This window comes from Manis pentadactyla, chromosome X (genome assembly GCF_030020395.1).
Source record: "Manis pentadactyla isolate mManPen7 chromosome X, mManPen7.hap1, whole genome shotgun sequence".
NCBI lineage: Eukaryota > Metazoa > Chordata > Mammalia > Pholidota > Manidae > Manis > Manis pentadactyla.
This window is the reverse complement of record NC_080038.1, coordinates 50550319-50622407: the sequence shown is the minus strand read 5'-3', so window position 1 is coordinate 50622407 and position 72089 is coordinate 50550319. Positions and strand designations below refer to the sequence as shown.

The 72089-nt window shown below is 37.9% G+C and overlaps 1 protein-coding gene and 1 pseudogene across 1 annotated transcript; both read right to left on the bottom strand.

Annotated features, from left to right (window-relative positions):
• Positions 1 to 31347: 31347 nt before the first annotated feature.
• LOC130681923 (cytochrome b-like) lies at positions 31348 to 32487 on the bottom strand (annotated as a pseudogene).
• LOC130681924 (NADH-ubiquinone oxidoreductase chain 5-like) lies at positions 32209 to 34849 on the bottom strand. Its single transcript, XM_057495777.1, has one exon. The coding sequence runs from the start codon at positions 34592 to 34594 to the stop codon at positions 33668 to 33670; it is 927 nt and encodes a 308-aa protein (XP_057351760.1). The 5' UTR covers positions 34595 to 34849; the 3' UTR covers positions 32209 to 33667.
• Positions 34850 to 72089: the final 37240 nt, after the last annotated feature.

Here is a 72089-nt window from a genome sequence, read left to right as displayed (position 1 = left end):
ATGTGCCTTCAGAGTCATGTTACCTTTTACATGGAGAGTAGCATGTAGTTTTTTAAATTAAGGTATTATTCATATACACTCTTATGAAGGTTTCACATGAAGAAATAATGTGATTACTACATTTACCCATATTATCAAGTCCCCACCCATACAACAGTGCAGTCACTGTCCATCAGTGTAGTAAGATGCCACAGATTCACTGTTTGCCTTCTCTGTGCTGCACTGTTTTCCCCATGACCCCCAACACCATGTGTACTAAACATAATACCCCTCAATCCCCATATCCCTCCCTCCCAACATGCCCTTCCACTCCCCTCCCATTTGGTAACCACTAGTCCCTTCTTGGAGTCTGTGAGTCTTCTGCTATTTTGTTACTTCAGTTTTGCTTCTTTATTATACTCCACAAATGAGGGAAATCATTTGGCACTTGTCTTTCTCTGCCTGGCTTATTTCACTGAGCATAATATCCTCCAGCTCCATCCAAGTTGTTGCAAATGGTAGGATTTGTTTCTTTATTATGGATGAATAGTATTCCATTCTGTATATGTACTACATCTTCTTTATCCGTTCATCTATTGATGGACATTTAGGTTGCTTCCATGTCTTGGCTATTGTAAATAGTGCTGCAATAAACATAGGGATGCATATGTCTTTTTGAGTCTGAGAAATTGTATTCTTTGGGTAAATTCCAAGGAGTGGGATTCCCGGGTCAAATGGTATTTCTATTTTTAGTTTTTTGAGGAACCTCCATATTGCTTTCCACAATGGTTGAACTAGCTTACATGCCCAACAGCAGTGTAGGAGGGTTTCCCTTTCTCCACATCCTTGCCAGCATTTGTTGTTCTTGGTCTTTTCGATGCTGACCATCCTTACTGGTGTGAGGTAATACCTCATTATGGTTTTAATTAGCATTTCCCTGATGATTAGTTATGTGGAACATCTTTTCATTTGCCTGTTGGCCATCTGAATTTCTTCTATGGAGAATTGTCTCTTCATATCCTCTGCCAATTTTTAATCAGGTTATTTGCTTTTTGGGTGTTGAGTCAAGTGAGTTCTTTATATATTTTCAATGTTAACCCCGTGTCAAATATGTCATTGACAAATAAATTCTCCCATACTGTAGGAAGCCTTTTTGTTCTGTTGATGGTGTCCTTTGCCATACAGAAAATTTTTAGTTTGATGTAGCCCCATGTGTTCAGTTTTGCTTTTATTTCCCTTGCTCAAGGAGATGTGTTCAGGAAGAAGTTGTTCATGCTTATACTCAGGAGATTTTTTGCCTATGTTGTCTTCTAAGAGTTTTATGGTTTCATGACTTATATTAAGGTCTTTGTTCAATTTTGAGTTAATTTGTGTGTATGGTGTTAAACAATAATCCAGTTTCATTCTCTTGCATATAGCTGTCCAGTTTTGCCAACACCTGTTGTTGAAGAGGCAGTAATTTCCCCATTGTATGTTCATGGCTCCTTTATCGTATATTAATTGACCATATATGGTTGGGTTTATATCAGGGCTCTCTAGTCTGTTCCATTGGTCTATGGGTCTGTTCTTGTGCCAGTATCAAATTGTCATGATTACTGTGGCTTTGTAGTAGAACTTGAAGTTGGGGAGCATAATGCCCCCAGCTTTATTCTTCCTTCTCAGGATTGCTTTGGCTCTTCAGGGTATTGTGTGGTTCCATATGAATTTTAGGACGATTTGTTTCAGTTCATTGAAGAATGCTGTTGGTATTTTGATAGGGATTGCACTGAATCTATAGATTGCTTAAGACAGGATGGCCATTTTGACAATATTAATTCTTCCTATCCATGAGCATGAGATGTTTTTCCATATATTGGTATATTCTTTAATTTCTCTCATGAGTGTCTTATAGTTTTCAGAGTATAGGTCTTTCACTTCCCTGGTTAGGTTTTTTCGTAGGTATTTTATTCTTTTTGATGCAACTGTGAATGGAATTGTTTTCCTGATTTCTCTTTCTGCTGGTTCATTTTTAGTATACAGGAATGCAACAAACTTCTGTGTATTAATTTTGTTTCCCGCAACTTTGCTGAATTCAGATATTAGATCTAGTAGTTTTGGAGTGGATTCTTTAGGGTTTGTTATGTACAATATCATATCATCTGCAAACAGGGACAGGTTAACTTCTTCCTTGCCAGTCTGGATGCCTTTTATTTCTTTGTGTTGTCTGATTGCTGTGGCCAGGACCTCCAGTACTATGTTGAAAAGAAGTGGGAGAGTGGACATCCTTGTCTTGTTCCCGGTCTTAAAGGAAAAGCTTTCAGCTTCTCGCTGCTAAGTATAATGCTGGCTGTGGCTTTGTCATACATGGCCTTTATTATGTTGACATACTTGCCCTCTATACCCATTTTGCTGAGAGTTTTTATTATAAATGGATGTTGAATTTTGTCAAATGCTTTTTCAGCATCTTTCGAGATGATTATGTGGCTTTTGTCCTTTTGTTGATATGATGGAAGATGTTGATGGATTTTTGAATATTGTACCATACTTGCACCCCTGGAATAAATCCTACTTGATCATGGTAGATTATCTTTATGATGTATTTTTGAATTCGGTTTGCTAATATTTTCTTGAGTATTTCTGCATCTATGTTCATCAGGGATATAGTTTGTAATTTTATTTTTATGTGGTGTCTTTGCCTGGTTTTGGTATCAGAGTGATGCTGGCCTCATAGAATGAGTTTGGAAGTATTCCCTCTTCTTTTACTCTTTGGAAAACTTAAAGTAGGATGGGTATTAGGTCTACACTAAATGTTTGATAAAATTCAGTGGTGAAGGCATCTGTTCCAGGGGTTTTGTTCTTAGGTAGTTTTTTTTATTACCAATTCAGTTTTGTTGCTGGTAATTGGTCTGTTCAGATTATCTGTTTCTTTCTGGGTCAGCCTTGGAAGGTTGTATTTTTTTAGAAAGTTGTCCATTTCTTCGAGGTTATCCACTTTGTTGGCATATAATTTTTCATAGTATTCTCTAATAATTCTTTTTTTTCTGTGGTGTCCATAATGATTTTTCCTTTCTCATTTCTGATTCTGTTTATGTGTGTAGACTATCTTTTTTCTCTTGATTAGTATGGCTAGGGGTTTATCCATTTTGTTGATTTTCTCAAAGAACCAGCTCTTGGTTTCATTGATATTTTTTTCTATTGTTTTATTCTTCTCTATTTTATTTATTCCTGTTCTAATCTTTATTATGTCCCTCCTTCTACTGACGTTGCACCTCATTTGTTCTTCTTTTTCTAGTTTCGTTAATTGTGTGTTTAGAATGTTCATATGGGATTGTTCTTCTTTCCTGAGGTAGGCCTGTATTGCAATATACTTCTCTCTTAGGATGACCTTCACTGCGTCCTACAGATTTTGCAGTGTTGAACTATTATTGTCATTTGTCTCCATGTATTGCTTGATCCCTGTTTTTATTTGGTCATTGATCCATTGGTTATTTAGGAGCATGTTGTGAAGCCTCTGTGTGTTTGTGGGATTTTTCATTTGCTTTGCATAATATTTTTCTAGTTTCATACCTTTGTGGTCTGAGAGGATGGTTGGTACAATTTCAATCATTTTTAATTTACTGAGGCTCTTTTTGTGGCCTAGTATATGATCTATTCTTGAAAATGTTCCATGTGCACTTCAGAAGAATGTGTATTCTGCTGCTTTTGGGTGTAGAGTTCTGTAGATGTCTGTTCGGTCCATCTGTTCTATTGTGTTGTTCAGTGCCTCTGTGTCCTTACTTATTTTCTGTCTGGTTGATCTGTCCTTCAGAGTGAGTGGAGTGTTGAAGTCTCTGAGATTGAATGCATTGCATTCCATTTTGCCTTTTAATTCTGTTAGTATTTGTTTCACATATGTAGGTGCTCCTTTGTTGAGCACATAGATATTTATAATGGTTATATATTCTTGTTGGATTGACCTGTTTATCATTATGTAATGTCCTTCTTTGTCTCTTGTTACTTTCTTTGTTTTGAAGTCTATTTTGTCTGATGCAAGTACTGCAACTCCTGCTTTTTTCTATTAGTTGCATGAAATATCTTTTTACATCCCTTCACTTTTAGTCTGTGTATGTCTTTGGGTTTGAGATGAGTCTATTGTAAGCAGCATATAGATGGTTCTTGCTTTTTTGTCCATTCTATTACTCTTTGTCTTTTGATTGGTGCATTCAGACCATTTACATTCAGGGTGATTATTGATATGTATGTACTTATTGCCATTGCAGGCTTTAGATTTGTGTTTACCAAAGATTCAAGTGTAGCTTTTTTGCATTCTAAAAGTATAACTTAACTTGCTTATTCTATTTCAAACACAATCTAAAGTTTCTTTTTTACTCCCTTGTTTTTCTTCCTTCTCTACTCTTTAAATATTTGGGGTCATACTGTCTACTGTTTATGTACCTGTTAACTGACTTTGTAGATAGGTCATTTAATTTTGCATCTGCTTAGTAATTAATTGCTCTGTGTCCTTTACTGTGGTTTTATTTTCTCTTGTGAGAGCTGTTTAGCCTTAGGAGCACTTCCATTTATAGCAGTCCCACCAAAATACACTGTAGAGACAATTTGTGGGAGGTAAGTTCCCTAAATTTTTGCTTATCTGGAAATTGTTCAGTCCCTTCTTCAAATTTAAGTGATAATCTTTTTGGGTAGAGTATTCTTGGTCTAGTCCCTTCTGTTTCATTGCATTAAATATATCATGCTGGCCTGTAAGGTTTCTTCTGAGAAATCTGATGATAGCCTGATGGGTCTTCCTTTGTATGTGATCTTTTTTCTCTCTTTGGTTGCTTTTAATACTCTGTCCTTTTCTTTGATCTTTGCCATTTTAGTTACTATATGTCTTTCTGGAGTCTTCATTGGGTCCCTTGTGTTGGGAGATCTGTACATTTCCATGGCCTGAGAGACTATTTACTTCCACAGATTGGTGAAGTTTTAAAGAACTGTTTCCTCAAAGAGACTTCCTATCCCTTTTTCTCTCTTCTTCTGGTACCCCTCTTATGTGAATATTGTTCTGTTGGATTGGTCACACAGTTCTCTTAATATTCTTTCATTCCTAGAGACCCTTTTTTCTCTGTGCCTCAGCTTCTTTGTTTCCTGTTCTCTAATTTATATTCCATTTATCATCTCATCTAGTCTGCCTTTAAATCCCTCCATTTTATGTTTCATTTCAGACACTATATTTTTCAAAGTTTCTATCTCTTTCTTGAAGTCCTCCCTGACGTCTTGAATATTTTTCTGTAGCTCCATGAGCATGTTTATGATTTTTGTTTTGAAATCTTTATAAGAAATAATTGGTGATTTCAGTTTCACATAGCGGTCTTTCTGGTATTTGAGGGACTTGGGTTTGTACCAGGATCTTTTGCTGTTTTATATTACTAATGATTACTATGGAATAATATCTTTGTGTTTTTGTGGCCCTCTAGTGCCTAGAAGCTCTACTCTTTGGAGTTACCCAGCCCCTGGAGTGATGGTGGGATCACAGGCACAGCACCACTGCCTGCTGGGAGGAAAGAGCTCTTTCCTTCCTCCTGGCTACAGTGCCTGCCTCCATTGCCAGGGCCAGTAGGCTGAGAGTGCAGGAAGGAGCCTCTATGCTATGCCCTCATATCTGCCATAAGTAGTGCTGCCCTCCAACATTCCCCATGTGATGGTGGGGGGAGCAAGTTTGTGAACTGTTGTCAGCTGTGAAGAAGGAGGAGCAGGCTGCATATTGCAATGGGGGGCCTCACCTCTGCATTGCCATCCAGAGCAATGGAGCATGTGACGCTCCTAAAAGTTCCCAACCTGCTGGGCTGAGTGTGCCAGGACAGATTTGTCTACCTGTCCTTTCTCCTGAGCAGCAAGCTTTGTGTAATCCTTGCCCCTTTAGCAGCCTTCTTGCTGTTGGGAAGTCTTTCAAAGCACCTGGCTTTCTTGTGTCCCAGAGTGGCCACTTGTGGTTATCTGTTCTCCACAAGTGGCTGGAATCTCTGTCTCTCTGAGTATTCCACCTGTCTTTGTTTTCCAAACCCTCTAATTTCCAGAGCACCATGCAATGTGGGTTTGTGCTCCCAGAGTAGATCTCCAGAGGTTAGTATTTAGCATTCCTGGGTTTCTACTCCCTCCCTGCTCTGTTTCTCTTCCTCCTTCTGGTGAGTTGTGGTGGGGGATATGCTTTGGTCCTGCTGGATAATGGCTTTTCTACTGTTTCCTTTTCCATGAGGTCTTCTCTATTCCCCAGATGTAGGCCGTCTGTGCACTCTTCTTTCTCTTGGCTCTCTCAGGATTAGTTGTATTTGCTGTATTTTTGTGTTATATGTGGTTTGGGAAGAGATTTCTGCCTCATTTCTCACACCACCATCTTGTTTAATCCCCCTTTTTTACTAGTGATTTTTATATCTTCATATCTTCATATGGTTTTGAGTTATGTCTAACATTCTTTTATTTCAATCTGAAGTCATCACTTAAGTAATTCTTTTAGGTAATCCATGGTGATAATGAACTCCCTCAACTTTTATCTGTGAATATCTTAATTTTTCTCTCATTCTTAAAGAGGAGTTTTTTGAGATAGAGAGTACTTGGTTTTTTCTTTCAGTATTTTAAATATATCATCCCACTGTTTTCTAGCCTCAAATGTTTCTGCTGAGAAATCAGTTTATAATGTTATTGATGTCTCCTTGTATGTGACAAGTCTCTTTTCTATTGATGTCTTCAAGATTCTCTCTGCCTTTCCCCTTCAGCAGTTTTATTGCATGTATCAATGTGGCTCTCTGGGTTTTTCTTAAGAGCTTACTGAGACTTGGATTCCTAGCTTCATTCTTTCCTCAAATTTAGGATATTCTCTTCTATTAAATCTTCAAATAGTTACTCTGCCCCTTTCTCTCTTCTCCCTTTTGGACACCCATAACGCATATATTGATTCATTTGATGTTATCACATAAGTTCCTTAGGCTCTGTTCACTTCTTTCTTTTTTCTTTCTGCTCCTCAGATTCAATAATTTCAAATGCCCTGTTTTCAAGTTCATTGATTCTTCTGTCTATTCAAGTCTGTTGTTGAGCTACTTAGTGAATACTTCAGTGCAGTTATTGTATTTTCCAGCTCCAAACTTTCCAGATTTTTTCTTTTTATAATCGTTCACTTTTTAGTATTCTCATTATATATATTTATTTAATAAATACTTATATTATTTAAATCATTCATATTTACATTATTTATTATTTTAATTATATACATGTTTATATATATAATTATATGCATTTATATATATACAAAATTTCCCCTGATTTCCTTTATTTCTTTGTGTTTTCCTTTAGCTCTTTGAGTATAATTAATATAGTTGTTTTTAAGTCAAATACTTTGATGCCTATGTTTCTTTATTGATTCTGCCATTTTATTTTCAGTATTTGAATGGACCATGTTTTAATCTTTGTATATATTTGTGATTTTTTTTAATTGGGCATTTAAAAAACAGCCACCTCTCCCAGTCTTTGAAGACTGACTGTGTTCCAGAATAATCCTTCACGAATTAACTGGATGTGTTCTGAGCCTTTGCATCAGCCCGAGGGAAAAGCTTATGGTCTTCTCAGGTCTTTCTGAGCATATGTCTTTCTTGGTCCTGTTTGTGGCTTTTTTTGACTCCCACCATAAATATAGCTGTTTTAAATGTTTTCATTTTCCAAAAAGTTACACCACAGCTTATCTCTGGAGATTTAAATGGTCTATTGTATGTCTATACCCACAATTTCTTGCCCCAGGTGTCTGGAGATCCTAGTCTTCCTGAGCATTTAGTACATCGATCCACCTGAGATACAAGTTAGGCAACACATAGACCAGTCTTCAGGAAGACCCAAGACAGGATAGAATATAGTAAATAAGGTCTGCTGTGCTCACTACCCTGGCTTAAAGGAGGGAATATGGAACTATTTTTCAGCCTCAACCAACCCAAGGCTGTACCATATAAGGGAGGGGTGCAACGAGTATGAATAAAAATACCATGAAATTTCCCACCATTTTGAATGTGGCTTTTCCTTGGTTGACTGTTCCCTTGTTTGCTGTAAACACTTGACTGTTTTCCATAGCTCCTATAAGGTTATTTACCAGTTTTTGGATTTTTTTGTTATTTTATTTTATTTTTTGGTATCAATGGGAGAGCAAGAGCTTGGAGTTTCCTACTTTGCTGTCTTGCTGACATGAGTTTCCCTAAATTTTTTAAACTAATCTTTTTATGTTGAGATGATTGTAGATTCCTGTGAAGTTGTAAAAAATAATAAAAATCTCTTGTATACTTTACCAAGTTTCTCTGAAAGGTAATATCTTGCAAAAGTATAATATATTATCACAACCATGATATCAAAATTGATTCAGTCATGATGCAGAAATTTTCTATCATTACAAGGGTCCCTCGTGGATTTTTCTTATACCCAAATCCACTTTCCTTCTACCCCACACCATCCTTAACTCCTGACTCCCACAAACTGTCCTCAATTTCTATAATTTTGTCATTTCAAGAATGTTATAGAAATATCTTCGAAGAATATGTAACCTTTTGGTATTGACTTTTTTTCATTCAGCACAATGCCTTTGACTTAAATTCAAATTGTTATATCAGTCAATAATTTATTTCCATTTATGCTGAATAGTTTTCAACAGTATGGGTGTGCCACCATTTGTTTAATCATTCACCTGTGAGGACATATCGACTATTTTCAGGTTTTGGATATGACAAATAAAGCTGCTATAAATATTTGTGTGCATGTTTTCAACTGAAAAATCAGTTTCATGACCATTCCTAGGCATGCAATAGCTATGTCATAGGATAGTTTCACCTTTAATAAGAAACTGCTACATTGTTTTCTAGCACAGTTCTATAATTGTCATTCCCACCAACAATATTTGAGTGACACTGCTTCTCTGCATTATTGTCACTATTGAGTGTTGATATTCTTTTTATAGCTATCTGTGCATAGTGATCTCTCATTGTGGGTTTTAAAATAACAGATACATTGTGATATAATTCATATACTATGCAATTCCACTTATTTAAAGTTTACAATTTAATGGCCTTTCATATAGTCATGGAGTTGTGCAACGAACACAACACGTTTTAGAATATTTCCAACATCGCAGAAAGAAATTCCATACATATTAGCAGCCACTCCTCATTTCCCCCACTTACTCTCACTCCAGTTCTAAGCAGCCATTATTCTATTTCTATCTCCATAGATTTGCTTATTCGAAACATTTCTTATAAGTGAAAACATATGTAATGTGGTCCTGTATTTCTCCTTTTTTCTTTTAGTGTAATGTTTTCATGGTTCATACATGTTTAAGGATGTATGAGTACTTTAGTTGCATTTTATTGTGGTAAAATACAAATAACATGAAATTTACCATTTAAACCATTCTAAAATATACATTTCAGTGGTATTAACAGCATGCACAATGTCCTGCAACCATCACCATCATCTAGATCCAAAATTTTCATCAACTCAATAGAAGACCTTTAGCCATTAAATGGTCATTCCCATTCTCCTTTCTCCCCAGATTATGGCCTCCACTCGTATGCTTTCTGTCTTTATGGATTTGCTAATTATGGATATTTTATACAAATGGAATAATACGATATGTGGCCTTTGTGTCTGGTTCTTTCACTTAGCATATTTTCTAGATTCAAACATGTTTCAGCACATGTCAGTACCTTATTGCTTTTTATGAACAATATTACATTGAGTGAATATACCATATTATATTTATCCATTCTTCCAGTGATGTACATTTAGGTTTTCACCTTTTGGTTACTGTGAATACTGCTGTTATGAACATTTGTATACAAATTTTTGTAAAAACACCTGTTTGAAATTATTATGGGTAAAAACAAAGGAGTGGAATTACTGGGTGTAAGGAAATTCTGTTTAACTTACTGGGGAAGAGCAGTTTACATAGTGGCCATTTTACATTTCCACTACCAATATAAGAAGGTCTCAATTTCCCAACATGCTTCCCAACACTTGTTTTACAATTTAAAAAATTATATCCATATTACTACTTGTGAAGTGTTATTTCATTGTGGTTTTGATTGCATGTACCTCAGTGAATAATGAAGTAGCATATTTTCATGAATTTATTGGCCATTGTATAATTACCTTGGAGAAATGTCTGCTCAAGTCCTTTTCCCATTTTAAGATTGGATTGTTTTCTTGAGTTTCAGGAGTTCTTTATATATTCTGTGTATTAGACACTTAGAGATATGACAAGTAAACATTTCTTCCATTATATGGCATGAATTTCAAAGTTGTTAATAGGATATTTTTGTATATAGGAGTTTTTACTTTTGAAGTCCAATTTTTCCATGTTTTCCTTTTGTACCTCATGTTTTTATGGTAATATCTAAAAATCCATTGCAAAATCCAAGATACCTTTGTACTTTCTTCTGAGTTGTTTCTTTTCTCATAATTATAATTCTGATCAATTATGAGCTACTTTGTGTATACAGTATAAGGTAACTGGCCAACTTCATTGTAAAGAGTTTTGCATGTGTCTATGCAGTTGTACAAAAACTATTTGTTGAAGAGGTTAAACATACCCCATTGAATATTCTTGGAAGCCATGTCAAAAATCAGTTGTGTATATCTGACAAATCCACTGCTAACATCATACTCAATGGCAAGAAGATGAAAGCTTTTCCTCTAAGATCAAGAAGACAAAGTACCCTCTCAACACTTTCATTCAACATAGTCCTAGAAGTCCTAGCCAGAGCAGACAAGGAAAAGAAATAAAAGACTTTTAAATTTTTAAGGAAGAAATAAAATTGTCACTATTTTTAGATAGCAAGATACTATATATAGTATATCCTACAACTCCACCAGAAAACTACTGGACCTAATAACTGGATTCAGCAAAGTTGAAGGATACAAAATAAATATACTGAAGTCAGTTGTATTCTTATATACTAACAGTGAAGTAGCAGAAAGAGAAATCAAGAGAATAACCCCATTTACAACTGCATCAGAAAAGAATAAAATACCTGGGAATAAATCTAACCAACGAGAGGAAAGACCTGTAATTTGAAACCCATAAAACACTGATGAAAGAAATTGAAGTAACACAAATAAATGGAAAGATATTCCATACTCATGGATGGGAAAAATAGATATTGTTAAAATGGCCATACCACCCACAATAATCTACAGATTCAATGCAATCTCTATCAAAATGCCAGCAGCACTTTTCATTGAACTACAGCAAATGATCCTAAAATTTCTAGGAAACCAAAAAAGACCCCCAATAGCTAAAGCAATCTAGAAAAACCAAACTGGGGGTATCATGCTCCTTGACTTCAAACTACAACATACTACAAAGTACTTAGTACTGCAAACATACAGTAATTAAAACACTAAGGTACTGGCATGAGAATAGATACATAGACCAATGTAAGTTAATGGAAAGTACAAAAATGAACCCACATATATATGGTCAATTAATATATGACAAAGGAGGCAAGAACATACAATGGGGAAAAGATTGTCTCTTCAGTAAATGGTGTTGGGAAAACTGGACAGGCACATGCAAAAGAATGAAAGTGGGAAGCTTTTTACCATATTCAAAAATAAACTCAAAATGGATTAAAGACATAAATATAAGACCTGAAACTATAAAACTCTTAGAGGAAAACATAAGCAGTAAATTATTTTGTTTTCAGTGTTAAATGCCATTTTATTTTAATTTGTAATTAACACTAATGAGATGAGTGAATCACAAACAGCACACATTCAGAGAAAGTGAAATACAACATCTGAGCTTGGTGGTTTCCATTTTCACTTTTCCCCTTTCCCCTTTCCATGCTGTGTTCAATTAAAAATTTCAAGAAAAGAGAGGATTAAAGATTCTGGAATGAGAGGAGAGACAGAGGCTTCCTCCTAAGACTAGATACAATTAGAAAATTTAATTGGCGCAACTAATCCTGAGAGGGCAACAGGAAAGAGGACGGCATCCGACTGCACACACCTGGAGAAAAGAGCAGACCTCAGCAAATGGGGTAAAGTACCAGAGCTGTGGCTCAACGGGACCTGAGCCCCTACCCCACCCCAGTTAACCAGCGGGAGGGAGACAAACGGAGCAGGGAGGAGTGGAAGGCTTGGGGCAGCTGAATACCAAGTTCCAGAGATCTGCTCTGGGAGCACAAACCTACATTTCATGGTGCTTTCATGAGACTTTCATGACTACTGGGTTGGAAAGTTAATACAGGCAGAGTTCCTGGGGAGACTGGGATTCCAGCTGCTTGTGGAAAGCAGGGATCCATATCTGGCTGCTCTGCGACAAAACCTTATACCTGTGTGCCCGGCCCACTGGCTCAGGCGATGGAGAGAGGCACAGTAGCCGGGAGGCGAGGAACAGCCCTTTCCTACCCCCAGGCACAAGTACCTCTCCCCTGCGACCCCCAACATTGCTTCAGGGGCTGAGCAGCTCCAGAATAGAGCTTCTGGACACTAGAGGGTGATATATACAAACATGAAATGCCAAAGGAACCTTGCCCAGAGTAAAAGTGTTAACACAACTCCCAAGAAAGATTTAAATGATATGGAATTCATGACTCTTCCTGAAAGGGAGGTCAAAATAAAAATCATCAACATCCTAATAGAGGTACGGAAAGACATCCAAGAACTCAGGAATGAATTCAGGTCAGAGATCCAATCGTTAAAGAACATGATGGAGTGTATTAAAAGCAGGTTGGATATGGTGGAGGAGACAATAAATAAAATAGAAACTAGAGAAGAGGAATACAAAGAAGCTGAGGCACAGAGAGAAAAAAGGATCTCTAAAAGTGAAAGAATAATGAGAGAACTGTGTGACCAATCCAAGCGGAACAATATTCTCATTATAGAGCTACCAGAAGAAGAGAGAGAGAAAGGGATAGAAAGTGTCTTTGAGGAGGTAGTTGTTGAAAACTTCCCCAATCGGGGGAAGGAGACAGTCTCTCAGGCCATGGAGATCCACAAATCCCCCAACACAAGGGAGCCAAGGAAGACAACACGAAGACACATAGTAATTAAAATGGGAAACATCAAGGATAAGGAGACTGTTAAAAGTGGCCAGAGGCAGAAATAAGATCACATACAAAGGAAAACGCATCAGACTAACATCAGACTTCTCAGCAGAAACCTTACAGGCCAGAAGGGAGTGGCATGATGTATTTAATGCCATGAAGCAGAAGGGCCTGGAACCAAGATTACTTTATCCGGGAAGATTATCATTTAAATTTGAAGAAGGGATTAAACAATTTCCAGATAAGCAAAAGCTGAGAGAGTTTACCTCCCACAAACCACCTCTGCAGTTTATTTTGGAGGGACTGCTATAGATGGAAGTGTTCCTAGGGTGGGATAGCTGTCACCAGAGGTAGTAAAATCATGGTAGGGAGGGTGGAGCAGCTGATTGCGAAGCAAATGCAAAATTAAATTGACTATCCCCAAAGTCAATCAAGGGATAGATAAAAAGTACAGAAGTTGATGCCTAATACATAAAGAATGAAGGAGGAAGAAAAAGGAGGAGAAATAGAAAAGAACCTTTAGATTGTGTTTGTAACAGTCTGCTAAGTAAGTTAAATTAGACTCTTCGTAAGGAAAGTAACCTGGAACCTTTGGTAACCACGAGTCTAAAGCCTGAAATGGCAATAAGTACATACCTATCGATAATCACCCTAAATGTAAATGGACTGAAAGAACCAATCAAAAGACATAGAGTTAATGAATGGATAAAAAAACAAGACCCATCTAGATGCTGCTTACAAGAGACTCACCTCAAACCCAAAGAAATGCACAGACTAAAAGTCATGGGATGGAAAAAGATATTTCATGCAAACAATATGGATAAAAAAGCAGGTGTTGCAGTAATAATATCAGACAAAATAGACTTCAAAACAAAGAAAGTAACAAGAGATAAAGAAGGACATTACATAATGATATAGGGCTCAGTCCAAAATGAGGATATAACCATTATAAATGTATATGCACCCAACACAGAAGGACCAGCATATGTGAAACAAATACTAAGAGAACTAAAGGAGAAAATAGACTGCAATGCATTCATTGTAGGAGACTTCAACACACCATTCACTCTAAAGGACAGATCCACCAGACAGAAAATAAGTAAGGACACAGAGGCACTGAAAAACACACTACAACAGATGGACGTAATAGACATCTATAGAACTCTACACCCAAAACCAACAGGATACACATTCTTCTCAAGTGCACATGGAACATTCTCCAGAATAGACCACATACTAGGCCACAAAAAGAACCTCAGTAAATTCAAAAATATTGAAATCCTAGCAACCAACTTTTCAGACCACAAAGGTATAAAACTAGAAATAAATTGTACCAAGAAAGCAAAAAGTCTCACAAACACATGGAGGCTTAACAACATGCTTTTAAATAGTCAATGGATCAATGACCAAATTAAAATGGAGATCCAGCAATATATGGAAATAAATGACAACAACAACACAAAGCCCCAACTTCTGTGGGACACAGCAAAAGCAGTCTTAGGAGGAAAGTATATAGAAATCCAGGCACATTTAAAGAAGGAAGAACAAACCCAAATGAATAGTCCAATGTCACAATTATCAAAATTGGAAAATGAAGAACAAATGAGGCCTAAAGTCAGCAAAAGGAGGGACATAATAAAGTAATCAGAGAAGAAATAAATAAAATTGAGAAGAATAAAACAATAGAAAAAATCAGTGAAACCAGGATCTGGTCCTTCGAGAAAATAAACCAAATAGATAAGGCTCTAGCCAGACTTATTAAGAGAAAAAGAGAGTCAACACAAATCAATAGAATCAGGAACGAGAAAGGAAAAATCATTACGGACCCCACAGAAATACAAATAATTATTAGAGAATACTATGAAAACCTATATGCTAACAAGCTGGAAAAACTAGGAGAAATGGACAACTTCCTAGAAAAATACAACCTTCCAAAACTGACCCAGAAAGAAACAAAATCTAAACAGACCAAGTACCAGCAACGAAATTGAATTGGTAATCAAAAAACTACCCAAGAACAAAACCCCTGGGCCAGACGGATTTACCTCGGAATTTTATCAGATATACAGAGAAGACATAACACCCATTCTCCTTAAAATTTTCCAAAAAATAGGAGAGGAGGGAATACTCTGAAACTCATTCTATGAAGCCAACATCACCCTAATACCAAAACCAGGCAAAGACCCCACCAAAGAAGAAAACTACAGACCAATATCCCTGATGAATGTAGATGCAAAAATACTCAACAAAACATTAGCAAACTGAATTCAAAAATACATCAAGAGGATCATACACCATGACCAAGTGGGATTCATCCCAGGGATGCAAGGATGGTACAACATTCAAAAATCCATCAGCATCATCCACCACATCAACAAAAAGAAGGACAAAACCCACGTGATCATCCCCATAGATGCTGAAAAAGCATTCGACAAAATTCAACATCCATTCATGATAAAAACTCTCAACAAAATGGGCATGGAGTGCAAGTACATCAACATAATAAAGGCTATATATGATAAACCCACAGCTAACATACTGAACAGTGAGAGGCTGAAAGCTTTTCCTCTGAGATTGGGAACAAGACAGGGATGCCCACTCCCCCACTGTTATTCAATGTGGTACTGGAGGTCCTACCCTCGGCACTCAGACAAAACAAAGAAATACAAGGAATCCAGATTGGTAAAGAAGTCAAACTGTCACTATTTGCAGATGACATGATATTGAACATAAAAAACCCTAAAGACTCCACTCAAAAACTACTAGAACTGATATCAGAATTTAGCAAAGTTGCAGGATACAAAATTAACACACAGAAATCTGAAGCTTTCCTATACACTAATAGTGAACTAAGAGAAAGAGAAATCAGGAAAACAATTCCATTCACAATAGCATCAAAAAGAATAAAATACCTAGGAATAAACCTAACCAAGGAAGTGAAATACATATACCCTGAAAACTAGAAGACACTCTTAAGGGAAATTAAAGAGGTCACTAACAAATGGAAACTCATCCCATGCTCCTGGCGAGGAAGAATTAATATCATCAAAATGGCCATCCTGCCCAAAGCAATATACAGATTCGATGTAATCCCTATTACCAATAGCATTCTTCAATGAACTGGAACAAATATTTCAAAAATTCATATGGAACCACCAAAGTCCACGAATAGCCAATGCAATCCTGAGAAGGAAGAATAAAGTGGGGCGGGAATCTCACTCCCCAACTTCAAACTCTACTACAAAGCCACAGTAATCAAGACAATTTGATACCAGCACAAGAACAGAGCCACAGACCAGTGGAACAGTATAGAGACTCCAGACATTAACCCAAACATATATGGCCAATTAATACATGATAAAGGAGCCATGGACATACAATGGGGAAATGACAGTCTCTTCAACAGATGGTGCTGGCAAAACTGGACAGCTACATGTAAGAGAACGAAACTGGATCACTGTCTAACCCCATACAGAAAAGTAAACTCCAAATGGATCAAGGAACTGAATGTAATTATGAAACCATAAAACTCTTAGAAAAAAACATAGGCAAAAATCTCATGGACATAAACATGAGTGACTTCTTCATGAAAATATCTCCCCGGGCAAGGGAAACAAAGGCAAAAATGAACAAGTGGGACTATATCAAGCTAAAAAGCTTCTGTACAGCAAAGGACACCATCAATAGAACAAAAATATATCCTGCAGTATGGGAGAATATATTCATAAATGACAGATCCAATAAAGGATTGACACCCAAAATATATAAAGAGCTCACACGCCTCAACAAACAAAAAGCAAATAGTCCAATTAAAAAATGGGCAGAGGATCTGAATAGACAGTTCTGTAAAGAAGAAATTCAGATGGCCAACAGGCACATGAAAAGATGCTCCACATCGCTTGTCATCAGAGAAATGCAAATTAAAACCACAATGAGATAATCACCTCACACCAGTAAGGATCGCCATCATTGAAAAGACAAACAACAACAAATGTTGGCAAGGTTGTGGAGAAAGGGGAACCCTCCTACACTGCTGGTGGGAATGTGAACTAGTTCAACCATTGTGGAAAGCAGTATGGAGGATCCTCAAAATGCTCAAAATAGAAATTCCATTTGACCCAGGAATTCCACTTCTGGGAATTTACCCTAAGAATGCCGCACTCCAGTTTGAAAAAGATGCACCCCTATGTTTATCACTACACTATTTACAATAGCCAAGATATGGAAACAACCTAAATGTCCATCAGTAGATGAATGGATAAAGAAGATGTGGTACATATACACAATGGTATATTACTCAGCCACTAGAAAAAAACAGATCCTACCATTCACAACAACATGGATGGAGCTAGAGGGTATTATGCTCAGTGAAATAAGCCAGGTGGAGAAGGACAAGTACCAAATGATTTCACTCATACGTGGACTATAAGAACAAAGGAAAACTGAAGAAACAAAACAGCAGCAGAATCACAGAACTCAAGAATGGACTAATAGTTACCAAAGGGAAAGGCACTAAGGGCAATGGGTGGGAAGAGAGGGATAAGGGCGGGGAAAAAGAAAGAGGGCATTACGATTAGCATGTATAGTGCGTGGGGGGCACGGGGAGGGCTGTGCAACACAGAGAAGACAAGTAGTGATTTTACAGCATCTTACTATGCAGATGGACAGTGACTGTGAAGGGGTATGTGTGGGGGACTTGGTGAGGGGGGGATCCTAGTAAACATAATGTTCTTTTTGTAATTGTAGATTATTGATACCATAATAAAAAAATAAAAAATTAAATTAAATTAAAAAATAAAATAAAAATTTTGAGAATTTTGTGCAACTACACTCCTTGTCTTTATGTTAATGAAGCATAATAATTTGAATGTGATGAATAAGTATTCTACTTATATTTTTAGTCCCTTAACTACAAAAGTGTGTTTATTTTTTATTGAATTGTAGTTGATATACAATATTATATTGGTTGCAAGTACACAAATTGCAATTCAGTGGTTATCTACATTATTAAATGCTCACCCCAACTAGTGTAGTTACTATTTGTCAGCACACAATGATGTTACAGAATTACTGAGTAAATTCTCTGTAGGCAGTAAAATCTCGAACATCATCAACATTAGAATTTTTTTCTAAATGTCTCCCCAGGGAAGGAAAACAACATAAAATACACAAGTGGGACTATATCAAAATGAAAAATTTCTGCCAAGGAAACCCTCAACAAAATGAAAAGGCAACCTACTGTACTGGAAAATATTAATGCAAATATCTGATAAAGGACTAATATCAAAAAAAATATAAAGAACTCATACAACTCCAAATTAAAAAATAAGTAACTGAATTAAAAGATGGACAGAGGACCTTTGTAGACACTTTTCCAAGGAAGACATACAGATGGTCAATAGACACAAGAAAAAATACTCAACACCACTATCACAGAACTGCAAATAAGCACTACAGTGAAATTGTCAGAATGTCACACTAGTCAGAATGGCTACTATCCAAAATATAAGGAATAATAAGTGTTGTTGAAGATGTGGAGAAAAGGGAACCTTAGCACATTGCTGAATGGATTGCAAATTGTTGCAGCCATTATGGAAAGCAGTATGGATGTTTCTCAAAAAACCAGAAATAGAAATACCATATGACCCCAAAAAAGATGTATGCATCCCAGTATTTATTGCAGCATTATTAACAATGCTAAGATATGGAAGTAACCAAAATTTCTATCAATAGATAAATGGGCAGGGAGGGTGTGGGGGATAAAGAGGCACAAAATATCAATCATAATATAAGTTGGTCACAGTGATGGAAATGCAGCATGGAGAACAGAGTCTGATTCTGTAACATCTTTCTATGTTGACAGATAGTAACTGCACTAGTTGGGGTGAGAATTTAATAATAGCTGTAAGTGATGAATTGCTTCAAACCAATATAATATTGTATATCAGCTATACTTCAATAATAAATCATGTAAACAAATATATACAATTATATACACAATGTATAAAAATATTATTAAAATTGGGAAAAATGGAAATTAATAACATTAAGCAACACCCCCCAAAAAAAGAAGAGACTAGGGAGACATGATGACTAGATGTTATGTGGTATCCTAGATAGGGTCTTGGAACAGAAAAAAGACATTCAATGAAAACTAAAGATGTCTGAATAAAGTATGGATTTTAGTTAAAAAAAAGATGTGGCACACTTATACAATGAGATATTTTCCATAAGAAAACGAATGAAATCTCGCCATTTGCAACAACATGGATAAATGTAGAGAGTATTTAGCTAAGTGAAATAAGTTAGAGAAAGCCAAATACCATATGGTTTCACTTATAATTGGAATCTGAAAAAGAAAACAAATGAACCAACAAAACAGAAATATAGAATGGACTCATAAACACAGAATGGACAATTGGTTACCTTGTGGGGGATACATAGGTGAAGGGGATAAAGATGTAAAAACTTCAAACTATAAAATAATTTTTTCACAGTAATTCCATCACTGTGATGCAGCTCATAATATTGTAATATCTTTCTATGGTGACAAATGGTAACTACACTTACTGTGGTGAACATTTAGTAATCCACATAATTGTCAATCTACACTGCTGATGGGAATGTAAATTGGTGCAGCCAGCAGCATGGCGTTTCCTAAAACAACTCAAAATAGAAATACCATATAACCCAGTAATTCCACTTCTAGGAATTTACCAAAAGGAAACAAAATCTTTGATTCAGAAGTATATATGAACCCCATATTTATTGTTGCATTATTTACAATAGCCAAGATATGGAAGCAGCCAAAGTGTAAAATAGATAAATGGATAAAGGAGATGTGGTTCATATTTACAATGGAATATTATTCAGCCATAAAGAGAAGGAAACCCTGCCATTTGCACAACATGAATGGACCTAGAGGGTTTTATGCTCAGTGAAAGAAGCCAGGCAGAGAATACAAATACCGTATGATTTAACTTATGTGTGGAATCTAAAAACAACAACAAAAAAGAACAAAACAACAATAGACTCATAGACACTGAGAAGTGACTGATGGTTTCCCTGGGGAAAGAGTTGGGGTGGGTGGGAGAAATAGGTGAAGAGGATAAAGGGGCACAGAATCTCAATCAGAATATAAATTAGTCACAGGGTGGAAAGTAGAGCATAGAGACCATAGTCAATAGTTCTGCAACATCTTTCTATGTTGACAGATAGTAACTACACTAGTTGGGGTGAGAGTTTAATAATGTATATAATTGTGGAATCACTATTTTGCATACTTGAAACCAATATAATATTGTATATTAAGTATATGTCTATTTAAAAAGTGCATTAAAAGAAAATTCTAGGAATACAGGAAAAAAGAAGCCATTGGGATTTTGATAAGGACTGCACTGAATATGTAGATTAATTCAGGAAGTATTGCCATTAACAATAATAAGTCTTCCTATCCATGAATACAGAATATATTTCCATTTATTTAATTCATTAATTCCAGCACATTATATATATTTTTAGGGTATAAATCTCACATCTCCTGGGTAAAATTATTCTTAAGTAGTCTTTTCTTTCTAATGCCACTATAAATGGAACTGTTCTCTGAATTTAATTTTCTGATTATATACTTCTAGAATACAAAAACACAACATGTTGATTGCATAACTCATAGCTTTTCTGGATTTGTTTATTAGCTATAATAACTTTTCTCCAAGTGAGGTTATATCATCTACAATTAGACATATCTTACTTTTTTCCTTTTCATTTAATTTTGAATGGCTTTTATTTCTTTTCCTTGCCTAATTTGTCTGGTTAGAAATTCTATACAAAGTTGAAAAGAAGTGAAGGACATGTGCACTCTTATCTTGTTCCTGATATTAGGGGGACAGCTTTTAGTCTATCATTGAGTATGATGTTAGCTGTGAAATTTTCATAAATGACCTTTATCACATTGACCTTTCCTAGTTGGTTAAGTGTTTTCATCATGAAGGTGTGTTGGTTTTTGTTAAATGCTTTTCTCTATCAGTTGAGATGAACATATGTTCTTCTTCCTTTTTTCTGGTAATGTGGTGTATTACATTGACTGGTTACTCTATGTTGAACCATTAGCATCAGCATGCTATCTGTAACATTTCTGGGATAAATTTCACTTGGTCATGGTTAAATAATCCTTCTTTCCTTCTGGATTTAACTTGAGTGTATTTTGTTGAATACTTTTGCATTTTTGTTCATAAATATTATTGTTCTATAATTCTCTTTCTTGTAATACATGTGGCTTTAGTATCAAGGTAATGCTGGCATTACAGACTGAGTTAGGAAGTATTCATATATGGATAAAGTGAAGGTTCCTATGGCCAGAATCCTCATCTGAACCTAAACTACTTGATGATGTAACTGGCCTGCTGCTAGGCTACTGCTTCCACACCCATAGGCAATTAGCTATTATTGACTGAGTCACTTTATAAAGAGCTATGCCCTAGAAGCCACAGGGCATTAATATGCAAAGAAGTAAAAAGCTAACCTTTTCAAACAGTAAGGCTTCTCTTTCACTTACCAACTTTACATTTTCCTGTATGGCCCCGGAAGATGACTGGTTAGCCAGAGACGGGTAAGATTCCTCAAGAGGGAACAACCTAAGACAGGCACAGTCGCAGGGGGCCATCAGGTGAGAAAATGGGGATCAGCAGAGGTGAGGCTTAGAACCTCCCCCCTCATGTTCTGAGAGAAATCTTCTGCATACATGGATGTTTTATTGCCCTTGTCTAGCTCGGATTAACACATAGTCTACAGGCATACACCTGATCATCTACATTTGCTCTCTTACAACACTAAACTATGTTTTCTACTTTTATCTCGTATCTACCTACCACTTCAGCATTTTATTAAAAATAATAATAATAGAGAAATGTGGTATCCACATATAAACCAAGTATAAAAATCAAATGAATATTCATATTTGAACTGACTGTTTATAGTTCATAATGCATGAACAAAACCGAAAGCTTCTGTGATGACTGCCCTTGTAATGTTCACCATGTAACTTATTCACTATGTAAGAATTTGTTCTCCATGTAAGAACTTGTTCGTTATGTATCAGAACATTGGAGACTGACGAAAATTAGGCTTGGGGTGGATTAATGATTGTGCATTGAGTATTGACCCCCCTATACAGAATTTTATTGTTGTTAACAACCATTTGATCAATAAATATGAGAGATGCCCTCACAAAAAAAAAAAAAAAGAGCTATGCCCACTACTCTGGGTGGAGGCAGAGATGAAGAGTATTACAGTCGTGCAAGCTGTTGGATGCAGATGCAATTCTAGTGCTCGAACTACTGCCGAGAGAACAAGCTGGGTAGTAAACCCTTTCACCCCATGAATGTTCCATTGTCATTCTTTGGTCTCACTGAATCCATAGTGAAATTGCCCAGGGCTGAAACCCGTTGGCAAGACAAATATCTCTTCAATTATTTTGGAATTGTAAGGGATTGGTAATACTTCTTTAAAATTTTTACAGAATCACCAGTAAAGCCATATTTTCCTGGGCTTTTCTTTGTTTGGAGTTTTTTATTACTAATTCAGTCCCCTTACTATGTGCTTTCAGATTTTCTATTTATTATTTTTAAGGCTCCAGAGAGCAGTTTTTATTTTTCTAATTTAAGATACTTTTATTTAAATAAATAAGTCCATTGCCAGACTTATTAAGATAAAAGACACCAGTAAACAAATTCAACAGAAAAAAAGAGAAGTTACAACTGACACCACAGAAAGTAAAAGAATTATTAGATAATTCTATGAAAAATTATATGCCAATAAATTGGAAAACCTAAAGGAAATGCAAAAATTCCCAGAAATGCTCAATCTTCCAGTACTGACCAGGAAGAAACATAAAATCAGAACAGACCAATTAACAGTAACAAAATTGAATTGGTAATCAAAAAACTCTCAACAAACAAAAGTCCATGATAAGATGGCTTCACAGGTGAATTCTACCAAACATTTAAAGAGCTAATACCTGTCTTTAAGTATTCCCAAACACAGAAAAGGAGGGAACACTCCCAAACTCATTCTATGAGGCTAGCATCACCATAATACCAAAACCAAACAAGTACACTACTAAAAAAGAAAATTACAGACCAATATAATTGATGATCATAGATACAAAACTTCTCAACAAAATATTAGCAAACCAAATTAAAAATACATCAAAAGGATCACCCACAGTGGAGAAGTTTAGGTTCCTATGGCCAAGATCCTCACTGAACTTAAACCACTTGATGATGTAACTGGCCTGTTGCTAGGCTACTGCTTCCACACCCATAGGCAATAAGCTATGATTGCACTATATAGAGAGCTTGGCCCAGTGATCTGGGCAGAGTCAGAGATGCTAGTGATCGTCCTACCTCTAGGAGAACAAGATGGGTAATAAACCCTTTCACCCCAAGAATATTCTACTGTCATTTTTTGGTCACACTGAATCCATAATGAACTTGCCTGGGGATGAAACCCATTGGCAAGACAATTGACAACAGTCGGCAGGGTTCATTGTTGACCAAGGAAAAAGACAGGCTGCCCTTATGGGAGGGGTGCTTCAGTGGGCTGCCCCTGTGAATGGGGAAAGAGTGGATCATCCCCCAATGGGTATGTGGTCTGAGGTGGCTTGCCTGCTAGAGGACAGGGCCGCACCCCAGGACTGGAGGCAAGCGAAGGTGATAACCTGAGGCCGTAGGGGTGGCCCTTGGTATAGTAAGTAGGTCTTTTGAGAGACAGAGTGCCTGTGAGTCAGTGGGGACTGTGGGTTGGCTCCTTCTCACAGCATTAAAAATGTCTACAGAAGAGAAGGACACACTCCTGAAAAAGACCCAAGAAATGGCGGCATGAGAATGCAAGCTGCAAACTTCTGTGGATTCCCTGAAGAAAGAATAGCATTGATATGAGAGGAGGCAGCATGAGAACACCAGCAGCAAGGTGCCATTGAAGAGGTAAAAGATTCCTTACAGAAAGAGATGGGAGTGCTGCCAGGTGCTCTGAAAGAGGAAAAGGTTATCAAGGAAAAATATGAACTCCTGAGGGAAGCACAGACGGAGGTGGCATGAGAACACCAGCTGTGAAGCATTGAGGGGAAGGTAAGAGAGCTGCTGAAGACTGAGCTAGCATTGCTGTGAGGCATGATAGAAAAGGTAAAGGTTGTAGCAGGGGAGACACTCAGGGGAGGGAAGAGAAAGGTGCCATCAACCCTGGAAATGGAGGAGCTGGGGAAGGATGAAGGGGTGGTACTGGAGACACTGAGCCCTCCTGTACTGAAAGCATGCCTAGTAGTTATAAAGAAAATAAAGACCCAGGAGCTGAGAGCTCCCCAAGGAGAGGAGAAGCCCTCCCCCCAGGTCGTAGAGCACTCTATGCTCCGTCCCTATACTCAGGCTGAGCTGGTGGATTTCGGCTCCCAGTTTAGGCAGAAGCCCTCAGAGTCAATATCAGCTTGGCTCCTGCGTCTGTGGGATTTAGGGGTGGATAGAATTGTTCTGTCGGGATCAGAAATGGAAAAGCTGGCTTTCCTGATGGTTCAGCCTGCCTTGAGGCAGCGATTAGAAAATGCACATCAGACCCCAGGAAATCACTCCCTCCTCGATTAGCTTATGGCTGCACTCAGTGCTGTGTGGCCCAATCAGGGTGATCTACCATCCTCCCCTGCTAGATGGCAGACATATGCTGAGCTCCAACATGTGTTACAGGAGCTAGGCATAAGAAATGTCATCTATAACCCAGAGAATCATGGCCCAGATGAGGAACCTTTCAGTACAGGGGTGAGAAATATTGTGCTCCAAATGGCTCCCACATCTCTCTTTCGGTCTCCAGTGGCCATTCCTGCCCCTCACTTAGGGCATCCCATAAGCAAGGTTACACATACAGTAGCAGACTTAGGGGAGGCTGAAGCAATAAGGTCTGCTACTTACAAGAAGAATGTAAAGGGCCCCATGAAAGTTACGAGGACACAGATGTGGGTTGATATAATATGGGCAGGAGCAGACAGAAGGAAATTAGATGGGAAGTCAAATAGGATCTTACTAGAGCTATGGCAACAGCAGAAACCAGAGCAGCAGTTCCAGCCATTAAGACCAAAGAGGCAGAGGTCAGAGACAGAGCCACGACTCTGGCCTGTGTGTTTGCAAGACTTCCTGCTGGAGACCAAGCCAACCTCACTTGAGCCCACACAGGAAGGTGATTGGGGAACACAGTTTGACTGAGGGGAAGGTCAAAGTATCTGCCCTGAGGGACCAGGGGAGACCAGAGGCACATGTTGAAATAGCTATCCCTTGGTTCCCAGTGAACATACAATGTGTTCTGGCTCTGGTGGACACTGGGACTGAATGTTCACTGATTCATGGTAACCCTGAACAGTTCTCCAGGACCCCCACTCTCACAGATGGATATGGGGGGAAGGCTATCACAGTGAAAGAGACCCAAATCCCTTTGGGAATAGTGCATCTACCCCCAAAAGTGTATACTGTGTATATATCTCCTATCCCTGAGTATATTTTGGGGATTGATATCCTGCAGGGTCTATGGCTGCAGAGCACTGCAGGTGAGTTCAGACTGAGAGTACGTGTGGTGAAGGCAGTTCTGAGGGGACATGCTAGGCACCCACCCATAGCTTTGCCTGTGCCTCAGTGAGTGACTAATACCAGACAATAAAAACTGCCTGGAGGGCATAAAGACATTGGAGAAACTGTCCAAGAACTGGAAAAGGTGGGTATTATAAAGCCCACCCATTGACCTTTCAATTCCCCAGGGTGGGCAGTAAAAAGCTAGATGGCTCCTGGCATATGACTGTGGATTACAGAGAACTGAATAAAGTCATACCACCTATGCATGCTGCTGTCCCCTCTATTGCAGGCTTGATGGACACCCTCAGCCACGAACTAGGAACATATCGTTATGTGGTAGATCTTGCTAATGCCTTCTTTTCCATTGACATTGAACAGCAAAGTCAGTAACATTTTGCCTTCACATGGGAAGGACAGCAATGGACTTTCACCGTCCTTCTACAGGGATACCTCCACAACCCCACCATCTGTCATGGACTTGTAGCCCAGGACTTGGCTACATGGGAGAAACTGCCAACGGTGTGGCTGTACCATTATACTGATGATGTTATGCTCACATCTGATTCTCTTTCAGATCTAGAAGGTGCAGCACCTAGACTGTTGCAACATCTACAGGAGACAGGATGGTCTGTGAACAGTACCAACGTTCAGGGACCTGGTTTGTCTGTGACATTCTTGGGGATTGTCTGGTTGGGTAAGACCAAAGTTATACCAGAAGCAGTTATAGATAAAGGCCAGGCCTTTCCTAGTCCTTTGACTGTAGCATTGTTACAGGAGTTTTTGGATCTTCTGGGCTACTGGAGAGTGTTTATACCACACTTGGCACAAATTCTGAAGCCCTTATACCCATTGGTATGAAAGGGCATCAGGCAGGACTGGGATGAGACATGTGCATCTGCCTTTACTACAGCAAAATGGGTAGTCAAGGCCATGCAGGCCTTGAATGTGATAGACCCATCAAGGCCCTGTGAGCTGGATGTTCATGTGACTGAAGACAGTTACAGCTGGGGTCTCTGGCAGTGGCTTGAATGAACTTGCCAACCTATTGGATTCTGGTCACAACTCTGGAAAGGGTCAGAGGTACAATACACTGATATAAAAACAACTGGCTGCCATGTGTCATGCTTTGCTGGCTACAGAACCCATCACTGGAATGGCCCGGATAAAGGTAATAACCACCTATCCCATCTTAGGGTGGATACGAGACAGGACCCAAAAGCCAAGGAGTGGTGTGGCACAAACATCCACACTAGCCAAGTGGGGTGCTTACCTACAGCAGTGTAGTGCCCTCTTTAGTAGCCACTTGAGTAAAGAACTCCAACACTTATTGGGGCCAGTGACATATACTAGTGAAAAGCAAGAACTTGCTTTTGAACCATTAGTAGCAGAGAGTCCCTATCAAGAGGGAAGAGCCCCTGTACCTGAAGATGCATGGTACACAGATGGCTCCACCATGGGCAGCCCCCAAAATGGAGGGCCATAGTTTTCCATCCTAAGACTGAGACAATATGGATGGAAGATGGTGAGGGGAAGAGCAGCCAATGGGCAGAGTTGTGGGCCATGTGGCTTGTGATCAGCCAGGAGCCCTCCCCTATAGTTGTCTGCACTGACAGCTGGGCTGTCTATTGGGGCTTGACCCTGTGCGTACCAACCTGGTACCATGCCAACTGGCTGGTTGGTTACCAACCCTGTTGGGGGCAAGAATTGTGACAAGACTTATGGGCCTGTGGACAGACCAAAATAATTACAGTATATAATGTGACATGTCATTGCCACTGGCATCCCCAGGAAATGATGAAGCAGATAAATTGGCCGAGATACATTGGTTAGAAGGAGAGCCTGACTCTGACATAGCCCAATGTTTACATCAGCATTTGTTGCACGCAGGGCAAAAGACAATGTGGGCTGTAGCCCATCGGTGGGGCTTGCCTTTGACCTTTGAAGAAATTAGTAGGAGGAGTGTGTTGTATGATCTAAAAGGGACTTACACTGAGTTCCACAGCAACATGGTACAATAGCTAAGGGGCTAATCCCCCTCGTCAGGTGGTAGATAGACTATATTGGGTTTCTACCTGTGTCAGAAGGATATCAGTATGCCATGACTTGTGTGGACACAGCTATTCAACTTCTGGTTGCTTTTCCTACCCATTGTGCAGACCAGCAGATGACCAAAAGAGGCCTGGAGCATCTCTTTGCCACCTATGACTGACCACAGGTAATTGAGATTGATCTGGGCACCCATTTTACTGGACATACACTGCAAGAATGGGTGTGGCACTGGGAAGCAAATGGAATTTTCATGTGCCATGCAATCCTACTGCAGCAGGCATGATAGAGAGGCACAACGGCATGTTAAAATATGGACTAAAGTCAGATACCAATAGTCTGAAGGGATGGTCATTATGGACCGTGCTATGGCATTTGAATGAGACCCTGAAAGGGAGCCCTGAGCCCCGTAGACATGTTAACACATATGGCTGCCTCCCCTATTCAACTGCCAAGTACAGACCAAGGAAGAATCACTGAAGCCAAGGTTTGGCCAACAGAATAACATATTGCTGCCAGCACCAACTGCACTGAAACTTGGAGACTCCACTGAGTGGATGTGGCCTTGGACCTTTTGACACATGAACCAATAATGGCTGGCTCTCCTGGCACCTTGGGGACAAGACCTGGAAACTTCCCTCCTGTGTATTCCTGGAATAACAGCAGAGTGGCTGCCAAAGGTCACAGTAGTATATCCTGAACGGCCAGAAGGTAGGAGCATCTTACCCCAGAGTTTTGTTTTATCATTATGGCCAGTGCATCCACTTTTAGTAGCACTACATATAGACCATTCAGTAACCCCCATGGGGAAAGGAGTAAAAGTATGTTATACTAGACCTGGAAGGGACCCTCTTCCTGCTACAGTCCTATCACAGGACCACTCTCTTGCATGTATCCTACCTGATGGACAGGACTTGCCTATGTTGGTGTCATTAAAACATGTGTCTCATGGAAATACATTTTTCTGATAATATTCCTTTCTCTTAAAAAAAAAAAGCAGTTCCTGTGTGGTGATCTCCAATAAGTTCTTCACAATGGTATAAAGGGCATATCAAAGTGTGGGCAAAGGGTTTGTTTGTGTTTATACAGAGGATCAAAGCCTAATTTGGCTACCCAGAAAATGAATTAAGATACGATATGAAGAAGAACTTCCAACATCAACATTTTCTGGAAGAGTCATTCCAGAAGATGATCATCAAAAAACTTCAACAAAGATCCTGGCGCTGTTGCAGTTGTAGCTGCATTCATCCCACCGGTTCCTGGACTTGCCATTGGAATGAAGAAGGAGATATCTAAGCTGGCCTGTGCATACAGTGAAACAACAAATTTGACTGGATCTATACTGTCGGAACTCAACCAAGAATTAGGAGAAGTGCAAGTTGCAGCACTCCAAAATCTTGCGACTATAGACTAGCTACTGTTAAAAGAACATATGGGATGTGAACAGTTCCCAGGAATGTGTTGTTTTAATTTGTCTGATTTTTCTCAAACTATTCAAATTCAGTTAGACAATATCCATCATATCATTGATAAGTTTTCACAAATGCCTAGGGTGCCTAAATGGTTTTTTTGGTTTCACTGGAGATGGCTGGTAATTGTAGGTCTGCTTTTGTTATGTAGCTGTATTCCTATTATGTTAAAGTGTGTATGCAATTTAATTAGTAGTTTAAAACCTATACATGCTTATGTTACTCTACAAGAAGATATGTCAAAGAAATAATCAATCTTCCCATGTTTTCTGCCATCTGCTACTTCTATAGCTTTTTTTCTTCCTAATTACAACCCTTAAGTAGAATTCGTGCCTCATATTGAAATTACCGAGTATCATAATTCTTCCAAGTGGTAAAGATACCTCAAGACAAATGCTGGGGATAGAAGCCACAGGGCATAAATCTGCAAAGAAGTAAAAAGCTAACCTTTTCAAACAATATTGCTTCTCTTTCACTTACCAACTTTACATTTCCCTGTATGGCCCCGGAAGATAACTGGTTAGCCAGAGATGGGTAAGATTCCTCAAGGGAGGAACAACCTAATACAGGCACAGTCGCAGGGGGGTCATCAGGTGAGAAATTGGGGATCAACAGAGGTGAGGCTTAGAACCTCACCCCCCCTGTTTTGAGAGAAATCTTCTGCATCCGTGGATGTTTTGTTGCCCTTGTCTAGCTTGGATTAATACTTAGTCTATAGGCACACACCTGATCATCTACATTTGCCCTCTTACAGCACTAAACTATGTTTTCTACCTTTATCTTGCATCTACCTACCACTTCAGCATTTTATTAAAAATAATAATAATAATAATAAGGGAGAAATGAGGGATTCACATATAAATCAAGTATAAAAATCAAGCAAATATTCATATTTGACCTGATTGTTTATAGTTCATAATGCGTTATCAAAACCAAAAGTTTCCGTGATGACTGTCCTTGCACTGTTCACCAAGTAAGAACTTATTCACTATGTAAGAATTTGTTCACCATGTAAGAACTTGTTCGTTATGCTTCAGAAGATTGGATACTGTTGAGAATTAGGCTTGGGGTTGATTAATGATTGTGCCTACGGGTAGGCAGAAAGCTGCGTTGGTAGTGTGTAAGTCTACATGCTTATGTAATACTTTGTGCTTTTTTTAGTGCCTTTGTGTATGAATCCTTGCTTTTGGGGTTTGACAAGATGTTTAGTACATAGGGGCTTTGGGGGGGTAAGGGGGGTTTGATATATCAAACTTAGAACTATAAATTTAAATTAATTATTTTAGTGTTTGTTGATGTCTGCAGTCTCGGTCTTTGATTTCTGTAGGCTCGACTCAAAATTCTGTTGTAAAATTCTATATGTCCTGTAACCATTGACTGAATAACACCTAAAGATTAGTATGTACGACCAATAATATTCAATGAATGTCTATCTACAAGTTATCCACCTGCTCGAAGGTCGGTGACCCAGTTGAACCTCGCACCCCGAAAATTAAAAAATACCAAGGGCATGACACCACAGTTATGTTAGGCATGGGCTGATTAGTAATGAATCCATCAAGATGTCTTATTTAAGGGGAACGGATGAGCGGTTAGATATAAGATGAGCATGAAGTAAGAACCAGATGCCAGGTATAGATTCACTTTAACTACCCCATAGTTTATATGGGCCCGGAGCGAGAAGAGGGACACGATTGTGAGAGTGTTGATTTCCCGCGGCATGGTGATTAGGCGGCCTTCAGTGGTAGGGATACGCATGTTGACTGGAAATGATTTGACTTGATGTGCTATGTCCGATCAATAATAGTATGTACTATGTACTTTAAGGATAATATGTGCTTGCTTATATGCATGTACTAGACCACTAATGCACGATTATACATAATAGGTCCTATGTACTATAATAATATAATGTACCTGCTTATATGCATGGACTAAACCATTAATGCACGATTATACATAGAATGCCCTATGTACTATAATAATATAATGTACTTGCTTATATGCATGGGTTAAACCATTAATGCACGATTATACATAGCATATACTATATAATTCTTGTTGGACTTTAATTATATTGCAGGAAGTAGTTTATGGAGAATTTCAGCTTTGGGTGCTGACGGTAGGGCTTTTTGTCTTCTTCCTGAGTCTTGGGGAGGGTTAGCTCCTTTGCTGCTTTACAAGACCAGTGTATTTATATATATATACGACAAAGACTCTTCATTTTATGAGATTGTTTTCGATGATACCTGCGATTGGTATTGCTACTAGGATTAGTGTGAAATAAAGGATGGAGGCTACTTGCCCAATTAGGATGAAAGGGTGTTCTACGGGCTGTCCTCCGATTCAAGTTAGTACTAGGAGGTCGGCTACAAGGAGTCAGAAGATAGTTTGGCTTAGGGGTCGAAATATTATGGTTCGTTGTTTTGATGTGTGTAGTACTGGGATGAATGCTAGTACTAGGATAGATAGGACTAGGGCTAGCACTCCTCCTAGTTTATTGGGGATTGAGCGTAGGATTGCGTATGCAAATAGGAAGTATCACTCTGGTTTGATATGGGGTGGTGTGTTTAGGGGGTTTGCTGGTGTGTAGTTATCTGGGTCTCCTAGTAGGTCAGGGAAAAATAGGGCTAGTCCTATTAGTGTTATGATTATAATGAATAGGCCTAGGATGTCTTTGGTTGTGTAGTATGGGTGGAATGGGATCTTGTCTGAGTTGGATACAATTCCTATTGGGTTGTTTGATCCGGTTTCGTGTAGGAATAGGAGGTGTACTAGTGCTAGGCCGAGGATTACGAAGGGGAGGATAAAGTGGAAGGTGAAGAATCGAGTAAGAGTAGCTTTGTCTATTGAGAATCCTCCTCAGATTCACTCTACTAGGCTAGATCCGATGTAAGGGATTGCGGATAAAAGGTTTGTAATTACTGTGGCACCTCAGAAGGATATTTGTCCTCATGGTAAGACGTAGCCTATGAAGGCGGTTGCTATTACTGCAAACAGGAGTAGGATGCCGATGTTTCATGTTTCTTTGTAGGCATAGGATCCGTAATAGATGCCTCGTCCAATATGCATGATTAGGCAGATGAAGAATATGGAGGCTCCGTTAGCGTGTATGTATCGGATGATTCATCCATAGTTAACATCTCGACAGATGTGGGTAACTGATGAGAATGCGGTGGATGTGTCTGCTGTGTAGTGTATGGCTAAGAATAGGCCTGTGAGGATTTGTAGGATTAGGCAAGCCCCTAGTAGGGATCCGAAGTTTCATCATGCTGAGATGTTAGAGGGAGTAGGTAGATCAATAAAGGAGTCATTTACGATTTTGAGTAGGGGGTGTGTTTTTCGAATGTTTGTCATTAGGTTTCTGTAGTTTAATTACAACGATGATTTTTCATGTCATAGGTCATGGTTTGAGTCCATGTGGGAATAATGACATATATTGTGTTTATTTTAAGTGTTATATTTGTGATCAGTTTTTTAGGGTTTTCTTCAAAACCTTCTCCGATTTACAGAGGGTTTAGTTTGGTTGTAGCTGGTGGGGTTGGTTGTGGGATTGTAGTTAATTTTGGTGGGTCTTTTTTAGGTTTGATGGTATTCTTGATTTATCTTGGGGGGATGTTGGTTGTTTTTGGTTATACAGCGGCTATGGCTATTGAAGAGTATCCTGAGGTTTGGGCATCTAATGTGGTTGTGTTTGGTGCTTTTGTTTTTGGTGTGGTAATGGAGTTGGTTCTAGTTTTATATATGTTGAAGGGTGAGGGGTTAAGTGTTGTTTTTGATTTTAGTAATCAGGGTGATTGAGCGGCGTATGATGTTGGGGGGTCTGAGTTTTTTAGTGAAGAAGTTGCGGGTATTGCTGCTCTTTATAGTTATGGTGTTTGGTTTGTGGTTGTGACTGGGTGGTCCTTGTTTATTTGTGTTGTTATTGTTATAGAGATTACTCGGGGTAATAGAGTAGTATGAGGATTAGGGCAATTGTTGTTGCAAATGACAAGAAGTAGAGTTTGATTAGGCCTTTTTGGTTGGATGTTATTAGAGAGGCTTTTATGTGGAAGTGTGTGGTTGACTTTGGTAAAATGTTTTCTAGTCAGGTTAGGTCTAGGATAAGTGATGCTAGTTTTTGGCTGGCTGTTAGTGTTCATAGTGGTCAGGAACGATGTATAATGGTAGGAAAGTAGCCTAGTAGGTTTGAGAATTTGAAAGCATTTGAGGGATTTTTATGGCGTAGGTTTGTGGATAAATTGCATAGTTCTAGGGCTAATGTGAAGCCTAGGATTGTGATGGTTAGGGCGGTGTATTTTAGGTAGTGTGGTATGGTTGTTTGGGGTGTGGATGTTGGGGGGATGTTGTTGAATAATAGGAAACCAGCGAAGATACTTCCTAGTATTAGGCGTTTGATTGGGTTAATTAGTAGGGGGTTATTTTCGTTGATGTTGGTGAGGGTGTTGAATCGAGGTTGTCCTAGTAGTGTGAAAAAGATGATTCGTGTACTGTAGGCAGCTGTTAGGGAGGTGGCTAGTAATGTAGTAATTAAGGCTCAGGCGTTTGTGTAGGATATATTAGCGGTTTCGATAATTAGGTCTTTGGAGTAGAAGCCTGTTAGGAAAGGAGTTCCTGTTAAGGCGAGACTGCCGATGATGAGGGCGGAGGTGGTGATGGGTAGAATGTGGAATAGTCCTCCTATTTTACGGATGTCTTGTTCATTGTTTAGACTGTGGATGATGGATCCGGAGCATATGAAGAGTATAGCTTTGAAGAAGGCGTGAGTGCAGATGTGCATGAAGGCTAGGTGGGGTTGGTTGATGCCGATAGTAACTATTATAAGGCCAAGTTGGCTTGAGGTTGAGAAGGCTACGATCTTTTTGATATCGTTTTGAGAGAGAGCGCAGATAGCTGTGAATAGGGTTGTAATAGCTCCTAAGCATAGGGTTGCTGTTTGAATTGTTTTATTGTTTTCTATCAAGGGGTGAAATCGGATTAGTAGGAACACTCCGGCAACTACTATTGTGCTGGAGTGGAGTAGGGCTGAGACTGGGGTTGGCCCTTCTATGGCGGGAGTCAGGGGTGTAGTCCAAATTGTGCAGATTTTCCGGTGGCTGCTAGTAGTAGGCCCATTAGAGGGATGTTTGTATTTTCGGGGTTTAGTATGAAGATTTGTTGGAGGTCTCATGAGTTTAGGTTTGTGAGGAATCATGTTATTGATATGATGAGTCCGATGTCTCCGATGCGGTTGTATAGGACAGCTTGTATGGCTGCTGTGTTTGCGTCTGTCCGTCCGTATCATCAGCCAATTAGGAGAAAAGATATAATGCCTACGCCTTCTCATCCGATGAAAAGTTGGAACATGTTGTTGGATGATACTAGGATTATTATTGTGATTAGAAAGATTAGTAGGTATTTGAAGAATCGGTTGATGTAGGGGTCTGATTTTATATATCAGAGGGAAAATTCTATGATGGATCATGTTACAAATAGGGCTACTGGTATGAATGTTATGGAGAAGTAGTCTATTTTGAAGCTTATTGTTAGTTTTATTGTTTGGATTGTTATTCAGTGTCAGTTGAAGATGGTAGCTTCTTTGTTTGAGTAAATAAATATTATTGTGGGGACTATGCTGATTATAAAGGCTAATGCAACTATGTTTTTTACGTGGAGGGGGTAGTTTTTGTTCGTGTAGATATTTGTGGGGGTAATTATGATTGGTATAATTAGTACTGTTAGTATTATGAGGGAGGAGCATGTTAGAATGTTAATTACTTTTACTTGGAGTTGCACCAAATTTTTTGGTTCCTAAGACCAATGGATGTCTGTCATCCTCTAAAAGTTTAAAAAAGCCATATTTTTATGTATGGGGGCAGGAGTTAGCAGTTCTTGCATACTTTTTTGGTAAGTAAGAAGTTTGGGTCTTCTATTATCAGATTCACAATCTGGTGTTTTGTTAAACTATACTTACAGTAGAGAGATCCTAGGATGATTTTGGGGTTGATTGATAGTAGCAGGAGGGGTAGTATGTGGAGGGCTATTAGGGTATTTTCTCGGGTAAAGGAAGGGCTGATATTGTTGATATGGTGGGTGTATTTGCTTCGTTGGGTGGATATTAGTATATATAATGAGTAGATGGCTGTGATGATGATATTTGTCCCAGTTAGAATAATGGTAGTGTTGGCTCATGAGAATGTTGATACTACTACGAACAGCTCTCCGATTAGGTTGATGCTGGGTGGTAGGGCTAGGTTAGTCAGGCTTGCTAAGAGCCATCAAGCAGCTATTAAGGGTAGGAGGGTTTGTAGTCCTCGTGCTAGTATTATAGTTCGGCTGTGAATTCGTTCATAGTTGGTATTTGCTAGGCAGAATAGTATGGATGATGTTAGACTGTGGGCGATCATGAGGGCAGTGGCTCCTATGTAGCTTCATGGGGTTTGGATTAGGATTGCAACGATTACTAGTGCTATGTGGCCTACAGAGGAGTAAGCGATTAATGATTTTAAGTCGCTTTGGCGTAAGCAGATGGAGCTTGTTATGACTATCCCTCATAGGGATAGTATTAGGAAGGGGTACGCTATGGATGTTGTTACTGGTTCGAGTATGACAGTGATGCGTATTATGCCGTATCCGCCTAGTTTAAGCAGTACGGCTGCAAGTACTATGGAGCCTGCAATGGGGGCTTCTACGTGAGCTTTTGGTATACAGAATTTTATTGTTGTTAACAACCATTTGATCAATAAATATGAGAGATGCCCTCTCAAAAAAAAAAAAATACCATGTGTCTTATCACCCCTAAGGTCTTTGTGGATTTGGCACTTCCTCTGGCTTGAGGATTATTATAATTTTTGTTACATCTATGAAAATCTTGTTGTACCTTAATTTTTGTTATTATCTCTAAGTTGTTGTTATCCTCTGTTGCTGTTGTGGAATCTGTTTACAGTGCTCCAGCTTTCTTGCACAGGGACCATTGTGGAAGATTGTGAGTGTATAGATTGTAAGGCGAGAATCCTGCAGGGGTGGCGTGTGGGTAAGTTGGTGTGTGTGTGTGTGCATGTGTGTGTGTATGATAAAAACATCTGAAAGGACAGATTGGATTTAGCATTAGTGATACCTAACAGCATAAGTAATTGGAAAGGATGCTCAACTGAGGCAACAACTTGTGCTTATAAAAGTAACTTACCAAAGCTGATATAGAACCTCTATGGTTATTTATTTCATCTTCTTCATTCTAAAGGGAAAGATTATTTAAGATAATAATGACATGCTGAGGGGTTCTGGGACTTTTCCCTTTTCTGGTTGGCTATGGATGAACTAAACACCATTCTTTCTCCCTTCATGTACTGCTCTGTTATTGGTGTTATTTATTTCATCTTGTTCATTCTAAAGGGAAGGATTATTGAAGATAATAATGACATGCTGAGGGGTTCTGGGACTTTTCCCTTTTCTGGTTGGCTATGGATGACCTAAACACCATTCTTTCTCCCTTCATGTACTGCTCTGTTATTGGTGTTATTTATTTCATCTTGTTCATTCTAAAGGGAAGGATTATTGAAGATAATAATGACATGCTGAGGGGTTCTGGGACTTTTCCCTTTTCTGGTTGACTATGGATGACCTAAACAGCATTCTTTCTCCCTTCATGTACTGCTCTGTTATTGGTGTGATGAGGTGGGAGGCAGTGGGTAAGGCAAAGGACAAATTAAAGATGAGTGTAGTTGAAAGGGGACAACTAATTACCTGTATGAAGAAATGTACCCTGTATTAGTTATCTATGGTGGCATAATATATTATCCCAAAACTAAGCAGGCTAAATCCATTAACATGTATTACAGTTTCTGTGAGTCAGGAATCCAAGCATGGCCTAACTTGTGCTTCTGTCTCAAAATTTTATACAAGACCACAAATAATGTTCTGGCTGGATCTTAATTCTTATCTCAAGGCTTAACTGGTGATAATCTGCTTCTTAGATCTCAAGTGGTTTTTAGAAAGCTTCACTTTGTTGCAAGCTTTTGTACTTAGGGCCTCATCTCCTTGTTGATTGTTGGTTAGAGACTGCCTTTCTTTCCTAGTAACATGAAACTCACCATAAGGCAATTCATATCATAGCAGATGACTTCCATTAGAATGAGAAAGTTAGAGAGCAAGAGTGAATGGACAAGGCAGAAGCCATTGTCTTTTTGTAATCTAATCTTGGGAGTTTCATTACATTTCTTCTGCCATATTTTATTCATTATAAGAAAGTCACTATGTCCAATGCATATACAAAGGGAAAGCATTACACGGGGCATGAATGTCAAGAGGCAATATCATTGGGGATAACCTTAGAGGCTGCCTACCACAACCCCCATAGTGTAAGATACTGTATCTATTTGCTCAGTTTTCTGGGCTTCACTGGTAGTGAAGAGGAGATCTGTCCTAGATATTGTTTAAGGGAGACAATTCTAGATCAGTACATAATGTCAGAACTTCTAATATAAAAGGCTGCTACTATGTATTCAATGAAAGAAAAAAACATCACCTGGAGATAGGGCCATGATGTCCCTCAGGCAGAAAGCATCTTAAAAGAGGAATTGAACCGTATTAATCAGCATATCAAACACAGATTATTCTCTTCTGAGAGTATGTCAACCCTAATATAGAAAGGGAGAATTCCCTTGTGTCCCCATCCCATCAGGAAGGCCTCAACCCTCATATTCCTATTCCATATGTCAGACTTCACTCAGATCAGAGACCACTCGTATCTCCACACCAATTGTCAACCACCAGGGCTGTAAGGAATCTAATTTTCCATATTCATGTCATGAAGTAGTACATTCTGCAATCAATATCCTTATCTCCATTCTAAGGAAAACCAAATAATCTCTACCATTATAAGGTTGAAAAGCGTGTAACAAGAGACAGAATATTTCAGACAAGAGTGATATTGTATGTTAGTATATCAGGTAAGTTGGCAATATTGGATGTAGGAATATACCTGGAAGCTATTTCTACATCAGTACAGTTGACAATGAATTAACCACCTGGAAACAACTGCAGTCCACATGAACATATCTTCCTAAACCTAAACTGAATGTATTTGAAGTTCTCTTTGCCCATAGAAGATCTCAAATATGTTTGCAGTCACACCAGTAACCCCTGACAGAAGGGGTAGTTTGATGAGGGAAAGTTGTAGTGGAAAGAGACATTAGTCTTAATCAATTGCTGTAAAAATAACTTACCTTTGAAATTTTACAAAACTGTAAGAGCATAAGAACATGTTTCCAAGGCCTTTTCCAGAGCCTTAGGAAGGGCTTGTGCAACTCCCCAAAGGAAAATTTCGTGAATTTTTCATTTAAGATGACAAAGGTGGCTGTCTCCTTCTCTTGTGAATTGTACCCAGAAAGAAGGGGAAATATGGCTCATAAGTGTGAAAAGGAAACAAGGATGCACTTGTAATCTCAAACCACGATATATGTAGGGACAGTGAGGACAGAGGAATCATAACTCACTTAGCACAGCAATGAAAAGTAAAATTTAAATTTTTCAGGAAGGCATAGAAAATTTATGGAAGCTCATTTACTCCATAAAGAACATTAGAAAACTTTTAGAATTGTGGGAAACAGGGATTGTGGAAGGTGAAGGTATGGCATAGGGAAAACTGGAGTGTTGCTAGAAAATCCAGGAGCTAGACATTCATCACTATTCTCTAGTCATACCTGGACTTTCAGAGTCATTTAAGTTCCACACCTTCTGTCCCCATTGTTCCATGGATGCTCCAGTGAATAGATCCCTGGGCCACAGATTCCTTACAGAATCCAAAGCCTGGAACTTCTGTAACCTTTTTGATAGTGATATATGGTTTACCAAGGCTTGGGTGTCTTTCACTGAAAAAGGATGATGGATGTCTGGAAATACCTTTCACATCCTTTATATCATTGGTATCCTTGGCTATTTACTTTCCATTGCTCTTTGATTAATGAGTTTGGCAATTCTGGGAAAGATCTGTATCACTGTCTCCTCCAATTAATTTCCAAGGTGACCCTCCAATATATAAGCATGGTGATGCCATTTGACCTCTGTAATGCTGAGGAATCACATTTTATGTAGATATTGGTTTCAGAAGTCAGCTACTAATATGTAAATCATGTATAGTCAAAATAATCCTGGATATTCATTAATTTTTCAAGTAAGCATAATTACAGGATTTATGTATAAAACATGTACAGTAGTATATATGTATAATTGAATAATGTATAATATGTAATGGAAGACACTATATAGTTTAAAGATATTTTAATTACATAGGGGAAAGAAAAGAATGAAATGTCTTGTCATGTGAGCATATATATTTGGAACTATTTAAGGTATTTTTGTGAGGTTAGGGTTTTATTGGTTTAGGTGAGGACAATAACTAGAACAGAAGCTCTTACTCAAGGCAATAAAAGTTCTGAGTTCCGCAGAGGTTAGCCAAGTTGTGTTCCAAAGCCAAGGAAACCTATTTCAAGGACTCAATTCCAAAGAACTAAAGCAATTTCAAAGTCAGTGATACAGACAAAGTTTGGAATCCAAGAATTTGGAAGCAGTGAGAGCTGGTAGTTTGAGTGGGAGAAGGTCAAGTGAAGGTGAGAATGGCCTCAGGTAGCTATTAAGAACAAAATTTGTGTGTCTATAGCTCACCTTTACCAGTTTCTGGATGAGTGAATATGTCTTTGTCTTATAAGGATAGCTTAAAAGAACAAGGAAGAGCAGAAGGTAAACCACAATCTCTACCATTTCCCTGCAGTCTGCACTGAGGGGCAATGTGTCATGTCCCATGTTCATCCAGTCAAAAGACCCTGATGTACATTGGGATGCAATTCATCAGGAGACTGGTTTTCCCAACTGTTTTTCTCATCCTTGCCTTTACCAGGCATTAGGCATGGGGTCCCCTGGGAACAGGGCCCAATTTCCTTCCATGCATAATTTAGGTCTTCAGCTTAATGTTTCCCTCTATAAAACTGCTGAAGTCTCACCACAGTTGGAAAAATTAAGAGACTATGCTAGACTAGCCTCCTTTGCTTTATTACACATAGCCAGCCTATTATGTAGGAGTACCCTCATTCTCCTCTGGTACTTTGGTGATTAAGGTCTCAGCTGAGTACAGCCAACTATATGAATCAAATTGTTTTTGTTCACACCTCAGTTACTGTCAACTAAAGCTGAATAAGCAATTTCTAGGCTAGAGAACCTCTGAGGGCAGAGTGCTCCCTACACAGGTTTCCCATTTTTCATATTGTACAACAAAGTATTTAATAGGAACTCTAGCCATAGGTGAGTAAGGCATTTTTAAATGGAATAACCAGATTAACAATGTGCACATCATCTAGTGTGAGCTGAATTTTGATTTCCCTAAGTTCTTTGAGGACCTATTGATTAAATTCGCAGTCAACAAGTCAGTTGGGTTATTTCAAACTTGGAAGGTTAATATATATACTCTGAATTGTGATAGGTTAGTCCTGACATAAATAGACACTTTAGGCACAAGTCAGAGGAGTAGGAATTGTTGCCAACCCTGGCATTGCCCCTATGATAGGAAGGTCAATACTTCTAAAATATTCTAAGTTTTGAAAATGCTTGTTGATTCTTATTTGTGGTAAGTTCAGTCAGTTTAGGGAAGGGCAAGCCAGGTAGGTAGGGTTTTAAGTGAATGGAATAGCACTGTTACAGTTACAGTTCAGTTAAATAATCCCTCTTTTAGGGAAAAGGTTATGAAGTAGGCACTTAAAATGCAAATATGGAAGCTGAAACATGTGTGTAGTGTCTGACAAAACTGAGGGATGTGATAGAGGCATCAAATAGGACAAAACCCCAGACCTCAGTTTGGCCCAGCTATGTCTGGAAGGCTGCTCTATCAGGCTGCTCTATCTGAACAAGGGCATGAGTATTCTTATTCAAAGGGGACTGATTTTCTTTGAACTATTTCAGGAAGTTAAGGGTAGAAGATGAGAGAGGGAACCCACATGGCTTCTAGGTAAGGTCTTGCCTCCTGGTAGAGTTGGAGCTCTCAGTTCCTGTTGAAAAAGAGCACAGGGACTCTGCAAGACAGGTGGAAATTGTTGCCTGCAAACAATGGCTGAAAAGGATTTGGAAAGAAAAGGTAGTGTGGAGGTTCAACAGAAAGACAACAGGGTATAAGCATTCCAGTTCATTTGACACCTAAAAAGACGGGAATAAGGTTAATGATCAGTTTTAGTGCCAGCTGTTTCCTTCTAAAAGATATAATACCCTAGCTTTCTCAAAACCCAAGATATTGCTGGGCTTCCTAGATGGTTTCTAGATGAATGGAGGTCATGCACTAGAGCCAACAGTTTCACCATTAGTGACACAGTCCTAAGGTCACTTGACAGTACAAGTGACACCTCCAGGCCCTTCACAGGTGAACAAAATGCTGAAGCATCATAGATGGATTCATAGAACTATCTGTTTTGGAGCCAGTTGCTTATAATAATCATCTTTTCAATGTTCTTTCATTTCATTGTATTTCTGGTTAAGAGTAGCTTTTGAATGTCTCTTACACAACTTATTTATTATAAGCATCTGACTATTGCATCATAATGACCCCTAGGTCTGAATAAGTGAACATAAAATTTCAAAAAATATAATTTTATTTTATTATAAATTATGTTTATGGTACTAAACTTTCATAATAGAGATATGGTAGATATTGACTGGAAAATTTTACATGCAGGTAAATTATATTATCTATGAATTTCATTTTAGGATGACAGTAGGATATATCAGTATAAATTAGGTTGTTCTCTGGTATCAAGTGACTCCCAAATCTCAGTGGGTTTTAGCTACAAAGTTTATTCCCTGTTTATGCTATATGATCAATGTTGGTCAACTATAACTCTGCTCAGTCATTGCCTTAACTCTGGGACTAAAACTGAAAAAGCAACTTCATCTGGGTAATTGCAAGTCTTGGAGGCAGAGGAAAAAGGGAGCATGAAAAACCACTTGCTGACTCTCAAACCTTCTGCCTAGAAGAGAAACTTGTCCCTTCACTCATATATTGTTGTCTAAAGCAAACTGCACGACTAAGCCTGCCATAAATGAAAATGGGAAATATAGTACTTTCCCAAGGAGTGATAGCAAATCTTTTGAACAATCAAACAAACCCATAATACATAGTGGGCATTACAAAACTTTGTTATAGTGACTGAAAACATTGACAGTAACTAAATAACAGCAACCAGCATATTATATATGGCCCTTTACCTTCAGAGACAGATGAATAAAAGTGCTTATGATCACTAAGAATATTACTTAAAAGTTACATCCCTGCTGAGGTCTGAAATGTCAAGATAGACTTTGGGATCCATTAAATCAAATGCAAAATATTGTATATAATATGTGTATGTACATGAACTGAGTTGTGTCCCCCAAAATTCTTTTGTCCTAACATCCAATGTGACTATATTTCAATATAGGGCCCTTAAGGAGGTAATTAAGGTTATATAAGGTCATATTGGTGGGACTCTAATTCAATAAGACTGCTGTCCTTACAAGAACAGAAAGAGATAACACGAGTATGCATGCATGAGAAAAACACCCTGTGAGAACACAGTAGGAAGGTGGTCATCTACAAGCCAAGAGGAAACACCTCAGAAAAAACCAAGTCTTCCAGCATCCTGATCTTGTACTTCCAGCTTCCAGAACTGTGAGAAAATAAATTTTTGTTGTTTAAGCCACCTAGTCTGTGGTATTTTGTTATGGTAAAACCAGCAGATTAGTACAATATATAGATTTTCTCTGAAAGAGGAACTGTTGCTTTGGGCACAGTATCAGGGAAATCTGCAGAATGGTAAAGTATTCATTAATTCAGAAGAGCAGTGTAGGAGGCCTGTATTTGTCAGTTACCCTGAGTCCTTAAATAAGTCATTTAAACTCTCTAAACCTCAGTTTCACTGCACATGAGAAGGGAAAGATAATAGATCCTTCACAGGATTATTGTGACTTAGTAACTTATGTGATATGTTTAGAAAGTGAGATAATGTCACTCTTCTCTGTGCAAAACCATGTGGTGATTCTCCATTTCACTTAGAGTAAATCCCCAAATTCTTACAGATCAAAGAGATTCTACATGATATGTTCCTCATACCATCTGACCCTTCTCTATTATTCTTTCTTTGGCTCACTCTGCTTCTTCAATACTGGCTTCCTTTTCTCCCTGAAACATCCCAGGCACATTCCTTTTAGGGCCTTTTCTTCTTTACTAGTTTTACCCCTGCTTGGAATGCTACTCTTCAAGATAAGTTCCTAAACTCATTGAGTTTTTGCTTCAATTTCACTTTCTCAATGAAGTTTATTCTGACTATCCTATTTAATACTGGATCTTTTCATGCATCCAAAGCATCCCACATTCCCATTAGTTGTTCTACATTTCCTTTTATTATATAATTAGTCATTTGGTAACATATATCTTATAACTTACTATTTATAATGTTTATTATATGTTCATCTTTGCATTTTGCTGTTTTCAGAATATTAAAATATCTATAATATGGCTTCAGTATATTAAAATATAATATAATTTCAGTGTACTAAAATCTTAGTTTGTTATTCATATTAGATATTTCCATGTATAAATTGAATTGCATGAAAACTAATTAGGATGAAGATAACCTTAAGGGGTAATACAAATTTTTTCAGCAAGTTTTGGCATAATGGAAAAAGCCCTGTCCATTCCCATTATCCAACTTTATAAGACATATATTTTTAATTAAATACTTTATTTTGAAATAATTGTAAATTAACATTCAGGTGTAGGGAATAATTCAGAGATATCCCATGTACCCTATACTTAATTCCCTCAATGATAACCTTTTGCAAAACTGTAGTATAAAATCAGCCTTAAGAAAACTTTAGCAAACCATATTCAACAATACATTAAAAGGATCATACATCACAATCAAGTGGGATTTATTCCACAGGTGCAAGGGTGGTTCAACATCCACAAATCAATCATTGTAATATACCACATTAACTAAATTAAGTATAAAAGTTATATGATCATCTCAATAGATGCAGAAAAAGCATTTGACGTTTTTCATCCACTTTGATAAAACTTTTCTATAAAGTGGATACAGAGGGAACATAGCTTAACAAAATGGATGCCATTATGACAAGCCCACTGCTAACATCATCCTCAGTGGTAAAAATCAGAAAACGTTTCCTTTAAGATCTGGAACAAGATAAGGATGCCCACTCTTACCACTTTTATTTAATATAGAACTCTGATGTGGAGGTCCTTGCCAGAGCAATCCAGCAAGAAAAATAAATAAAAGGCATCCAAATTGGAAAAGAAATGAAACTGTCTCTATTTGCAGATGACATGATATTATATATAGATTTCACCAAAAAACTGTTAGTACTAATCAATGAGTTCAGTAAAGTTGCAGGATATAAATAATTTTTTTTCTTCTGATGGGGACTTTTAAGTCTACTTTCTTAGGAACTTCCAAATATACAATATGATATTTTTAACCATATTCACCATACTTTACATTATACCCCCAGGACTTAAAACTGGAAGTTTGTACCTTTCGACCATGCTCACTCATTTCCCCTACCCTTTAGCCCTCCTACCTCTAGCAACCACCAATCTGTTCTCTATTATCTATGAGTTTTCTTAAGAAGCCACATATAAGTGAGATCACATGTTATTCATCTTTCTGTCTTATTTCACATAGTGCAAGGACCATCCATGTTGCTGCAATGGCAGATTTCCTTATTTTTATATCTGAATAATATTCAATTGTGTGTGTATATATATTCCACATTTTATATATACATTCATCTGTTGATGGACATCTATTGTTTCCATGTCTTGGCTATTGCAAATAATAATGTAATGAACATGGAGTGCAAATCTTTTTGAAATATTGGCTTTGTTTTCTTCAGATAAATACCCAGAAGTAGAATTGCTGGATCATATGGTAATTCTATTTTTAATTTTTTGAGGAACTTCTATAGTGTTTTTCATAGTGGCTGCACCAATTTACCTTTCCCAACAGTGCACGAAGGTTACCATTTTATACATCCTTGCCAATGCTTGTTGTTTCTTGTATTTTTTTAAATAAAAACCATTCTAAAAGGTGTGAGATGATATCTTACTGTGGTTTTTATTTGCATTCCCCTGGCGATTAGTGATGTTGAGTGTCTTTTCATTAACCTTGGCCATTTGTATGTATTCTTTAGAAAAATTTCCACTTTTAAAATTGGATGTTTGGTTTTGGTTATTGAGTTGTATGAGTTCTTTATATTATTTTATATATTAACCCCTTATCAAATATACGATCTGCAAATATTTTCTCCAGGTCTGACTTCATTTTATTAATGGTTTTCTTTGCTATGCAGAAGCTTTTAAGTTTTCTTGTAGTTCCACCTGTTTATTTTTGCTTTTGTTTGCTTTTGTTGCAAGTCCAAAAAAATCATCATCCAGACTTCTGTAAAAGAACTAACCACCTTATTTTCTTCTAGTAGTTTTATGGGTTCAGGTCTAATATTAAAGTTTCTATTCCATTTTTAATTGATTTTTATGTATTGTATAAGATAGTAGTCTGGTTTCATTCTTTTGCATATGGCTATACTGTTTTCACAGTATATTTTATTTATTGAAGAGACTACCTTTCCCTTAGTGCATATTCTTGGCTCCTTTGTTGTCAATGAATTGACCATATAAATGCGAGTTTATTTCCAGACTCTGTATTCTGGTTTGTTTTGTTTTGTTTTGTTTTTTGCCAGTGCCACATTATTTTGATTACTATAGCTTTTAGTATAGTTAGAAATAAGGAAATGTTCTGCCAGCTTTGTTTTTTCTCAAGACTCTTTTTGCTATTCAGAGTCTGTTGTGCTTCCATACAAATTTTAAGATTGCTTGTTCTACTTCTATGAACAATGCCATTAGGATAAATTCTAATAAGTTATGGTGTGTAATTCTGTTACATTGATTACTCAATTTGATTTGCTAATTTTTTTATATTTTTTAAATTTTGGTATCATTAATCTACAATTACATGAGGAACATTATGTTTACTAGACTCCCCCCATCACCAAGTCCCCCCCACATACCCCATTAGAGTTTCTGTCCATCCACGTAGTAAGATGCTATAGACTCACTGCTTGTCTTCTCTGTGTTGTACAGCCCTCCCGGTGCCCCCCCTTAGCACAGGCCATGCTGCTCATGCTGTTTGACAAGGTCCAGGTACGAGGAGGAATCCTGAAAACAGGAAACCTCATAGCTGGCCTCTGCTAATTCCTGCACTTATTTTTGCAGTTATGATGTAGGTGATTGGGCTCATTTTTGGGAAATCTTATGTACTTAAGATTTATTCATCTTTAGTAAATAACATAACCCAAAATATTGATCAAAGCAGCAATTCAGGAAATGAAAGCAGTGTTATGGGATGAACTGTTCCAGGCATATTGCCATAGATAAGTGAGGCAGAACAACCCAGGCCTCTCAAAACTAGATGCAGTTTGTTCCTCCTTTTGTAACAATTGAAACATGATTAACCAGGAGTTATAGTAAACTGGGCCATAGAAAAAAACCCCATAGAAAAACCCATTCTCCCAAGAAACTTATATGAAACAGAAAAGTAATAAAGATAGCACCCACTGCCCAGGGCCCCCCTTATGTTGCTTATAATATTAGAAGACACCTCTGGTATCCCCCTCATAGAAAGAATTTATGAGCAAAATGGGAAAATTTATATTTATAAATATCCCATATATAAAAGTTTATATATTAATGGTAAGTTAGTAAAAGCAGATTTAGTGTCATTATATGAAAGATTAAAAATGACTGCAAGGCCCTGGTGCCTGTGGACACAGGAGGAAAGGTGTAAACATCTAAAATTGTGGAATGAATATTATGAAAGGATAAGGTGTTTTTAGTGTATTCGTAAGAATGTTGAAGAATAAGAGATAGGAGTACCATCCCTAGACTTCAGATGTAAGCCTCAACCCACATGTGTAGGATAGGATTTAATTAATACTACATTTAATAACAAAAAGACACATAGCTTGCATTTTATATAACCCGCTTAAACTTTATATAGCCTTAGACACATATCTTAAACTCTATATAATTTTACACGCTTATAAGTAAAAATCATAGCCCACACACTGTCTAACGCCATTTTCTGTTTAGCACTTAGCATGTAGCTTACATGAATTACTAATCACAATAGACTAAGACAAAGTTAAAAATTAAATGTTAAACAACTACTATTAGAAGAAATGATGATATTTATTTAAGGGTAATAAGCCGGAATGATGTAGAAACTGACAGGAAAAAGATTGTATTATTCATGATTAAAGAAAAATGTTTAACATTATGTAAACCTTAAAAAGATATAAAAATAAAGACCCTGCCGCTTGATGTCAAGAGATGTTACAACCTTGATCGGGTGTTTCGTCCCCTCATTCATCTCCTCACTTGCCGACGCTGTCCTTTCCTTCATGACCCACACCTCAGCTAGAGCAGGTCTCCAGCACCCCATCATTATACATGCTAATCATAATGCTGCCTTTCTTCCGCCACCCCCATTATCCCTCCCTTCCCACCCATACACCCCAGTCCCTTTCTCTTTAGTAACTGTTAGTCCATTCTTGGGTTCTGTGAGTCTGCTACTGTTTTGTTCCTTCAGTTTTTTCTTTGTTCTTATACTCCACAGATGAGTGAAGTAATTTGATACTTGTCTTTCTCCGCCTGGCTTATTTCACTGAGCATAAATCCCTCTAGCTCCATCCATGTTGTTGCAAATGGTAGGATTTGTTTTCTTCTTATGGCTGAATAATATTCCATTCTGTATATGTACTACCTCTTCTTTATCCATTCATCTACTGATGGACACTTAGGTTGCTTCCATTTCTTGGCTATTGTAAATAGTGCTGCGATAAACATAGGGGTACATATGTCTTTTTCAAACTGGGCTGCTGCATTCTTAGGGTAAATTCCAAGGAGGGGAATTTCTGGGTCAAATGGTATTTCTATTTTGAGCTTTTTGAGGAACCTCCATACTGCTTTCCGCAATGGTTGAACTAATTTACATACCCACCAGCAGTGTAGGAGGATTCCCCTTTCTCCACAACCTTGCCAACATTAGTTGTTGTTTGTCTTTTGGATGGTGGCGATCCTTACTGGTGTGAGGTGATATCTCATTGTGGTTTTAATTTGCATTTCCCTGATGACTAGAGATGTGGAGCTTCTTTTCATGTGTCTGTTTCATTAATTTCTTCTTTGGAGAACTGTCTGTTTTGCTCCCTGACCATGTTTTTATTTGATTATTTGCTTTTTGTTTGTTGAGGTGTGTGCGCTCTTTATATATTTTGGATGTCAACCTTTTATCAGATCTGTCATTTATGAATATATTCCCCCACACAGTAGGATGCCTTTCTGTTCTATTGATGGTATCCTTGGCTGTACAGAAGCTTTTCAGCCTGATATAGTCCCACTTGCTCATTTTTGCTTTTGTTTCCCTTGCCTGGGGAGATATTTCAAGAAGAAGGTGTTCATGTTTATGTCCAAGAGATTTTTGCCTATGTTTTTTTCTAGGAGCTTTATGACTTACATTTAGGTCTTTGATCCATTTTGAATTTACTTTTGTGTATGGGGTTAGACAATGATCCAGTTTCATTCTCTTACATGTAGCTGTCGAGTTTTGCCAACACCAGCTGTTGAAGAGGCTGCCATTTCCGCATTGTATGTCCATGGCTCCTTTATTGTATATTAATTGACCATATATGTTTGGGTTAATATCTGGACTTGTTAGACAGAGAATCTTGTTCCACTGGCCTGTGGCTCTGTTCTTGTGCCAGTACCAAATTGTCTAGATTACTGTGGCTTTGTAGTAGAGTTTGAAATTGGGGAGCAAGATGCCCCCTGCTTTATTTTTCCTTCTCAGGATTGCTTTGACTATTAGGGACTTTTTGTGGTTCCATATGAATTTTAAAACCATTTGTTCCAGTTTGTTGAAGAATGCTGTTGATAATATGATAGGGATTGCATTGAATCTGTATATTGCTTTAGGCAGGATGGCCATTTTGACAATATCAATTTATCCTAGCCAAGAGCATGAGATGAGTTTCTATTTGTTAGTGTCCTTTTTAATTTCTCTTTAGAGTGTCTTGTAGTTTTCAAGGTATAGTTCTTTCACTTCCTCGGTTAGGTTTATTCCTAGGTATTTTATTCTTTTTGATGCAATTGTAAATGGATTTTTTTCCCTAATTTCTCTTTCTGCCAGTTCATCGTTAGTGTATAGGAAAGCAACAGATTTCTGTGTACTAATTTTGTATCCTGCAACTTTGCTGAATTCAGATATTTATTCCAGTAGTTTTGGAGTGGAGTCTTTAGGGTCTTTCTATGTACAATATCATGTCATCTGCAAACAGGGACAATTTGAATTCTTCCTTGACAATCTGGATGCCTTTTACTTCTTTTTGTAGTCTGGTTGCTGTGGCTAGGACCTCCAGTACTATGTTGAATAAAAGTGGGGAGAGTGGGCATCCTTGTCTTGTTCCCGATCTTAGAGGATAAGCTTTCACCTTCTCGCTTTTAAGTATAATGTTGGCTGTGGTTTTGTCATACACGGTTGTATTTTTCTAGGAAGTTGTCCATTTCTTCTAGGTTTTCCAGCTTGTTGACATATAGATTCTCACAGTATTCTCTAATAATTCTTTGTATTTCTGTGGGGTTTGTTGTGACCTTTCCCTTCTCATTTCTGATTCTGTTTATGTGTGTAGATTCTCTTTTTCTCTTAATAAGTCTGGCTTAGGGCTTATCTATTTTGTTTATTTTCTCAAACAACCAGCTCTTGGTTTCATTGATTTTTTTCTATTGTTTTATTCTTCTCAATTTTATTTATTTCTTCTCTGATTTTTATTATGTCCCTCCTTCTGCTGGCTTTGGGCCTCATTTGTTCTTCTTTCCAATCTCAATAATTGTGTCTTTAGACTATTAATTTGGGATTGTTCTTCCTTCTTTAAATAGGCCTGGATTGCTATATACTTTCCTCTTAGAACTGCTTTCACTGCATCCCACAGAAGTTGGGGCTTTGAGCTGTTGTTGTCATTTGTCTCCATATATTGCTTGATCTCTATTTTAATTTGTTCATTGATCTACTGATTATTTAGGAGCATGTTGGTAAGCCTCCATGTGTTTGTGAGCCTTTTTGCTTTCTTTGTACAATTTATTTCTAGTTTTATACCTTTGTGGTCTGAAAAGTTGGTTGGTAGGATTTCAATCTTTTTGAATTTACTGAGGCTCTTTTTGTGGCCTAGTATGTGGTCTATTCTGGACAATGTTCCATGTGCACTTGAGAAGAATGTGCATCCTGTTGCTTTTGGGTGTAGAGTTCTGTAGATATTGGTTAGGTCCATCTGTTTTAGTGTGTTGTTCAGTGCCTCTGTGTCCTTACTTATTTTCTGCCTGGTGTATCTGTCCTTTGAATTGAGTGGTGTGTTGAAGTCTCCTAGAACGAATGCACTGCATTCTATTTCCTCCTTTAATTCTGTTAGTATTTCTTTCACATATGTTGGTGCTCCTGTGTTGGGTACATATATTTATAATGGTTATATCGTCTTGTTGGACTGACCCCTTTATCATTATGTAATGTTCTTCTTTATCTCTTGTCACTTTCTTTGTTTTGAAGTCTATTTTGTCTGATACAACTACTGCACCACCTGCTTTTCTCTCCCTATTGTTTGCATGAAATATCTTGTTCCCTCCCTTGACTTTTAGTCTGTGTGTGTCTTTGCGTTTGTGGTGAGTCTCTTTTAAGCAGCATATAGATGGGTCTTGCTTTTTTATCCATTCTATTACTCTATGTCTTTTGATTGGTGCATTCAGTCCATTTACATTTAGGGTGATTATTGAAAGATATGTACTTATTGCCATTGCAGGCTTTAGATTCGTGGTTACCAAAGGTTCAAGGGTAGCTTCTTTGCTATCTAATATTCTAACTTAACTTGCTTATTAAGCTATCATAAACACAGTCTGATGATTCTTTATTTCTCTCCCTTCTTGTTTTTCCCTCCTCCATTCTTTATATGTTAGGTGTTTTAATCTGTACTCTTTTGTGTTTATTTTGACTGCTCTTGTGCATTGTTGATTTTATTTTTTGCCTTTAGTTAGTATTTGGTTCATCTGCTTTCTTTGGGTGATTTTATTTTCTCTGGTGACACCTATTTAGCCTTAGGAGTGCTTCCATTTCAATCAGTCCCTTTAAAATATCCTGTAGAGGTCGGACAATATCCACCATATCATAGATAAGTTTTCACAAATGCCTAAGGTGCCTAACTGGTTTTCTTGGTTTCACTGGAGATGGCTGGTAATTACAGGTATGCTTTGGTTAGGTAACTATATTCCTATTATGTTAATGTGTGTGCACAATTTAATTAGTCGTTTAAAACCTATCCATGCTGAAGTTACTCTACAAGAAGATATGTCAAAGAAATAATCAATCTTCCCAGGTTTTCTTCTGCCTGCTACTTCTGTAGCTTTTCTTCTTCCTACCTAATCACAACCTTTAAATAGAACTCGTGCCACATGTCGAATTTACCGAGTATCATAATTCTTCCAAGTGGTAAAGACACCTCAAGACAAATGCTGGGCATAGAAGCCACAGGGCATAAATATGCAAAGAAGTAAAAAGCTAACCTTTTCAAACAATAAGGCTTCTCTCTCACTTACCAACTTAACATTTCCCTGTATGGCCCCGGAAGATGACTGGTTAGCCAGAGATGGGTGAGATTCCTCAAGGGAGGAACAACCTAAGACAGGCACAGTCGCAGGGGGCCATCTGGTGAGAAAATAGGGAGCAGCAGAGGTGAGGCTTAGAACCTCCCCCCTCATGTTCTGAGAGAAATCTTCTGCATACATGGATGTTTATTGCCCTCGTCTAGCGCGGATTAACACATAGTCTACAGGCACACACCTGATCATCTACATTTGCTCTCTTACAACACTAAACTCTGTTTTCTACCTTTATCTCGTATCTACCTACCACTTCAGCATTTTATTAAAAATGATAATAATAGAGAAATGTGGTATCCACATATAAATCAGGTTTAAAAATCAAATGAATATTCATATTTGAACTGTGTATAGTTCATAATGCATTAACAAAACCGAAAGCTTCTGTGATGACTGCCCTTGCACTGTTCACCATGTAACTTATTCACTATGTAAGAATTTGTACTCCATGTAAGAATTTGTTCATTATGCATCAGAAGATTGGAGACTGACGAAAATTGGGCTTGGGGTGGATTAATGATTGTGCATTGAGTATTGACCCCCCTATACAGAGATTTGTTGTGGTTAACAACTATTTGATCAATAAATATGAGAGATGCCCTCACTATATATATATATATATATATAATATATATATATATATATATAAACACACTTCCAATTGTAAAATAAATAAGTAACCGGGATGTAATGTATAGCATAAGGAATATAGTCAAAATATTGTAACAACTTGGTATGGTGATACCTGGTACCTAGAAATATCATGTATATAAATGTTGAGTCGCTGTGTTGTACACCGGAAACTAATGTAATGCAATGCTGTTGTCAACTACCCTTCAATAAAAAAAAATAAATAAATAAAAATAAAATAAATAAATAAATAAAATAAAATATCCTGTAGAGGTCATTTGTGGGAGGCAAATTCCCTCAACTTTTGCTTGTCTGGGAATTGTTTAATCCCTACCTCATATTTAAGTGATAATTGTGCTGGATACAGTTTTCTTGGTTCAATGCTCTTCTGTTTCATTACATTAAATATGTCATGCCTTTCTCTTCTTACCTGTAATGTTTATTTTGAGATGTCTGATGAGAGCCTGATGGGTTTTCCTTTGTAGGTGACCTTTTTTCTCTCTATGGCTGCCTTTAATACTCTGTCTTTGTCTTTGATCTTTGCCATTTTAATTATTATGTGTCTTGGTGTTGTCCTACTTGGGTCCCTTGTGTTGAGAGTTGTGGGTTCCATGGTCTGAGAGACTATTTCCTCCCCCATTTGGGGGAAATTTTCAGCAATTATTTCTTCAAAGACACTTTCTATCCCTTTTTCTCTCTTCTTCTTCTTCTGGTACCCCTATAATGCGAATACTGTTCCATTTGGATTGGTCACACAGTTCTCTTAATGTTCTTTCATTCCTGGAGATCCTTTTATCTCTCTTGCTTCAGCTTCTCTATATTCCTGTTCTCTGAATTCTATTCCATTAATGGGCTCTTGCACCTCATCCAGTCTGCTTTTAAGTCCTTGCAGAGATTGTTTTATATCTGTATTCTCCCTCCCAAATTGATCGTTTAGCTCCTGCATATTTTTCTGCAGGTCCATCAGCATGGTTATGACCTTTATTTTGAATTCTTTTTCAGGAATATTGGTTAAATCTGTCTCCCCAGTCCCTCTCTCAGGGTTTGTCTGGGTGATTCTGCACTGGACCAAATTCTTCTGCCTTTTCATGGTGATAGAGGTAGTCATAAGCATATACCATGTGTGTTAGCTGGGAGAACAAAGTCCCTTCCTGCTTGATGGTAGTCCTGCCCCTGTCCACTGCCTGTGTCAGTTCCCTGCACAACAGGAGCAGCCCTGGGGTCATCCCAGAGCTGTGCAGGGAGTAGCAGGTATGCCGGGTCTACTCTCTTGTGATAACAGCACTCCTTCGTGCCTTGCCCCTGCTTCCTCTGCCTGCAGCAGGCAGCTGCTCTCCAGCAGTGGCTTTTGGATCTGGCCCAGGCGGCTGTGCACTGGGTGGCTGCTATGGGTGCAGCTGCTCCCAGGCTGCTCTGCCGGGGCTTCGCGGGAGGGGGAATGAACCAGAGGCTGTTTATCACCATGAGGGTCTTCAGAGCTGTGTTACCTCCCAGGGGGTTAGGATGCCTGATGTTCCCCAGGATTCCCAGCTGCTTGGCTGAGTGTGCCAGGATGATTCCATTGAGCTGTGAAGCCCCTGTCCCTTTAAGACTTTCAAAAACCACTCGCTTTTCTTTTGTTCCAGGGGAGCTGGCTGTGGGGACCTGCTTGCAGATTTTACTTTTCCGTTTCCCTAATATCCAGCACACCATGCAATGTGTGTCTGCACTCCTGGTGCAGATGACTAGGGTTGGTTATTTAGCACTCCTGCTCTTCCACTCCCTCCCCACTCCAACTCCTCTGCTCCTGCCAGTGAGCTGGGGTTGGGGGCATGCTCGGGTCTCACTGGGTTGTGGCTTGTATCTTACCCCCTTCGTGAGATGCTGAGTTCTCGCAGATGTAGATGTAGCCTGGCTGTTGTACTGAATCCTCTGGTCTCTCTGTTAGGTGTAGTTTTAGTTGTTGTATTTTCAAAAATATATATGGCTTTGGGAGGAGATTTCCTCTGCCCTACTCACACCGCCATCTTCCCCAATTTGCTATTTTTTAAAAACATAATGTTTCATTCAAGTTCATGAAGAGACTACGGTTTTATTTTTTTCTCTGGTTTTGGTATCAGAATAAATACTAGACTTATAAAATGAGTTGGTAGTGTTCCCTTCTTTCCTATGTTTGGGAAGAGAGTGAATAAAATTGAAATAATTTTTCTCTAAATATTTGGTAGAATTATCCAGTAAAACCATTAGGTTTCATTTTCATTGTGCTTTGAGTTAAAATTCAGTTTATTTTGTGTTTATAGAACTCTTCAGCTTGTCTATTTTACTTTGGTTGAGTTTTGTTAGTTTGTGGCTTTGGGGAATGGTTCCATTATTCTATATTGTTGAATTTCTGAGCATAAAGTTATTTGTAGTATTCCTCTTATATTTTTTATGTCCATGGAGTCTGTGGTTATCATCCCTATTTCATTCCTGATATTGATATTTCAGGTCTATTCTCTCTCTCTCTCTCTCTTTCTCAGCCAGTCTGGCTAGAGGTTTATCAATGATATTGATCTTTTGAAAAACAGCTTTTGGTTTCATTGATATTTTCTATCTTTTTTTCTGTTTTCAATCCTATTGATTTGTGATTCAGTCTTTATTATGTTCTTCCTTCTTTTTGCCTTGAGTTTATTTTGCTACTCTCTTATTAGACTCTTAAGTTGGAAACCTGAATTATTGATATGGGGACTTTCTTCTTTTCTACTATAAGCACTTACTATATAAAAACTTCCCTAGGAGCACTGTTTTAAGAGCATTCCATGAAGTTTGTTATGCTATATTTACTATTTTCATTTAGTTTTGTACATTTTTGAACTTCCCTTTTTGATTCAATGGAATATTTAAAAGTGAGTTGTTTAATGCCCAGCTAACAAGATTTTCCTGTTATCTTTCTGTAATTGATTTCTAGTTTGAGTCCATTGTGGTCAGAGAACAGACTCTGGATTATCTAAATTATTTTAAAATTGTTGAGATTTGCTCATGTCCCAAGATATAAATGTCCCGTGGGTACTTGGAAAAAAAAAGTGTGCTGCTGTTTGGGAGTGTGTTCTACATATGTCAATTAGATCCTTTTGAACAATTGTGTTGGTCAATTTTTTATACCCTCGCTGATTATCTGCCTAGTAATGCTATCAGTTTATGAGAGTAAGGTGATAAAGCCCCCAACTACAGTTGTGCTTTTTTTTCTGTTTCTCATTTCAGCTCTTCTATCCATATTTCTTTCATCTCATCTCCTGCATTTCTCTTCCTTGTTTCCTCTGCCTTAGCCACACTGTCATCTTGACTAGTCTTCAAACATGCTAGGGCCATACCCATATCTGGGCCTTTATGTAGGTTTTTCACTCTACCTGGGATACACTTTCCCAGAGATCCTCATGTTGAAATCCCTAATTTCCTTTAAGTCTTTGTTCAGATGTCACTTCAGTGATGCCTACCTAATTACCCTTTTTAAAAAGGCTGCCCCCTCCCACTCTAGGACCTTGCAGATTCCCACTTTCTACTTTTTTCTCTCTTTTACCAGTAGGTGGCAGAGTAAGGATTTAAGCCTCAATCTTAAATTCAGCCCTTACTTTTCCCTCACAGTCAATGCCCACGAGAAATTTAGTGAACAAACATTTAAAAATGTAACAATACTAACATATTTATTTTATGGATACTATTTTAAAAAGCATAGCCTGTAATCTACACTGAGCCCTTTATAAGGAGCTGATAAAGGAAAGAGCACTTCCAGAGCAGACCCTATAGGGGTGGGGGGAGATTTCTGTAAGATTCCTCAATATGAGATTCAACTAATTCCAAAATTTCTCCTCAGGCAGCAGTTAAACTCACCAGATTCATGTTTTTTTTTCACTTTCCTCAAATCCTGAACATTTACTAATGTGTAACCATCATTTCTTTACTTATATCTGTGTCTAAGACATTTGGACTATAATGAGGATTAAATGAGTTAATACAGATAAAGACCTTAGAACAATACCCAAGTTATTGTAAATTCTACTTATGTGTTTCTCTAGAAAATACTGCATATAAACATCTTATTCTTTTCAATAAAGTTCCTAGCTGCCCTCTACTATTATCTCTGCACAGATTCCCATTCCTTGCAAACCTCCAGCTGCTTCTCCAACCTCTAGCCCCAATCACCATCCCATACCCCTTTTCACAAACATTAATAAAAACAAACTTTTCCACAAGAGAACCTCTGCAGTACCCCCAATCTTTAGAAGAAAAACATGAAATGGTTAAGTGACAATTCTCTCTCTTCAGAAAGGATTAAAATGAATAATTTTTATACAAAGGACCAGAAAATCAAATGACATTTCAAAGTTAAAAAGAAAAAAGTAGCATTTGATTATTCTGGGCCTGTGGCCCCAGGAACTGAGAGGTTTTTGTAATGAAAGCTGTCAAAAGTGTTAGGAGATGAGATCAAACATGTGAAGAAATGAAAGAGAGAAAAGGAAATGGAACAGATGGAAGTTGTTAGGGCAAAATTAAGTTTGAAGTTTCTAATACTACAAGTATTTTAGATATTAGTGTCAAATAAATCCGGGTTAGAATCATGACTTATTATATCAGTATAAAGATAAATACATTTTATTGGAAGACATGCTCTTAAGATGAATTAAGTGCATAGTATGGTGGAAATGACATTTATTTTTACCTGTATTTTTTAACATGAACTGTAAATGTTCTCATTAACTTGTTTTATTTCATTGTATTTATTTTTTTCACTTTTATTTATAGCAGTACATTTTTATTTAAATAAAAAATACTAAGCATAAAGCTGTACAAGTGCTTTATGGATATCACAATTACCTTGCCAGTGATACAGAAATCACTGAAATCTCAGAAGTTTTTCCTTAAATCAGCATGTGAACTGAGTAGTCTGTGAACCTCTGCGTGGAGTAGAAATGAGTCAGAGTTCTAGCCCTCCAGCAGCAGAAGAAAACAGAAGAACTCTCACCTCCCAGGTGTCAGAGAGCACACATTCACTGACATTTCACTGGTGATTGGAGTCATGTCTTTGATTCTGTGAACACCACTGTGTATCTGAAAATCATTCAATACTGTATTCAGTGCAGTGCCACTGTGAGGCTACATTCCAGACTGAGGAGAGGCAGAGTGCTAAGAAGTCATTTATATTCTCATATTAGAAAGAAGACTTCAAGCCAAGGGGGTTGATGAATCACAGAAACTTCCTTGAGTTTGATCCTGTTAATGCTCAAAAACTACTCTTCTTCCTTGTCACACAGCCAAACACCATTTTCAAGCTTACTTTTACAAATGGAGATATTGTGACCACATATTGTCCAATAGAATGTAAGTGCAATTGATGTAAGCTGTTTCCAGTATGGCCATGAAACAGCCCACATGGCCATCTTCTCTTTCTATCTTCCAAGTATACAGTTGTCAGCAAGGTCAAATTTCTTAAGTAGTGGAGTTCCAAGATGGAAGAAACTCAGAAATTTGAGTTTGCTTGAAGGACAGACCTCCAGGAAAGCCTCCTGGCAAGGAACCTCCTCATAGGTCATTGTTAAAAATAAGTCAAAGTTAAAAATAAACTTTTTACTAAGCCTCTGGGATTCATTGGTTGATTACTAATGTAGCTGGCTTTACTTACTTTGACTAATACAATATTTCTATGATTCAAAAGAAGTTTAGACAGAAAGGTAGTCTACTTTTACTCATTTATCATGTATTGTTATGAGGAACAAAATCAGGGCCAGGATAATTACTATCTTTTTTAAAATCAAGGAACATATACCATTACCATTTTACCAAGTAGCTGGTTTGAGGCTCTGCACTGGACATAGATAACACAGAGATCTTTCAGGCATTGGGAGCAAACTTTATAGTATGAGGAGTAAGAATGCTTTATAAACCATGTATCATAATGAGTGATAGCTACATCTGAACACTGTCATCTAAGTGATGTGTTGCTAACCTAGAGACTGTAAATAGAGGTGACTTTACTGTCAGACAGATCTGGTTGAGAATCCCAGCTGTGCTATTTACTAGACTTAGTTACTTAAACCTGTTTAATTCATTTCCTTATCTGTAGAAGGGGGATTTTCACACTTCTCAAGGTTTTTGGGAAATAAGTGTAAAAAGCCTGGCCAACAGGTGATTATCCATAAAATTCATAAAGATAGTCTGTCCATGTGTCTCCCCACTTCCATACTATCATTGAGATACTTGATAGGAAGGACCATCATTATCATCTCTTTACTGCCATGCGTCCTGCACATCTAGCAATTGATCAGTATCAGTAATGCTTATGGAGAAGATCTGAACCAGGCCTTAGCCTCTTTCATTTAAACTGAAGTGTTCTACTTGGAGATTCCTTGCAACTCTGACACTTTGTATTTCTATGGAAACTGATCATATGGTTATATTAATAACAATCTCCTTATCTCTTTTACACAGAAAATTAAATTGATTACATTGTGACCATTGCCATTATTTTTTTTTAATGTATGTCTTTGAGCTGCATGTGACAAGGGCTGGGCAAGATATGTTTCCTCAACTCACTCTCCACTAAGTTGGATGGCACAAACAGAATCATTTTATACACAATAGATTTGGTAATGTAGTAATAGTATTACCTATGATAAACATTTAATAATTTACTAAGTGCCATATTTTTGTAAAAATAATTGCAAATATTCTTGGAAAAGCTTTACATGATCTTTGCTAAATTTCATCATGCAGGTGTATATCAATGAGTATTTTTTCCAGAGCACACACAAAATTTCAATGAAATATTACTCAGCAAAAAAGAATGAACTAACAATCCATACAATATGGATGAATCTTAAATGTATATTGCTAAGTAAAATAAGGGACTGAAAATTCACATACTATATAATTCTATATATATGACTCTTGCCCAAAGACAAAAATTTGGTGCTAAAATAAAGTTCAGTGGCTGCCACAGGTTAGAGGCAAGGAGATAGTACGACCATGATATGATACCGTAAGGAAATGCTTGGGGGTAATGTAAGCTTTACCATATCCTGATTGTGGTGGTGGCACCATAAATTTATACATATGTTAAGATTTGTATAATTTTACACTAATATAAATATTTTGCTGTATAAAAATTTAAAACAGAAAAAGTTTGTGGAATGCAACTAAAGCAGTACATAGGGGGATAGTATAGCAGTAAATATCTATATTAGAAATGAATCATCTCAACATAATGATCTTAGCTTCTCCCTTAAGAAACTAGGAAATGAAGCAAACTACACCAAAGTAGGCACAAGAAAGAAAATAATAATGATCTCAGCAAAAATCAATGAAAAGCAGAAAACAATCGAGAAAAGTCAAAAGGAAAAGTCAGTTCTTTGAGAAGTCAGTAAAACTGATAAACTCCTACTCAGATGATCAGAAAAATAAGATACAAAACATACATAATCAGTGTCAGAGATGAGAGAGATGGAATTACTATAGATCCTAGACATAGTAAAATGACAAAGGACTGTTATAAAGAACTTCATGCCAATACAACTTAGATTAAATGGACAAATTCCTTGAAAGGTACAAACTACCAAAGCTCACTCAAGAAGAAATAGATAACCTGTATAATCCTATATCTAATGAGGAAATGAAATTTTTTGTTTCAAACCTTCCCACAAAGAAATCTACAGGCCCAAGTGGCTTCACTTTTGAATTCTACCAAATATTTAAGGGAGAAATAATGCCATTTCTATAAATTCTTCCAGAAAAATTGAAGAAAGAGCACTTCTCAACTCATTCTAATCCTAGGTTTAGATAATAATTTCTTGGATATGCCACCAAAGGCATTATCTATAAAAGGAAAAAAATGGTAAATTGGACTGCATCAAAATTTAAAACTTCTTATCTTTAAAAGACATTTAAAAAATGAAAAGACAAGCCATAGACTGGGATAAAATATTTGCAAGTCATATATCTTATAAAGCATTTGCACTCAGAATATATAGAAAACACTCAAAATTCCATAATTTAGAAAACAAGCTACCCAATAAACAAATGGGCCAAAGATTTGAACACATACTTCACTAAAGAAGATAGGTGGATGGCAGATGAGCACAGAAAAGCATGCTCAACATCATTAGGAAATGCAAATCAAAACTATGAGGTACTATTTTTCACCTACTAGGATGGCTGTAAATAACAGAAAGACAGAAAATAACAAGTGTTGTCAAGGATTTGGAGGAAATGCAATTCTCATACACTGTCTGTGGGAATGTAAAATTTTACAACAGCTTTGGAAAACATCTTGGTAACTTATTTAATAGTTAAACATAACCTGCCATGTGATGTAGCAATTCCATGCTTAGTTATTTACCCAAGAGAATTGAAACCATACATCCATTCAATGACTTGCAGACAAATGCTTACAGCAGCTTTATTTGTAATAGCCAAAAACTGCAAACAACCCAAATGTCCATCAACAGGTGAATCAATAAATTGTGATATGTCCATAAAATGAAGTACTACTCAGCAATAAAAAAGTTTCTTATTGTATGTTTCCATTTATATAAAGTGCAGAAAATGTAATGTAATCTGTTATGACAAAAAACAGACCAGTGTTCACCTGGGGAAGAGGTTGGGGGGTGGACAGGCTGCAGGAGGAGATTACAAAGAGGCATGAAGAAACTTTTGGTGAAGGATATGATCATTATTGATTATGATGAAGTGTTTCATAGATATACACATATGTTGAAAATGATCAGATTGTACACTTTAACCATGTGAGTTTATTTATATGACAATTATACCTCAAATACTGTAATAAAAACAGTGAAGGAATATGGTATTTTACTTATCAGATTGCTAGTTTGTAATATACTTGATAATGCTAAGGGCTGGTGTTAGATGTGACAAAACAGTTACTCTCTACAGACTGCTGGTGATACTATTGAATGACACAACCATTCAAGGAAGTTAGCTTAGATATATGCATCAAAATTTAAATGTGCAAAACTATCTGAACCAGAAATCACATGACTAGAAATATATTCTAAATGTGTATGGACAGGATGATGAGAACAGCATTGCTTCAGAAATGTGAGCAAATACTCTACATATTCAGCAGTAGGGTTATAGTGAAATAAGTAATGATGCAACTATATAGTGTAATATTATGGACTAAAAACACTGTGTGTGACTCAAGGTCCTCAGATCAAGCATACAAAGGCAGTAAAACTTGGCCCCCCAGAAAGAAAGGTTTACAATAGCCCAAATCCCCGTAAGTGCCTTTGCTCAATCCAGCTTTTGGGTCCAGGTATGGAACAGTTCCTGACTCTTTCTCTGCCTAAATCCTACTGGACTTCCAAGTCTGGGTCTAAAGGTCACTTATTTACTCAGAGATACTGTCCCTGACTGCACTAAATTAGGCTGATTTCCACATGTGCCTTATCCAGGATTCTCTTAATCAAAGACAGTACCTGTCATGCTCAGCTTTTTCAATTATTTGCCTCTACTAGTAGACAGTGACCTCAACCTTAAAATCTCAATGAGTAGACTAGTGCCTGGTATGTCTAAACACATGTCCAGTAAATTTGGTTCCTAAATAAATAAAATGCCTGGCATATAGTAGGTATTCAATAAATGGTAACTGTTGCTATTGCTACTACTTTATTCTGGACTATATACTATGGAAAGAGAGGGGATAGGAAATCAATGAGAATATCACAAATTGCTCAACAGCAAGGAAGTTTAGATGTTGAGGGTGACTCCTGATAATGCTACTGAATTTTTAGATATAATTGGAAACACTTTAGGAGAATACTAAGCAGCCCAGAGACAGCTATTATTAAATGTGCATGCATTGCAAATCAGACATATGGTAAGCACTTTACATGTATTAACTCATTTAATCCTCAAAACAAGAACTCTACCAAAAGGTACATTCTTTATCATTTCACAGATGAGGACACTGGGACCCATAAAGATTCAGTATTTTTCCAAGCTTTGCAGTCTCATATATAATTGATCTCAGGTTGGCTCCCTTCAGAGCCCATGCCTTTAACCATTGTGCACTACTGCCTCCCCCTAAATAACGGGAGAGAAACGCTGCAGAAATCTCCTTTTTATTGCTAAGGAGAGTTTGGTTGTATTACACAGTTTTATAGATGAGGCAGGAGGAAAAAGAGACCTATGAAAGATTATGTAGTTAGTAAAGGGTCTAGTACTGGAGTGTATATATAGTGCCTGATACTCCAGTGTTCTCCTTCACGGAGCCATCATTTTTCCTGTTTTCTCTGGTGTTTCTCTTTCTGCAGAAGAGCATGCAGGTGATTATTCACAGTTAACCTAAAAAGTAAGAGAATTGTGCAAAAAGTATGTACTTTCTTGTGGAATGGTTATGAGGTTTTTCTCACATAATAGGATTTCTGCTAAAGTTCAAAACAGAATTTTCTATATAGACAGTAAAATTATTATATAGATGGATTTTTTTTTACCATTGGAATACTGTCTGGGAAAATTGTAAAAGATTTGAGTGACTTTTCTCTATTAATTGTCAACATTACTGACATATAGTACATACTGTAAAGCAGAACAAAAGAAGAAAACATAAAATTCCTAAATTGTCGCAAAACCTATAGGCAGAGGAGAAGGAAAGAACTCTATCTGGAGGAACAGACTATTCCTGTTTCTCCAGGGACAGTCTCAGGACCTAACCTTTGGCTCTAAGCGCAGAGTCCTTTCCAAATCTTCCTTCTCACTGGAGTCATTACCTTCAGTTATTTTTATGTGTCACATCCTGGCTATACACTTAGCAGCAATCCACTCACTTAATCAGAAGTGCTAGAGTTGAAGATCTGTCATGTGACACAGAGAACACATAACCTAAAGAAAGTGAGCCTTTGTGAGAGCATGAACATCTTTGCAGGTAAATGTACAAAAAAGGTATGAGAACAAAAAAAGAGAGAAAATTGCTAACAGCAGTCATCTACAGGCAGGTTCATTTTTCTAGGGAGTACAAATGCTCAAAGTTCATTACAAAAATGTACCCCTCAATGATCTCAAATGTCATAACCACCCTTGTCATAAGCTTGTTCACTCATATGACTACAGTCCATTCTATCTAGGAGGGGAGGTGAAAATCAGACTTGGATAGGAACTGGAATTTGTAAACAGAGGTATCTGTGGGAAGAAATATGGGATGTAATGGATAGAGGTTGATGTATAATTGTAAACTGGTTAGGAGTGACAGAGGCACAGAACAGTTTGGAACCTGGTGTAACCTCTGATCTTTGCACTTCTGGACACCATTTCTATTAGCTCTTTTACTGATATGATTCTATGTGTATCTGTTTCTGGGAGGTAAGATGTCTGAGGGGGTTGAGTGTGGGAGTTATAGGCTGAAAATTTGTTTCCCCAAAATTCATATGTTGAACCCCTAACCTCCAATGTGACTGTATTGGAGATGGGAACTCTAAGGAAGTAATTATGGTTAAATAAGTTAATAAGGGTGGTGACCAGATCACATAGGATTTGTGTCCTTATAAGAAGAAACACCAGAGAGCTTGCTCACCCTTTCTTTGCGGGTGTACAAACAAGTTATGTAAGCACACCGAGAGTAGGCAGACATCTGTAAGCTAGGAAGTGAGCTTTCACCAGAGCACAACCCTACCAGGCCTTAATCTTGGACTTCTGGTCTTCACAAATGTGAGAAAAAAAATTGTTTGTTGTTTAAGCCTCAGTTTACAGTGTTTTGTTACTGGCAACCCCAGAAAACTAACACAATGAAGCTGGGAGGTGGTGTCTGAGAAGAGGAATCAAGATTTAGAAATGATTCATATCTTTGAGCCTGAATCAATGAATTTTTTTCACTATTGGTAACAAAGAGCTTTACTAACTTGTGTGCAGACTAACAGTATAATATTGCCTTATTAAAATTAAAAAGTCGGATTGGAATAAAGATGGCATCATGAGAGGAGAGACAGAGGCTTCCTAATAAAACTGGATACAAATAGAAAATATAATTGGCGCAACTAATCCTGAGAGAGCAACAGGAAAGAGGATAGCGCCAGACTGCACACACCTGGAGAAAAGAGCAGACATCACCAAATGGGGTAATGTACCAGAGCTGTGGCTCCAGGGACCAGAGCCCATCCGCCACCCCAGCTCACCAGCAGGAGGAAGAGAAATGGAGCAGGGAGGGAGTGGAAGGCCTGGGACTGCTGAATACCTAGCTCTGGAGATCTGCTCTGGGAGCACAAACCTACATTTCATGGTGCTTTCATGAGAATCGCATGACTATTGGGTTGGAAAGTTAATACAGGAAGAGTCCCTAGGGAGACTGGGATTCCAGCCGCTTGTGGAAAGCAGGGATCCATATCTGGCTGCTCTGGGACAAAAACATACCTGTGTGACCGGCCTACAGGCTCAGGCAGTGGAGAAAGGCACAGCAGCCGGGAAGCGGGGAACAGCTCTTTCCTCCCCCCAGGCACCAATACAGCTCCCCTGCGACCCCCGACATTGCTTCAGGGGATGAGCAGCACCAGAATAGAGCTTCTGGACACTAGAGGGCGCCATATACAAACATGAAACACCAAAGGAGCCTTGTCCAGAGTAAAATTAAAATAACTTCAGAGAAAGACTTAAATGACATGGACCTTGTGACGCTTCATGAAAGGGAGTTCAAAATAAAAATCATCAGCATGCTAATGGAGGTAAGGAAAGATATCCAAGAACTCAGGAATTAATTCAGGTCGGAAATCCAATCACTGAAGAGCACGATGGAGGATATTAAAAGCAGGTTGGATGCAGTGGAGGAGATGATAAATGAAATAGAAACTAGAGAAGAGGAATACAAGGAAGCTGAGGCACAGAGAGAAAAAAGGATCTCTAAGAATGAAAGAATATTGAGACAACTGTGTGACCAATCCAAACAAAAAATATTCACATTATAGGGATATTAGAAGAAGAAGAGAGAGAGAAAGGGATAGAAAGTGTCTTTGAGGAGGTAGTTGCTGAAAACTTCCCCAGTCTGGGGAAGGAGATAGTCTCTCAGACCATGGAGATACACAGATCTCTGAACACAAGGGACACAAGGAAGACAACACCAAGACATATAGTAATAAAATTGGCAAAGATCAAGGATAAGGACAGACTATTAAAAGCAGCCAGAGAGAGAAATAAGATTACATACAAAGGAAAGCCCATCAGGCTAACATCAGACTTCTCAGCAGAAACCTTACAGACCAGAAGGGAGTTGCATGATGTATTTAATGCCATGAAGCAGAAGGGCATGGAAACAAGATTACTTTATCCGGCAAGATTATCATTTAAATTTGAAGGAGGGATTAAACAATTTCCAGATAAGCAAAAGCTGAGAGAATTTACCTCCCACAAACGATCTCTACAGTCAATTTTGGATGGACTGCTATAGATGGAAGTGTTCCTAAGGTTGAATAGCTGTCACTAGAGGTAATAAAACCACAGTAAAGAAAGTAGAATAGCTAATTATGAAGCAAATGCAAAATTAAATTAACTATCTGCAAAGTCAATCAAGGGATAGACAAAAAGTTCAGAATATGATACGTAATATACAAAAGAATGGAGGAGGAAGAAAAAGGAGGAGAAACAGAAAAGAACCTTTAGATTGTGTTTGCAACAGCATATGAAGTGATTTAAGTTAGACTCTTAGATAGTAAGGAAATTAACTTAGAATCTTTGGTAACCACGAATCTAAAGCCTGCAATGACAATAAGTACATACCTATTGATAATCACCCTAAATGTAAATGGACTGAATGCACCAATCAAAAGACATAGAGTCACTGAATGTATAAAAAAAACAAGACTCATCTACATGCTGCTTACAAGAGACTCACCTCAAACCCAAACACATGCACAGACTAAAAGTCAAGGTATGAAAAAAGATATTTCATGCAAACAACAGGGAGAAAAAAAAGGTGTTGCAGTACTATTATCAGACAAAATAGACATCGAAACAAAGAAAGTAACAAGAGATAAAGAAGGCATGACATAATGATAAAGGGCTCAGTCCAACAAGAAGATATAACCATTATAAACATATATGCACCCAATATAGGAGCACCAATAAATGTGAAACAAATACTAACAGAATTAAAAGAAGAAACAGAATGCAATGCATTCATTTAGGGAGATTTTAACACACCACTCACTCCAAAGGACAGATCCACCAGACAGAAAATAAGTAAGGATACAGAGGCACTGAACAACACACTAGAACAGATGGACCTAACAGAGATCTATAGAACTCTACATCCAAAAGCAACAGGATACACATTCTTCTCAAGTGCACATGGAACATTCTCCAGAATAGATCACATACTAGGCCACAAAAAGAGCCTCAGTAAATTCAAAAGATTGAAATCCTACCAACCAACTTATCAGACCACAAAGGTATAAAACTAGAACTAAATTGTACAAAGAAAGCAAAAAGGCCCACAAACACATGGAGGCCTAACAACATGCTCCTAAATAATCAATGGATCAATGACCAAATTAAAATAGAGATCAAGCAATATATGGAAACAAATGACAACAACAACTCAAAGCCCCAACTTCTGTGGGATGCAGCGAAAGCAGACTTAAGAGGAAAGTATATAGCAATCTAGGCATATTTAAAGACGGAAGAACAAACCCAAATGAATAGTCTAATGTCACAATTATCGAAATTGGAAAAAGAAGAACAAATGAGGCCTAAAGTCAGCAGAAGGAGGGACATAATAAATATCAGAGAAGAAATAAATAAAATTGAGAAGAATAAACAATAGAAAACAATCAGTGAAACCAAGAGCTGGTTCTTTGAGAAAATAAACTAAATAGATAAGCCTCCAGCCAGACTTACTAAGAGAAAAAGAGAATAAACACACATCAGAAGAATCAGAAACGAGAAAGGAAACATCACAATGGACACCACAGAAATACAAAGAATTATCAGAGACTACTATGAAAACCTATATGCTAACAAGCTGGAAACCTAGAAGAAATGGACAACTTTCTAGAAAAATACAACCTTCCAAGACTGACCAAGGAAGAAACATAAAATCTAAGCAAACCAATTACCAGCAACGAAATTGAAGCGGTAATCAAAAAACTACCCAAGAACAAAACCCCCGGACCAGACGGATTTACCTCGGAATTTTATCAGACATACAGAGAAGATAAAATACCCATTCTCCTTAAAGTTTTCTAAAAAATAGAAGAGTATGGAATGCTCCCAAACTCATTCTATGAAGCCAATATCACCCTAATACCAAAACCAGGCAAAGACCCCAACAAAAAAGAAAATTACAGACCAATAACCGTGGTGAATGTAGATGCAAAAATCCTCAACAAAATGTTAGCAAGCCGAATTAAACAATACATTAAAAGGATCATACACCATGACCAAGTGGGATTCATCTCAGGGATGCAAGGATGGTACAACATCCGAATATCCATCAAGATCATCCACCACATCAACAAAAAGAAGGACAAAAACCACATGATCATCTCCATAGAAGCTGAAAAAACATTCGACAAAATTCAACATCCATTCATGATAAAAACTCTCAACAAAATGGGTATAGAGGGCAAGTACCTCAACATAATAAAGGCCATATATGATAAACCCACAGCCAACATCATACTGAACAGTGAGAAGCTGAAAGCTGTTCCTCTGCGATCGGGAACAAGACAGGGATGCCCACTTTCCCCACTGTTATTCAACATAGTACTGGAGGTTCTAGCCATGGACATTAGACAAAACAAAGAAATACAAGGAATCAAAAATCGTAAAAAAGAAGTTAAGCTGTCACTATTTGCAGATGACATGATATTGTACATAAAAAACATTAAAGACTCCACTCCAAAAGTACTAGAACTGATATCGGAATACAGCAAACTTGCAGGACACAAAGTTAACACACAGAAATCTGAGGCTTTCCTATACACTAACAATGAACTAATAGAAAGAGAAATCAGGAAAACAATTCCATTCCCAATAGCATCAAAAATAATAAAATACCTAGGAATAAACCTAACCAAGGAAGTGAAAGACCTATACCCTGAAATCTATAAGACACTCTTAAGAGAAATTAAAGAGGACACTAGCAAATGGAAACTCATCCCATGCTCTTGGCTAGGAATAATTAATATCGTCAAAATGGCCATCCTGCCCAAAGCAATATACAGATTTGATGCAATCCCTATCAAATTACCAACAGCATTCTTCAGTAAACTGGAACAAATAGTTCAAAAATTCATATGGAAACACCAAAGACCCTGAATAGCCAAAGCAATCCTGAGAAGGAAGAGTAAAATGAGGGGGGGATCTCGCTCCCCAACTTCAAGCTCTACTACAAAGCCACAGTAATCAAGAAAATTTGATATTGGCACAAGAACAGAGCCACAGACCAGTGGAACAGAATAGACACTCCAAACATTAACCCAAACATATATGGTCAATTAATATTCGATAAAGGAGCCATGGACATACAATGGCGAAATGACAGTCTCTTCAACAGATGGTGCTGGGAAAACTGGACAGCTACATGTAAGAGAATGAAACTGGATCACTGTCTAACCCCGTACACAAAAGTAAATTCGAAAGGGATCAAAGACCTGAATGTAAGTCATGAAACCATGAAACTCTTAGAAAAAACATAGGCAAAAATCTCTTGGACATAAACATAAGCAACTTCTTCATGTACATATCTCCCCGGGCTAGGGAAACAAAAGCCAAAATGAACAAGTGGTACTATGTCAAGCTGAAAAGCTTCTGTACAGCAAAGCACAACATCAATAGAACAAAAAGGTACCCTACAGTATAGGAGAATATATTCAAATATGACAGACCCAATAAAGGGTTGACATCCAAAATATATAAAGAGCTCATGCACCTCAACAAACAAAAAGCAAATAATCCAATTAAAAAATGGGCAGAGGAGCTGAACAGACACTTCTCCAAAGAAGAAATTCAGGTGGCCAATAGACACATGAAAAGATGCTCCACATTGCTAGTCATCAGAGAAATGCAAATTAAAACCACAATGAGATATCACCTTACACCAGTAAGGATCACCACCATCCAAAAGACAAACAACAAATGTTGGCGAGGTTGTGGAGAAAGGGGAACCCTCTATACTGCTGGTGGGAATGTAAATTAGTTCAACCATTGTAGAAAGCAGTATGGAGGTTCCTCAGAATGTTCAAAATAGAAATACCATTTGACCAGGAATTCCACTTCTAGGAATTTACCCTAAGAATGCAGCACTCCAGTTTGAAAAAGACAGATGCACCCCTATGTTTATTGCTGCACTATTTACAATAGCGAAGATATGGAAGCAACATAAATGTCCATCAGTAGATGAATGGATAGAAAAGAAGTGGTACATATACAGAATGGAATATTACTCAGCCATAAGAAAAAAACAGATCCTACCATTCTCAACAACATGGATGGAGCTAGAGGGTATTATGCCCAGTGAAATAAGCCAGGCAGGGAAAGACAAGTATCAAATGATTTCACTCACATGTGGTGTATAAGAATAAGAAGAAAAACTGAAGGGACAAAACAGCAGCAGAATCACAGAACCCCATAATGGACTAACAGTTATGAAAGGGAAAGGGACTGGGGAGGATGGGTGGGAAGGGAGGGATAAGGGTGGGGAAAACGAAAGTGGGCCTTACAATTAGCATGTATAATGTGGGGGGGTGGCACATAGGGAGGGATGTGCAACCCAGAGGAGACAAGTAGTGATCCTACAGCATCTTACTACGCTGATTTACAGTGATTGTACTGGAGTTTGTTGGGGGGGCTTGATGAAGGGGGGAGTCTAGTAAACATAATGTTCTTGTAATTGTAGATTAATGATAACAAAATGAATTAAAATATTAAAAAGTCACTTGACTTTCCAGTTTTCAAAGTCAAGTCCCAAAATGATTTTCTGCACAACCCCTTTCTGAGGGATTTCTACTTGAGTACTAAAGAAAACTGATTCTTTTTAAAATATAAAATGGCTATTAAATCTGTTTCACACTTTACTTGTTTTTATTAAACTTTTTTAATAAGCTTTCATTGACATACAATCTTATGAAAGTTTCACATGAGCAACATTGTGGTTACTATATTCACCCATATTATCGAGTCCCCCATACACACCCCATTGCAGTCAGTCTATATCAGCATAGTAAGATGCTATAGAGTCACTAGTTGTCTTTCCTGTGCTACACTGTCTTCCTTGTGACCCCCCTACATTATGTGTGTTAATCATAATGCCCTTTAACCCCCTTCTCCCACCCCACTGCCTTCCCCTTGGTGACTTCCCCACTGACTCCATTCTTGGAGTCTAGGAGTCCACTGCCATTTTTTCCTTCAGTTTTGCATTATTGCTATACTCCACTAATGAGGGAAATCATTTGGTTCTTGTCTTTCTGTGCTTGGCTTATTTCACTGAGCATAATACCCTCTAGCTCCATCCATGCTCTTGTTGCAAATGGTAGGATTTGTTTTCTTCTTATGGCTGAAAAATATTCCATTGTACACTTCAGTTGTTTTCCAATGTCTTGCAATACTTTCTAAACATTGTGAGTTCTCAATTTTCATCCCAAGCACTAAATGTTAGACTGCAGTACCTTGGAGGTTCCAAACATCTCTAAACCCCCAGTACTTTGAAGTCCCTGATGATATCTGGGGCTCTGAGTACCTTAGAGCCCCCTGAACTCTCAGAGGCATCCAACACTTCAGAAGTCCCTAGCTCCTTTAGGCATTAAACATCTTTTGGAAAGGAAGAATTTCAGTCTTATAGTACCTAGAGGAAATTCCTAGTGTGAGGGAATCTCTAGGTCCCCATACAACATAAAATGCTAGAGCTTCAAAAATTGTCTCCTAACTGTGATTCTAGACAACATTTTCATGGTGGTCACCTGAGCTAAAGAGAGCTTCATCTGGAAGTTTTTGTAGAAGTTAAGGCTGCAGCTGAGGAAGAAGTACAGAGTATTTTGGAAACTGAGGACGTAATCACCCAATACTTTTTGTGAGTCAGGGACACCTTGAGTATAAACCAGTAAACCGCAACAGTCCATTGGAGTATGCATTATTCTGGAGACTTAGACCCAACTGGAAAACAAGTGAAATGAAAATTTCACAATTTGTGTCCGAAGACAATAACAGAGAAGCCTGGGACTGGACATCACAATACAGTAAAACTGTGAAGCAAATAGTGGCCAAAGTCAGAGACAAAAACCAAAGTATTGACTGACATACCACCTGAGCCTGAGCCAGAGTTCAGTAGCTTACAGGTCCCTAAAGAACGTCGAATTTTGCTTCCGCTTTCAGTGCTACTACATGTGATGCATCCTGCAGGTAGTGAAGCTTAATTCATATTCCTCACAGTGTGGAAGGGTAACCAGAAGAGCAATATAACAATAGATACTGCCAACTACAAAGAGAAAATGAGAAGAGAAAATAGAGTATTTGGCATTACAGTTTGGATCTGTGTGTAACATGAACTGGGGCTAATTTGAATATTCCAAATCTTTTTGTGTGATTCTAGGCATCATTTTCATGGTAGGCACCTGTG

Bases quoted from the DNA above. Each gene is read 5' to 3' on its own strand.
- LOC130681924 (XM_057495777.1), bottom strand. From the start codon at position 34,594: ATGATCCATCATAGAATTTTCCCTCTGATATATAAAATCAGACCCCTA.